Raw genomic sequence first — 72,089 nt, 5'->3', positions numbered from 1 at the left:
TCCCTTCCCTATATCCGCAAAGAATGATACACTTAAACTAACTAACCTACTAAATTGCATCCTTGTTTGACTCCATAGCCCTGCACAGCCTTGTACCTCAGGTTCTGTTCGAAATGACCAATATTGCCAGGATTTTTGCAATTCCCTCACCCGTTGCGCTGTGGCATGGTCCAGATAGATCATTCATCAACAGGACACTTAATGAACAAGTACATGTTCTTGGGACAGGACTGAGCCAAATGCAGAATTCAGGAGGAGGAGAGGCCAGCAGCCCCTTTTGGTCAGAAGTAGAAACGAAGAGATTGACTATACATTTCTTCTTAATAGTCATTTCTCTTTCTGCATTTGCAGTACGGCTTGACTTGTATTGATTAGAGTTATATATGGATTGCTAGAACTATATTACATGACTATAAAGATGATCAAATTAACCAATTAATTTGATGTGGCAAGTTGCCAAAAGCCAATTCCAGCATGTCAGCAAAGGCTGAATCATCTGGAGTGGCTGAAGGGCATTTCCCCAAACCTGAAAAGGATGCAAAAATTGATTATCTTGCTGCCAGACAGCTCAGGGCATCTTAATCTACATGTTATTGCCTCCTACTGGCCAAACACCTGAACAGCCGTAGGCAAATTCTCCAATCTGACAATGGACTCTGTAAATGAAACCAGACCCTTTGATGTGTATATCGCTGCCTCACCTCATGACAATTTGTGTTAATAAAAAGCATGGGGTCCTGAGACGACGAGATCTTAGTTTCTTTAGCTAGGCTCCTCTGACTCCCAAATGCCTTGCAAAATTATGTTTTGTCTCTGGATTCTGTATTAAGTTATGCACAGCCCCTTCTCCAGATTGCTGAATCTTTCTAGATGCTGGACAAGAACCCCGGCAGCAAGTAAAATGGAACAACGTTTTTTGTTGTTGTTGTTGTTGTTTCTTTTTAATAATACATTTGTATGTTTTTAAAAAAATATATTTTTATTGATTTCAGAGAGGAAGAAAGAGGGAGAGATAGAAACAGCCACGATAAGAGAGAATCATGGATCTGCTGCCACCTGCAAGTCTGCCACTGGGGATCGAGCCCACAACCCGGGCATGTGGCTTTGATCAGAATCGAACCTGGGACCTTTCAGTTAGCAGGGCTGACGCTCTATCCACTGAGCCAAACTGGCTAGGGTTGGAACAATGTTTTATATATGTATATTATTTATTTATTTTAGTATATTTTTATTGATTTCAGAGAGGAAAGGAGAGGGAGAAAGAGATAGAAACATCAATGATAGGAGAAAATCACTGATTGGCTGTCTCCTGTATGCCCTACATTGGGGATCAAGCCTGCAACCTGGGCATGTGCTCTGACTGGGAATCAAACCATGACCCCCTGGTTCATAGGTCGATGCTCAACCACTGAGCCACACGGGCTAGGCTATATGTATATTTTTAAATGATGAGACAACAAAATGTGAAATCCTTATAGAGGGAGATCCATCACAAGCCTGTAATAACTGAGAAGTTAAGGGACAAGGAGGGCAGTAGATGGATCTGGCTAGTGATAGTGATGATACTGACTTCAGTGTGTGCAACTCTTTTCAGTTTATAGCCACAAATATTGGGTCATGACAGCTTGGCTATAAGCCCCTCATCTGATAGATGAGGGAGCAGGACCTCAGCTCACATTTGCTGATGGGACCTAGCAAACAGGCAGCAGATGAGGGACAAGGCAAACAAACGTACCATTCAAGAGGAGGGAATGTTAACATCTCTCCCACAGCGGTCCACGCAGGATACTCCTTTTCCCTCAGTCACTGCCACTTCAGCTGGGACTATCGCTTCACATATTTGGGCACGCATATCTGAGAGAGGCTGAATACACCCAGCTTTACTTGGTGCCCCGGGGATAGGAATTCCTCTCTTTAATAGATCTCTTCATGTGGAGGGTTCACAACTTCTTTGTCAGTCCCTTCTATCTTTGGATAAAGATAAGAAAATCCTTGCTATAAGAAAGTTTGTCTTTGAACTAAGCAACAAGTTCTTTCCAAATAACTTTAACTTATTACTTCTCATCTGCAAAAGGGACATTACAGTCTCCTCCCTCCATACTTCATACAATGCAGAAAAGGGTGACATTTTGCTTGAAGAGGTTTGTGGGGCTAAAGGATTCCAATATTCTTCCTTACCCTGTTCAGGAAGAAGACAGTAAGCAGAGAACCCAGTTTGGGTTTTCAGACTTCGGATCTACAGAACTGAGATAATATGTCTATTGCTTTATGTTGATAAATTTGAGCTAATTCGTTATGCAGCAACAGGAAGCTAATACTCTCATGGCATATTTTCATTTGCTTCTCTATAAAAATGCCCATTTTTGAACTTTTGCCGTTGATATCCGATTAAGCTATTATTATTTTTTTTAAGTTTCTTTGTAGAAGAGTTGTGCTATTGGATTAAGGAAACAGTCACTGAGCTTCTATTTGATGCCAGGCACTGGGATACAAAAATGAATAAGAAATAAAAACCTTAAAAGACTACAGAGAGGAATAGCACAATTAGACACACAACTATTATCTGAGTCAGAAAGCGATGGAAGCCATGAGGACATAACAAATACAAGCTATGAGAGTTCAGAAGAGGGAGAAATGATACCCATATGAGGGTGTCAAGAAAGGTTATCTTGAGGTGGCTGTGAGAACTATGACAGGAAATCAACATGAGGCTCAAGAAGTAGATGCCTTTATGGGGTTGGAGACCACATTTAAATAGCAGCTATCACCAACAATCTAAGTCTGGGAATTATACTGGAAAGAGAAGAAAATAGTGAGGGGTGGTGGTAGGAAACACTTGGAGCCAGGGTGATGGACTCATGAACTTGGGAGGGCTTGAGGATCAAGAAGTCACCAAGAATAGATTTGGTGAATTGCACAGTAAAACAAAAACAAAAACAAAAACAAAAAAACCACCAAAAACCAGGAAGTTTTGATAAAGGTACATTTTAGAGTTTGAGATTTTAAAATCAAGCATTTTCCAATTATGGTGAGGTTTGCGATGGGGCTGCCATATCATCTAATTGGGAAACTGGGATGGCATGAGTGTGAAGTCAGTGGAGGTTTAGAGGTCAAGACTGTGCAGTGAGGGAATTTGGAGGGGCATTCACCTTGAAACCATCTGATTTATCTTCCTGGTTGCCCTTAAACATAAAGGGCTAAATAAATGTTTACTTGAGAAGCATAGAGGAGAAGGAAATAATCACAATGAGGTGAAGTTCATCCAGAAATATTTCAAGAGCTCAAAATCTGGTCTTGAAGAGAGGCAGTGCCGCTCCTGGCCATGTGTGGTTTCTCTTAAGCTGATTACCCAAACCCGTTGGTGACCAACTTGAGAAGAGAAATGTATTGAGACCTTAATAAAAGACATAATATGAGTAGTGCACAGAGGAAACCTGTTGGCTCCCCCATCTTTCTATGTGCCACATATGAAAGAGAGAATTTCAAGACTAATCAATTTTTTTTCAAGATGAATGAATGACTCAGTAAAATAAATAGATACTGGATGACCCATAGCTATCTTCTCCTTTCTTCCTCTCTTCCATCCCCACACTTTCAACATCCCCATTGAAGGATGTGTTCACTATTCATCTGGCTTTTTATGGCCTCTCATAGACAAGACCTTTTCTACCATCTGGGAACCAGCTGGATAGCCCTCGCCAGCAAATATTTATCAACCTAGCGTCCTGCCTCCAACCACAGCGGCCTCTTCTTCTTGAAATTGAGCCCTGCTGACAAAATGCTACTTTTAAGATCAAGCAAGTTCAGGGCAGTTGCACATTTTTCAAGTCACATCAGCTCTTGATGGTTTTCAGGTCTATTTTAAGGGCCAACTCAGTGTTGCAATGCACAGGAGTTAATTAGGTGTGTGATTCCCAGTGGCTCCAGGCTTGTCAGTGTTCCTGGTCTCAGAAAGGCTTCTGTAGGAGAGGCTTGGAGAGGGCTCTCTCAGCAGGACACCTATGAGGTTTTCCAGAAGAGGTTCTACCCTTCCCATCACTCCAAACAGGACTGAAGGATCAGAATCTCTTTAAATAATAAACAGTAAAAAAGAATAAACAATAGACACTGTGTGTAGGGCCACACCAGCTCAGCAATGTGGTAGGGCAACTATTTTCTGGTTTTTATCATGCTGGTTTATAAATATATTCTAAGACTTAGAATGAATCTCAGAGAACACCTTCATTTATCCTGGATCGAGGAAAATAAATAAACTTCTACGTCGTTTTCAATGAGCTAAAAACAACTGTTTGCAAAGACAGACAAGACCAGCTTTAAGCAAAAGTATGAAGTCCTACAACTTTGTCCTTTGTGCCACTCCCTCTGGTTTTAAACCCCTCTCTTCCCAATTTTGGGTTCCTTGCCTTTCCCATTACCGCTTCCCTCTGTGTTGTCATGCAGCCTTCCTTGGTCCCCGGTGACTGAGGCACAGGCTTACACTCTGGCTCTGCCAATGACTGATTGTGACCTGGTGAGCAGGCATGACTGAGAACCTGTTTCAGAGCACCCCTCTCCATGGCCTTCAGTCTCCAAACCTGCTTCAGTTTCCCAGTCTTGAGAATTCTTCCCCTGACATCGCCAGATGCTGTACCTATGTTTCCATTTCCTTCTCGCCTTTCACTGCTAAACTGGCATCTCGCTTTCTTCAGTTCCCCCTGAGCACCACTCCACATACCTGATCTGCGATTAACAGGCTATTGAAACTGTGCTGAGAAGATTTCACTTTCCTTCCTTCTTGCCACATCCAATGGTCTTTTTATTCATGTGTTCTTTTTCCTCTTTGATTTCCATGCCATGTTCACCAAGCATCACTGGGTAGTGAGAGCTTTGAGGATTAGGATAGGAACTTGATTGTCATCAAGTTATGAATGAACAATAACAAACTAACAAATATTCTCAAGCCAGGAACAACATGAATGGATCTGTGCTTTAGGGAGGTCCTTCTGCACGTTAAGAACGAGGGGTTGAACTGGAGAGAGTGTGAAGGCAAAAAGACCAATTAGAAGATTTTGGAAGATCGTGAACAATGGGGTTAAAACTGCCTGACAAAAAGAAGTTGGGGTGGAGATGTCAAGAGACCTCATTGATTCTACTGATGATATTTATATTCTGTAAATATGAAAGAAAAAGAGAATCCTTTCTGAAATTTTTCCTTGGGAGAAGGGAGGGAGGGATAGAGGGGAGGAGAGAGGCCTCCCACAATCTTGCCAGGCCAGTGGACTCAGTGTTTGAGCATTGACCTATGAACCTATGATTCTTGATCAGGGAGCATTCCTGGGATTCGGGCTCAATCCCCAGTAGGGGGCGCACAGGAGGCAGCTGATCAATGATTCTCACTGATGTTTCAATCTCTCCCTATCACTTTCTTCCTCTCTGAAATCAATAAAAAATATATTTTTTAAAAAACCATAAAAATAAACAAACATCACAATCTTCCTGCATCCTATCCTTACGTTCTTCACCCTGCAATAAGAAGTAAGAAACAAGTGGTTTGTTTTTGTTATTTCTTCAATCTAGCAAAGATTGATTACGTACAAATGACTGCATTGGCCATGGTGATCCCTTTATCCAATATCAAATCTTAGAGAGACCCAAGACTATAGGCATAAGGCCAAGAGCTGGGGATTCGGGGAAGGGGTATAATATTTTAGCTTCACAGTAGGAGGCTATGGCTCTGGTAGAAGAGAAACGGGTGGGGGTGTGGGAGTGGACAAGAGAAACTGCAGATTTTTTTCATCTGGATACAAGTTGAAGAGCTGCCAACATCAACAGGGTGTGACCACCATCTTTCTCAAATCCTTGAAAGAAGCCACAGAGTCCTGTGGGTTTGTGCAATGCCTACTTCCTCCTGCTCCTTGCATGTCCCTTCCCAAGACACACAAATAGACCTCAAATCTTTTCTAGTTGGATATTTGATAAATCATAAACAAAGCATGTACATGAGGGAAATCTGGCCCTAGTCAAACAGCAAATGATTGTTTTCTTTTAAACTCCCTGCACTTCGATATTTCGAAAAATGAGGTATATCAAGTGATATCCTCGCCCCTCCCCCACCCCCCTTGCTACCCATTCTTTTATGTCCTCATGGGGGCAGTGGGGTGTAGAGGACTGAGTGTGGACTTTGGATTCTTGAAGACCTGAACACAAATTCCATTTTTGCCACAATCTTTCTATATGGCCTTTGACAAACACATCTCCAAAATTCCATTTTCTCATCTGAAAATGTGTTTAGGAATGCTTCCTTTTGGGAGAAATACTATGAAATGAAGTTTATTAAGGCCCAATCCACACTACCAAAAATAGTAACTGTCTGTCTTCTTTTCTCTTTGTTTCACAGAATCATTGAATCTTAGAATTTTAAGGAACCTGTAAGGTGGGCTAATTCAGACTCTTTTGTTTTGATAGTGTATTTATTTATATTTTTTCCCAGTTTTATTGAGCTATAAATGACACATAACATTGTATTAGTTTAAGGTGCATGACATAATAATTTGATATATGTATATCCTGTGAAATGATCCCCACAGGAGGATAGTTAACATCCATCACCTCACACAGTTATATTATTTTCTTGTGATGATAATTTTTAAGATCTACTCTCTTAGCAACTTTAAAAAATACAATACATTATCATTAACTATAGACAGCACGTTATACATTACATCACAGGACTTATTTATCTTATAACTACAAATTTTGACTCTTGACCCATTTCCCCAACCCTCCACCCACTGCATCTGGCACCCACCAATCTATTCTCAATTTCTAAAGTTTGCTTTTTTTTTTTTTTTTTTTTTTTAGGTTCCACATATAAGTGAGATACTCACTGTTAAGTGTACTATCTTGTACTTACTTCTAGTAATGGAGAATTTACTCCTTTCCAGAACATTCATTCTACCTTTAGACTGTTCTATTGTTTTCCCACAATCTCTCCTTCCCCCTTCTTTCCCTCCCTCCTCCTCCTCCTCTCTCTCTCTTTCCCGCTCTCTTTTACCCTTTTAGTCCTATATCCAACTCATCCAATAGATATTCTTACACTAGAGAGATTCTGTGTAAAGCATCCAGTGCTTTACAAAGGTAACTGTTGATGAAATGGTTACATAGTTTGAGACCAAAAGCCACTCTTGGCTTTTACTGCCTCTAGGGATATCTTATTGGAACCAGACCAAGGACTAAAATTATAGTGGAAGTAGGGTCAGTTGAAATTAGCTCCACCCAACCAAAGCTGGCATCCTCTCTACCGCTGAGCCCAGGCGTTAAGCCAAGCTGCCAGTCAGTGCTCCCTGGGCTGTGTCACACCCCACAATCTAGAGAGGCCCATTGGTACCTAGGAGAGAACTGGCCTTCTTTTAAAGCCCCATCAGGTCCTTTCCTTGGTGGCCAATTTAAAGTCACTACATCCAAATTTTATGTATTTCTTTGGCCAAGACCAGCGCTCCAGGTGCCGGAAGAGATATGTTTTGCTCCAAGATTCTGGGATTACCCATCTGACTGAAACTCAGAGTTTAAGGTGTTGTAGGTGAGTCTGCTCTTTGCCCTTCTTTATGAATGGTTACTGGTAAATTCTAGAATCATAGAATGGATGAGTTAGAAGGAGAGGAAGGTGAAGCAGGCATGCAGTATTTAAAATAGGAAAGGTTCAGTGATCTTGAAGAAAAGGAAGGAGAAGCAGGCAAGATGCTGATATCCCCTCTCCCTACTGCTGGATTTTGACCTGAGGATCTGGACTTGACTTGATATTCTATAATTCTGCAAAAGATCTTGTTTTTAAAAATGATCTGCTATTTACAAATGGAAAGAAAGAAGAACTTTGGACTAGAATTTACACTTACCTAAGCTAATACATTGTGTAAACAGGAGATGAGAAGATTAAGATTCAGAAATGCAAATATTTTTTCCCCAAGGTCACAGAGCAAAAAGGTAGAAGAGATGGGAATTAAATCAGAATTTTTAAAACTTTCAGGTTTGTGCTTTTTATGCTATTCTAGACACATGAATGTGTGCACGTGTGAGTATGTATGCAATTTAAAAAATCATCTCGTTTCCTTGGATCCTCTATAGTTACCATTGAGACCCCAGGTTGTAAATAACATAAAGCAGAAAGAGCTACTCCTGGAGAATGGGATACATGTCCTAACTTCATCTCTTGTCCCAGCAACTATACAGACATCCATTTTCTCTTTTGTCTTTAGTCTCATTATCTAATAGGGAAAGTATAGATTAACTGGTTTCTACCTCTGGTATCCTATTATTTTTGGTATATTCCCAGAATTTTCTGGACATCCATGCAGTATTTAAAATAGGAAAGGTTCAGTGATCTTGTGATTAGGGCAAATATTTTTTAAAAAAATGTTTTTATTTTTTTTAGAGAAAGAGAAAGGGAGAGGGAGGGAAAGATGGAAACATCAATGATGAGATAGAATAATTGATTGGCTGCTTCCTGCATTGCCCCTACTGGGGATTGAGCCCACCATCCAGGCATGTGTCTTGACTGGGAATCAAACGGGGGACCTTTTGGTTCATGGGTCGACACTCAACCACCGAGCCACACAGACCAGGTTGTAATAAACATCTTAAAACCCTGTATTTAGCCAGTCAACAAATAATCACTGGGAATCTATACTATGCCCAGTACTGTAACAGATGAGGAGAAAGGATGGATGAAAACAGAGAACACATATTTTTTCTACAGACTAGTCTCTAGGTTTCCTTCTTCATACCCTACAAAGTCACCTGAACTGCAATGATCCCCTGTACCTCAAGTATAGAATTCATTTGAGAATTACCATATTAGAACTTTATTCCTTTTTATCTTGATGTAGAGCTTTGTTAAAATATAAATGGACCTGCCCAGGTTAAGGAGAAGAAAACTCTGTACAATTATTTTAAGCATTCAGGTTCCAGTCTTGTCCAGTCCATTGGGATGGGGAAAAGGTCATATTTACTGTGGTTAGAGTTATAATACAGTCTTCTGGATTGTCCAGCCTTGTGGCCATGTTCTTTTATAGTATTCAAGAAAGAGAACAGGCTCTGGGATCAGAGAATAAAAGGCTAGTAGAATTGCAGCTCAGTAACTTAATAACTCCTTGAGCTGTCTTAACCTCAATGAGCTCCTGGTCTGAAATATGTGTCTTTTGGAATTATTGCAAACTGAACTTATTCAACAAATACTATGTGATGTTTACTATGTGCCAGGCACTGAGAATAAAATGCACTCCCAGTCTTTACAGTCAAGAATACAGACAGAACAAATAAGCAAACAAATGTAAATACAGCCTGGCCGCAGTGGCTCAGTGGTTGAACATAGATCTATGAACCAGGAAGTCATGGTTCGATTCCTAGTCAGGCCACATGCCTGGGTTGTGAGCTCAATCCACAATGTGGGGCATACAGGAGGCAGCTGATCAATGATTCTCTCTTATCATTGATGTTTCTATTTCTTTCTTCCTCTCTTTGAAATCAATAAAAATATATTCAAAAGTAAATATAAAGTGTGGTATTATGAAATACATCAACATGTTGCTATAAATTTTGGGGATAGCATAAGTAAAGGACATTTGGTCAATGTAGCCATTATTATCATGTACAAGCACATATACTTGGGTTCAGGCAGCAGTGCAGTGGAAAGCAGATCTTGGATTAGGGATGAAGAAACCTGGGTTCAAATTCTAACAGTGCTGATTATTTGTTAAGTAATAAAAGTCATTTCTTTTTTCTTTTCAAAACTTTATGTCAGTTATTTCATTTAATTCTTGCAATCTGTGATGTGGTTCTTTTATTGCCTCTGTTTTTATTTTTTTATCAAATTTTTTAAAAATATATTTTATTGATTTCTTATAGAGAGGAAGGGAGAGGGATAGAGAGTCAGAAACATCTATCAGATGCCCCCTGCATACTCCCTAACTGCGGATGTGCTCGCAACCAAGGTACATGCCCTTGACTGGAATCTAACCTGGGACCCTTGAGTCTGCAAGCCGACGCTCTATCCACTGAGCCAAACCGGTCAGGGCTTGCCTCTGTTTTTTTAAAAAAATATTTTTATTGATTTCAGAGAGAGAGAGAAAGAGGAAGAGAGAGAGAAACAACAATGATGAGACAAAATAATTGATTCTCACACTGGAAATCGAGCCTGAACCCGGGCATGTGCCCTGACTGGGGATTGAATCGTGACCTCTTGGTTCATAGGTTGATGATCAACCACTGACCCATGCCAGCCGGGCTATTGCTTGTTTTTACAGTTGAGGAAAATCAAAAGAAATTGAAGAGTGATGTGTCAGCTTGACCAAGGCCACACAGCTAGTGAGTAGCAACATACGGATTAGAGACTAGTTCTCTCTGACATCAAAGCCCTGCTTTGGATTACTGCAAATAGGATAATGGATGTGAAAATGCTGCATAAACTCAAATGCTGTAAAAATAAGTGGCGAGGATTCTCAGACCGTGCAAACTAACACACACACACGCACACACACACACACACACACACACTACATTCATATACTCTATTTCTTTCTATATAATTCCTATGTACTCTATATCTATATATAAACTCTATGATTTATCAGAAATGAATTTTTCTTATAAATTTAATGTATGTCATATACTCTATATTTCTACCTCTATATTTCTAGGTAATTTAGGTAAAAATAACCAGGTTATTAATAATCATCCTGTCTAATAAAAGAGAAACATGGGAATTGGCGTACGGCCACTACCCTTCCCATTGGCTAATCAGCGAGATATGCAAATTAACTGCCAGCCAAGATGGTGGCCGGCAGCCAGGCAGCTTGAAACTAACATGAGGCTTGCTTGCTTCAGTGACGGAGGACTGCAAGGTTCCCCGTCTGCCTTGCCGGCCTCTGAGCCTGCAGTTTCAAACATTGTAACAAATATAGACGCTAAACAAAACCCCAGAAACCAGCTTTAGGCCGCTGGGATCTCAGAACTGGAGTTGACACAGAGTTTCGATTATAGAGCCGAAACAAACCAGATACCTGCTTTCAGGAGCGGAGGCCTAAGAGCTGGAGCCTCAGAGCTAAAGCTGGCCCAGAATAAAAAAGAAAAAAGAAAAAAAGAAGCAGTTGGGAGCTTCAGTCCCAGCCTGAAAACAGCCCTCAGCCCCTCACCCAGACTGGCCAGGCACCCCAGTGGGGACCCCCACCCTGAAGGGTGTGTGACCAGCTGCAAACAGCCATCATCCCCTCATCCAGGCTGGCCAGGCACCCCAGTGGGGACCCCCACCCTGATCCAGGACACCCTTCAGGGCAAACCAGCCAGCCCCCACCTATGCACCAGGCCTCTATTCTATATAGTAAAAGGGTAATATGCCTCCCAGCACTGGGATCAGCAGAGCTGAGAGGCCTCCCGGCACTGGGATCAGCGTGACAGGGGGCAGCGCCCAAACCCCCTTATCGCCCTGCGGCTCTGTGTGTGACAGGGGGCGGGGCCACAACCTCCCTATCCACCCTGCTCTGTGTGTGACAGGGTGCGGGCGCCCCAACCCCCCCACCCCCTACGGGCCCTGCTCTGTGTGTGACGGGGTAGAGCCATTACCGCCCCATCGGCCCTGCCCTGAGTGTGAGAGTGGCGGCGCCCCAACCACCTGATCGGCCCTGCTCTGTGGGTGATAGAGGGTGGCGCCCCAACCCCCTGATCCGCCCTGCCCTGAGTGTGACAGGGGGCGGTGCCCCAACTCCCCTATCGGCCCTGCTCTGTGCATGACAGGGGGGAGCTCCCCAATCCCCTGATTGACCCTGCTTTGTGCGTGACAGGGTACCGAGCCCCAACCCCCCTGATGGGCCTGCTCTGTGCGTGACAGGGGGTGGAGCCGCAACCTCCCCATCGACCCTGCCTTGAGTGTGACAGGGGGCGGTGCCCCAACCCCCCAATCGGCCCTACCCTGAGCGTGACTGAGGGTGGCATTGCAACCTCCAGATCTGCCCTGCTCTGTGCATGACAGGGGGCGGCGCCCCAACTCCCCAATCGGCCCTGCTCTGAGCCTGACCAGGGGCTGCACCTAGAGATTGGGCCTGCCCTCTGCCACCCGGGAGCAGGCCTAAGCCAGCAGGTCGTTATCTCCCGAGGGGTCCCAGACTGCGAGAGGGCACAGGCCGGGCTGAGGGACCCCCCTCTCCCCCGCCCCCCGAGTGCACAAATTTTTGTGCACCGGGCCTCTAGTATAAAATAAAAGGCAATCAGCTTTTATCACATCCTTGAAATACAATAGACTAGATATAATAGACTCTTGGAGTTGAAAGAAAAAAGAATTATGATGGATCTTGCTAAAATATACCTTTAATGATAACTGTAAAAGTGAGAAATAAGGGGAGGGCACGGGGTAATTGTCTGGCCACGGATAGTATAATTTCTCTTCTGAATGACTGGTGCTGTTACATCTCAGGGGAGTGTTTGCTTCTAAATCGACCTGTCTCAATTCAAATCATCAAAGCCTTTTTTCCTGGCTTTGGAAGCAACTTTATAATATTCCTGCCCGGTCTCTTGCACTCCCATCCATCTTTCACACAGCTTCTATAGTTCCATATTGCTCTCCCTTATATGGTTAAACTCATATTTGATACCTACTTCCCTGTTTACAAAGATGTAGGTAAAATTAAAAACACAAACAAAAACAAACTTTCCTGTTTTCACTCTTGTCCATAGAAGAAAGGCCAAACTCTCTAACATGATATTCATTCAACATATATTTATTGAGCACCTATTATGTGCCAGGTTGAGCTACTTGGGATACTTTAATAAACAAAGGAGATTAATGCTTTTCAATTCACACGAAATATGAGTTTTCAGAACAGGTTTTTCAAATATAACTTAGTCATAGCTAATTTAGTTTATTGGACATGCTGTTTTTTTTATTCAGTGTAAAATGAGCAATTGCTAATGATGGAAGCATGACTTTCTCTACAAGAAGAACATAACAGAATAAAGAGAAGAAAAAACATTAAAAATAAACAAAAGAGACAAATATTCCTTAAAATCCTCCTGTTTTTAAAAATTGAATTTATTGGGGTGACATTGGTTCACAAAACCATGCAGGTTATACTGTACAACTCAATAAAACATCATCTGCAAACTGCATTGTGCACCTACCACCCCAAGCGAAGTCTCTTTCTGTTCATACACCCTTGTCCTCTGGCTATCACCACGCTGTCATCTGTGTCTATGTGTTATGTATATATGTTTTTTGGTTAATTCCTCCACCTTCTTCCATCCAGTCCCCCAAACCCTCTCCCTTCTGACAGCTGTTCCATTTATCGATGCCTCTGTTTTTATAAAAATCCTGGTTTTCAGTAAGCTTACATTCTAGTAGAGGGAGAAAAATCAGAAAGATCAATAATCAACAAACCAGCCCTAGCCAGTTTGGCTCAGTGGATAGAGTGTCAGCCTGCAGACTGAAGGGTCCCAAGTTCGATTCCAGTCAAGGGCACATACCTCAGTTGCAGGCTCCATCCCCAGTAGGGGGCATTCAGGAGGCAGCCAATCAATGATTCTCTCTCATCATTGATGTTTCTGTCTCTCCCTTTCTCTCTGAGATCAATAAAAATATATGTTCAAAAATCAACAAACCAATTATATGCTATGGTAGAAGGTGATAAGTATTATCAAAGGAGTAAGGCAGGGTAAAGGGGACAAAGTCTAGAAGTGGAGAGAAGGTTGAAATTAAATATAAATATGCACACATATATACAATTAAATATACAGTATGTACAATTAAATATGTAGTACTAGTATGTGCAATTACATATATGTTAAACAATTAAACAAATGTCCGTGCCAACTTTACTTTGGAGATCTTTCACAATTTGTCCACCTCCCACTGTCTCTCAAAACTAGACTGCTATTTTCTTCTCTTAACACTATTTACCCTGTGCTCCCACCATGCTGACATGTTTAAGGCTCCACAAACACTGTACTCTTCTGAGCTTCTTACATCTTTGATGTAAAGCTCTCTGAACCGACCCCCTCCCAACCCCTCATACACCAAATTTTCATCCTGGTGAGCCGTACTCATCGTTGAAATCCTCCTCCAACACGTCTTCTCATTGAGGACTCCACCTGCTGTGTCCAGGGTCCCAGGTGCCCCATCCCACTGCTGTGAATAATCTGTTTCCTGTCTGTCCCATGCATTATAAGGACCATCTTGAACTTAATAGTCATGTTTTATTACTTTCCCTATCATCCTCATTTAGCTCTATAAACACATGGTGCAAGGTGTTTGATCATTGATAATGTTAATGCAAAATGAGCATTAGCATTTCAGTGTTGAGGTTTTTTGTTTTTTTTTTACCTCTTTCTTTAATCTTTAAAGGGGATGTCAGCTTTTCATACCTCTAAGTGCTTCACTCTACTGCTTAAAAACAAAGAACACCGTGACCCCATACAGAAAAACTATGACAAAAACCACAACGTTGCCTCTTTGGGCACTTAAAGTCTTGACATACTTATTTTCTTTTAAAAAAAGAGTACCTAAGATAAATTCAAGTGCCTCAGTAAGTCAACTGCAATGCTTGGAGCAACTGAAAAAAAGGGGGATATTTGGTCAATGTAGCCAAAATACCTCTTTTGGTATAGTGCCTTTGGTACAGTGCCTTTGGTATAGTGGTAACATTGACAGTGAAGGTGATGATGCCGATAATGCAAAAATGCCAGTCTATTCTGGGGCATGTCACTTTTTCATAAAGAAAGGCATCAGATAAGGATGATCATGAACTCTATGGAAGACCCAATAAATGTTGCAGAGGGGAATTCTGCGTCAAAGAGAGGTAGGACATTTGCATTCCAGTTTCTTCTGACCTTGAGAGTTTATGATTCCAGGACAGAATGAAATGGTTTCTTCACTTGGACTTTCATTGCCACAGGAATCCCCCTATGCGGCTCTGAAGGCAGCAGAAAGAAGATACATGGCTATGGGAAGGAATATCAGCACAATGACCGATTTCATCCTGTTGGGATTTTCAGAGCATGCAGAGCTGCAGGTTTTCCTCTTTGTGTTGTTCCTGGGGATCTATTTCATGACTCTGGCTTGGAACCTGGGTCTCATTGTCCTGATCAGGATGGAGTCGCACCTCCACTCCCCTATGTATTTCTTCCTTGGTAACCTGTCCTTTGTTGATATCTCATACACCTCTTCTGTAGCCCCTAAGATGCTCTGTGACTTCTTCAAGGAGCAGAAGACCATCTCCTTTGTGGGTTGTGCTGCCCAGTTTTTCTTCTTTGTTGGGATGGGAGGCACTGAGTGCTGTCTCCTGGCAGCCATGGCATATGACCGGTATGCTGCCATCTCCAACCCTCTGCTCTACACTGTCCTCATGTCACCCACCACCTGTGTGGGGATGGCCATTACAGCATACACCGGAGGATTCCTCACTGGATTGGTCCAAACTAGTTCCATATTTCAGCTTCATTTCTGTGGGTCGCGAGTCATGAACCACTTTTTCTGTGACCTACCACCCCTGCTGGTCTTGTCTTGTTCCAGTACCTTCCTCAGCCAGGTGGTGAACTTTCTGGTTGTGTGTGCAGTTGGTGGGACATCAGCCCTTGTTGTCCTGGTTTCCTATGGCTATATCATTGCTGCTGTTATGAACATCCATTCAACCCAAGGGCGGACAAAGGCTTTCAACACCTGTGCCTCTCATATGACCACAGTAATTCTCTTCTATGGCTCTGGTCTCTTCTCATATCTCCATTCTAGTGCTGGATACTCTCGGGACCGAGATAAGGTGGTGTCCATCTTCTACGGAGTTGTGATTCCCATGCTGAATCCTATCATATATAGTTTGCGAAACAAGGAGATCAAAGATGCATTGAAAAATCTCAAAAGAAGAAGAAGCAAATGTCTTTTATGGGTCTTATAGTTACTTGAGTTAAAAAATCTTAAATTTTTCTACATGCATATGTGTATAGACATAATAATGACTCACAGAATCTGAACAATAAATTAAAGAAGCTATTTCAAATAAGACCCCTAACCTACATTCCTACTATATAATTAGGCTCAACAAAAGTTTGTTTTCTTGCCTTTACTTTTCTTGTCATGGTCCTATAGAGTTTTAATCTTGGTCATCTGCAACAGAAAATAAATATGCTTTTTCATGACATTCTTTAGCTTTATGGCACCAGATGGTAGGTTCAGGATATCATGCCTTAGAGCCAATTAGGACATGGCCCCAGGACCACAAACATTCAATAGAGACTGCTTTATAATATAACACTACTCATATCAATCCATTCACCACTTGGGACAAATTTTAAGTTTCCCTTGCCATGATTCCTACTTATTCAAGGGTTGATGCTGACCAGGAAGGCTGAATCTGGATTAAAAACCCGAGAACCCTAAGTGAGTTGGGTTCAGCAATGGTTACTCAGAGCCAGGAGAGCAATAGAGTACCTGCAAACATGTGGGAGAAGAGCCAAGGATCACACCTCTGGAATCAAGTCTCCTGGGGCCAGAAATAGAAACCAAACCCAACAGATCCAAAGTTGTAAAGTCACAGTGAGAAAAGAGCAGAAATAAAAGCAAGTGAGAAGACCTAGAGGATAGAGGGCCATGAGGTTAATTTTCATGGCTGAGCCTCCTGGTGACTGGGTGTTACCACCTGGTTGAAAGCATAGGGTCAAAAAAAGAGACAATTCCCTTAGAAGCTTTGATTCCATATCTGTTTTCTCGACCAGTTCTCACTCTCAACCTTGTATGGATATTTGACTCATTTACTCTCCTCCTGACCTCCAATTGACTTCCACTTTATATGTTAGACTTGGATTCTGTCTGCTGTATCCCTGGAATTTGAGTCCCATGATTCTGACATCCTTGCCTTCATCTTCATGCACTATCAAAGGGCCCACAATCTGAGAAAGGTCATGAACTGAGGTAGGATAACCAAGTTGCAAGAGTTTGCAGCAGAACTGAATGTGAATTTTAAATGGTCTGATTCTATTTTATAGGGTGGTTCTTGAACGTTTCTGAAGTTCTGCTTCTTTAATGTGTATATAAATCCTGGTGAGTTGTGACAGACATCCCTAAGTCATATCAACTTTAGCTATAAACTATTCTGCCTCAATCTTTTTTCAATTCATGCTGTTATTTGATTTGTGCTCTGAACACTTGGATAAGAGTTACTCCAATATGTTCCTATGCCATCCTCTATTTAACCTATCAACACCTATGATAGGTTATGAAATGTTATTATTTTTTCTTGTGTAGCTATCTGTCTTCTCCCTAAGTTGTTAACATCTTTCTCTAAACTGCTTTCTATTCCTTCCCCAAAACATAGGACATGACTGGAGCAAACTGTATGCTTAATAAATATTTGTTTAATCAAAGAATAAAAAATCCAAATTCACTTGACAAGTGATTTAGAGATTTTTATGCCAGGCACTTGTCCAGTGATTTAAAAGAAATTGTATTTTAATTCTTTAACATCTGCACACCTTCATTGTTAAAAAATTAAAACATATAGATAAGAAAATTTATCTTTTGACCATAACCCTCAATTTCAATCTGAACTCCCCAAGAGGTAACAATTATTTATATCGGTATGTAAATTGACATATTTTTTGTATATAAATATTTACATATGTTTCAATTGAGAATATTTAATACTGCTTTATGTGGCTGTATGTGTATTTACATAATGGTATTGTACTGAATATTCATTTTATACCTTGTTTTAAAAAAATTAATACTATTTCTTGGAGCTCTTTTTTTTTTTTTTAAATCTTACCTGAGGATATTTTTTTGTTGATTTTGAGAGAGAGTGGGAGGGAGAGGGAGAGACATACAGAGAGAGAAACATCAATGTGAGAGGGATACAATGATTGGTTGCCTCTGGGAGCCTGCAAATGAGGTATGTGCCCTTGACTGGAATTGAACCCAGTACTTCAGTCTGTAGGCCGATGCTCTATCCACTGAGCCAAACTGGCTAGGGCTCTTGGAGCTCTTTTTATGCTCTACATAGAAATATACCTCAGTCTTTTAAATTGTTTCATAGAATAGATACACCAAAACTTACATACCTCTTCCTGCATTGATGGACATTTAGGTAATTTCCAGGTTTTGCTAACTTATTACAATAGTGCTGCAATATGCATGTTTGTGCATCCCTCTTCATGCTAATATGCAATGATTATGGTAGGAACTGAGAAGTTGAATTGCTGCTTATAGGATGTGGATATTTTTAAGTTTTAATAGATATTGCCAATTTGTCTAAAGTGTCTACCAGTGGGTGCTCCTGTCAGCCGTGTGCTAGGGCATGTACCTGCTCATACCCTTGATGAAGGATAACATCATCCAAACCTTTTTTCCCTACCTGATTGGCTCTTTATAAAGAAAGGAGCAAAAGTAGGTTTACAACAGTTGTGAGTATGCAAAACAGAGTTTATTCTTGTATTATTATTTATTAAATATTGTATTATTTCCCATAAAATAACTACAAGCCTACTTTTGCCCCACCCTGTATGAACTCTTTTAATCCTTGAAATGACCTTGCTGGACAGGGTTGTGTATTGTTCTCATTTACACATAATGTCCTACATAAAGGCTCTTTATACACTTTTTTAAAAAATTTATTTATTTATTTATTTATTTTAGTTCTCACAACCACATTATGAGATAGGTGTTTTAGCCATTTTTATCTAAGAGGTGAGATATGTAAGGCTCAGGAAGGAGGTTAAGTAACATACACAGGTACACACTAACACAGGGAGATCCTGAGTGTGAATCTACATGACACCAAACCCATTAATTGAAAATACATAATCTCGCACAAATGCTTGGCATCATCCAGAGAAAAAGAAAAATGTATTAAAAACACTGTGTGGTGCCAGGTGTGTATTTGAAATGTCAGAGGGACCGCTTTGTAAAGTATATGATTGCCTAACCAACATGCTATCCACCTGAAACTAATACAAAATAATACTGAACACCAACTGTAAGTGAAAAATAAAATTAAAAAAAGAAAAATATATTAAAGCAAAGTTGATCAAAACTATTATCTCAAGTCAGCATGATTTAAGTATATGAAGAGAAAGGAGAATAGACTTCTATACAGTAAGGGTTAGTTTCAATAAGATCATCATTTAAGTTACATAGCAGCAATAAGGAGCTGTAAACCTTGAGAGAGAGAAAAGACCCGCTAAGAAGGACTCCTGCTGGCTAACTGGGCTCAAATTAAAAAAACAGCAACACAGAGCTTAGCTGCCATTTTTGCACAGGGGCCTCGTACTCCATCTGCACTTCAGGGGGAAGCCTGCGCTGAAACTGCCTGCCGCTGCACTGAACTGCCGGCCTGCACTGTACTCCTGCCAGCTGTGCCAATCCTTGGAGAGGTTCCTGAATCTTATTTCAACCAATAAGAGTGAGGTTTTTCTCATCCAATCAGAGCTGTGCAGCTCTGACCAATCAGAGCGGATCAATCAGGACAGTGCCTTTGGACCAATCAAATTGAGACTTAGAGTCTTCATGTGCATGAGGATGGACCAATCAGGGACCAGGGGCAGGGACTTCTGCCCAAATAAGCCAGCTGCACTCGGGCTTAGGGAGCATACTTTCTACGGAAGACTTAAGGCTGCGTTTCTCTGGCAAGAGCTGAAACACCAAAGCGGTCTTGCTGGAGCAGAGCAACCTGCAGGAGCACCATGGAGCATGGCGGAGCGGAGCAGAGCAGAATGGAGCTGAGCAGAGCTGCCCATCCTGAAAGGGGCCTGGCCTCAGGGCTGCCTGGCCCCAGAGCTCTTCAGCAGCCATGCTGTTTTCACAACCATGACGCGGCACTGTTGAGCGGTTTGCACTGAATGAAGTTTACTTCATCACACCCCAAATTGGGGATTCCTGTTGATGCTGAATTGGCACCAATGACCATCGGTTGTCAGAGCTTTATTTAAAACGCATTATTCAAAAATTTATTTCTCAGTGGAACAATTTTATAAATGGACTTATTCCCAAATGACTAACAAGGAAGAAACCAAAATGTTAAAAACAGAACTGAATAATACTCTCGAAAGGTAGCAAAAGTAAGGAGGATCCATCTCAGTTACAGCAGATACATCTATATTCAGATTAAAGAAACCATCAGCTGTGCTGTAGGCTCTGATGAAGAAAAACAGTCATAAATGGCAAGTATGAAGACATTGGGGCCAAGCCAGATAAGGAGAGATTTAGCCCAGAACATTGTATCAGCTTCCACATTGAATTGTTTATACTGGAAGATTTTGCTCTCAACTGCTTTCTTATTAACAATTCTTCTTTCATTGACCTTGTGAATTGTATCATTGGACATGGAAACATGAAATCTTTCTACATTGGCTGCTGAGAAGTTTCGAGTAAAATTTGTGCCCCATCTCTAGCAAGAATTTAGGTCACACCAGCATGTGCTTTTATTCTCATTCCTGGCTAGAGTCTGCATCACTACTTTTTTTTTCCCTCCCTGTTCTTTGAATCTGTTTTCTTGTATTTTTTTTTTTAATGTATCTTTGCAAGCTGCTTGCTCCAACATTTTGGAACAAAGTAGAATATACAAATGACCAAGAGTTTGCTTTACGCCCCATCTTGGTGTATTAGGAAGGGAAGTTGTCATGGATTTTAGTCACCAGTGTCTCTAATCTCTGCCCAGATCACACCCATCTCCCTAACCTGGAGTCATCCTAGACTTCTTCCTCATTATTCTCCCAATTTCCTCTCAACTCGCTCCCCCCTCAGAAAACATTCGGATTAATGGTACATAGACCCTGGTCTATGTTCTCTTAGCGCCTTGTACTTCCCTTTCCATGCAATGCATCATTGTTCAATGTCTGTCCTCCCATGGGACTATGGTCTCCTTGACAAACCAAGTGGTGCCTGACATGTGGTATTTGCACAGTAAATTTATGTGAGAACATTAACCATATGACTATACCTCAGAAAGTTTTTAGAGCCATCAGTGACCTCCTAGTGACTACTCTATTCCACTCCCCTCTTTTCAAAAGAATAGAAGCTCTGAGTGGTGAAATAATTTGCTAGTGACTCACAGCTGGTTAATTTTTCCAGCAATCTTTTCATCTGTTTCACAACAGCTGGCCGTTGGTTGCCTGTCAACACATTATCCAAAAGGAGGTGAAAAGTCCCATAAGGCAGAAGTCTGCATGGTCTGAAAACCCTTGCTTGCAGCTCTGACTTCCTCTTTGCAGGGAAATTATGCTGCTTTAGTTCTGTCTCATGACTTACGTCTGGGGAAGGTTTTCTTCTTCTCATCATAATTACAAGGCCTCAGCTGGAAGAAACTGTAGAAAACACACGTTGATTGGCGATCCTTGAGCTGTGTTCCAGGTGACCCAGGGATCTGTGCAGGCCTCCTCTAAGGGGTAAACTGAGGCAGCTCCTTTGCTATGTGTTTTATATCTTAGTTTCTAATGCAAGCTTGCATTTGTAAATAAACCTTCCAATGCTAAAATTAGGTTTATGATCTCCAAATTTAATAAAATATTCTTTTTGTGAATGAGGAAATGAAAGTCTAGAGAAAAGAAGCAGTTTTCCAGAAAGTGATGAGGCCAGGACTCAAAGCCAGGCGTCCTGATTCCTAGTGTCTTCACTGTGCACTTTTCTCCACACACACTCACACATATACATACACGGACACCCATGCAAACACATACACACATAAACACACACAGAGCCACATTCACACACTCACACTCTCACATACACACACACACCATAGAAGTGACAGGGAAAGAGGGAACACCTGGTTCTTGTGAGTGTTCTATTGCTTGGACAGTGAGTCTCCGACTTCCTCTACCCAGGATGTGGGCTTTCTTCATCTTTCTCTCTCCACCTCTGGGCACTGACCAGCTGCTCTCTTTCCCTCTCCCTGCTCTCGTCACCTCATGAGAACTGCCATTCTCCACCTTTTTTCTGGGGTGCAGGGAGACAGAAAGGCAGATCACATTGGAGCCTGGGCATCCCCTTGTGGAAAGAAAGTTGTTCCCCTGGAAGAAGGGTTTCAGACTTCAGTGAAGGTGTTCTTTCATTGGGAGGAGGGGGTATGCTAGGAGGAAAGTTTATTTCCCAAAACTCCTGATACCACAAAACATGTGTAGCCACTCATTATATCTATGAAAAAGTTAACTGTACAAAATAACCACAACAAGAGAATTTGGCTGGTTGAGCTGGCACATGAAATATGCTCCTCTCCCTTAGACACGAGCACAGACACATTTCTCTGAACACAAAGATAGAGGCTCAACACCAAGAAAGGGACCCCGTTGAGTGCTAGAAAGAGAGAGCTCAGAATCAGAGAAGTGAGTGGGAGCTGAAACCCTGTGGCTGAGGGCATTTCTGAGCCAGACGGAGACCTCATCACAGAGTCCTGGGGCTTCCAGTGTCCACTGGTCCCGTGTACAATGCTCCAGGGGGGCTGCCACTGTCCTGGGAGTTAAGAGAGGATGTCTCAGCCACCACACACATGAGAAAAACTCCAGCCACTCACCTGTGGCAAGTGGCTAGGAAGTTTGCCAACTTCCAAAAGATATCAGAATCCCAGTCTTGTGTCCACACGGATGTGAGGTTTTAATTCACGTGGATGCCAAAGCAAGAAACTAACATAAACATTGGTCCAGTGGGAGCATAAGGCCTCAGCAGAGACAAATTTACCTGCAAATCACAGGGCAAACAGCTTCTCACAGTAAACCGCAGTAGACAAAGAACTCAAGAACCATAAATTACAAACTACACAAGGAAACAAGCCACCAAGTATCAGCAGGAAGAACACTGGGAGGACTGCAGGCCTTGACCTGTATAGAATAGAACATCCTTAACATTTTTGAGTAAAAGACCTGATATAGCTTTCCAAGTTGTAATTGGATTGAGGATGCACGGATCATGCCTCATGCAGACGCTGGAAAGGATCTCATCGAACCTTCTTATCTTACAGATGGAGAAACAGAGAGTCAGAGTGGGGAAGTGTCTACAGTCACCCACAGGTTAGTTAGTGGCAGAATGGGGAATAGAATCCAAGTTTCCAGAATTCTAGCTCTGTGCTACTTTTACTGTCCTGTGCTGCCCTCATTTCACAAGGCAGAAACCGAAACCTAGCTTCAAGAGAGGAACCAGGGGGAGAGGGACAGCAAGGCCTACTCAGGACCTGGGAAACCCCAGAACCAAGGTACCTAATTCTTATTAGCAAAGTTCTGATTTAGCTCGCTGATGACTAGCATTTTTAAATAAATCCTCCTATCTTCTTTTTGCATTATGCTGGCTGTCTTTTCTTTTTTTCTTTTTTTTTTATTGCTTAAAATATTACAAAGGGTATTACATATGTGTCCATTTTATCCCCCCGCCCTAGACAGTCCCCTAACTGGCTGTCTTTTCTATTCTTCTCCTTAGTCCTACTCCTGGCTGTCAGCATGATGAATCCAATTATGACTGGATTGGGAAGCAATTTGCCAGTTAGGCAGTGACAAGGCAGTTTAGCTCTGTGATAGCTCCTCCTTCCTTCTGACCTCTGCCCTACCCTCCAGTCAGGCCCTGCCTGCACCCTGTGTAGGAGGATTAGCTGCAGATACTTGGCAGGGATGGAGACCAAGGTGGGTCTGGAATGAATATGGGTTCAGTCCTGCAGGGCCAGAGTCATAAATACCAACTCAGAAAGAAGGCAAAAGCTCTTGGCACATAGAAGCTCTCCCTCTGGGCTCTTATAAATAAGTCATTTATTACTTATTATGTAAGACTCTGGGCTCACACCGTCTCTGATTCACCCAGGATACAATTATAGAAAATATAGTTATTTTATAATATGAAGTACAAAGAGCACAAGCTAGACCCAGAGTATGTGTTCAAAAATATTGAAGTAAATTCCTATAATGTTTCGGCTTCACTATTCATTGCCAAGCAGTCATGGTCTGATTTTCCAGGGATATGTTTAAGAAATACTGTCAGCTTTGTCTGCTCTATTTAATAGTAATAAGTATTGATTGGACATCTGCTATGTACCAGATACTGCACTAGACTCTGGTAATACAATGATGAACCAAAAAACACACTCTCTTCCCATAAAGAGCTTACAGTTTACTAGAGGAGAGAATCAAACAAAAAGTCCATTAAAATAAGTAGTTAAAAATGAAAGGGATGCTAAGGAGCATATGAGAGGGACATTAATAGTAATTAATGCTCTCCACCAATTAATGTTTCCTTGGGGGGTACACTCACAGAGCAAGAAATGTAAGGGAAAAAAGGAGAAAATGCGGGGAGGGAGACCAAATACATCTAAGGGGGTATATTACTGAGATGACAACAGCTTAAGGAAAGACACAGACAGTTGTCTAATCATGCAAATGCCCTCAGACAGACCACAGGAAACCTTCGGTCCTCAAAGCAGTCCATTGTAGGAAGAGCAAATACTTGCCAGATCCCTCATCTCTCATCTTTAATGCATCAACATTCATTGGCATGTGGGATTAAGTCCTCTGTACTTCTGGAGGAAGTTATCTAGCTCCTCTGACAAACTGCTGGAAAAGTCATACCCCAATCCATGGCCCAGTGCTTCATCTGAGCTCAGAAGTGAGGAAGCAGCCAGAGTCTCCCTGTGTTCAGAACTACTTAGGGTCTCCAGATACAATATGAGATGCCCAGTTAAATTTGAATTTTTGATAATCAATGACTATTTTTCTTAGTATAAGTGTGCCCCAAATATCGCATGGGACATACGTATACTAAAAATTATTTGTTGTCACAAAACTCATACACACAGACAACAGTTGGGTGGTTACCAGAAGGAAGGAGATTGGGCGGGGGGAGGGGCGGGGGAGAAGGGGGCAATAGTAAAGGGTAAAGGGAGTTAAATATATGGTGACATAAGATGATTTGACTTCGGGTGGTGGGCACACAATGCAATATACAGAGAAAAGCCAAGATCCTGAGATCGCCAACATGCCTTTGCTCACATTCCCATCCTATAAGGACTGAACCATAGATTCAGTCTAAAGATAGCAGCAAAAAGCCCAGCAAAGCTGAAAGCTGATAGACATTGATCTCCTACCCAGGTCATAAAGAGTTTTACTTGCATGATTTCCTGATTTCAGTCAATCCTCTTAACAACTTCATCTATAACATAGAGGTAGATGCTGTTGTTTGTGTTTCACAGTTGAGTACCTGAAGGCTTAGGTAGAGACTCCAGAACTTGCCCAGAGTCATATATGGAGCCAGGATGTTGCCTGTATTTCAATTCTGAAACTTCTGTTTCACATCCATATTTATCATTCTCATACCTGAGGTATTTTGAGTGAATATACAAAGCAGAGCAAACTGCAGAAACCAAGTAGACCCATAACCCAGCTCATGCTCTTAATTTCATACTTAGATCACAAAAAATAGTAGACTAGGAACATTTCAGTGGAGGACTCAAAGCTCCCAATTACACATAATTCTGGAAGATTCACCTCACCTAGTTCATTTGTTTTTGATTTAATCCTCGCCTGAGTATATTTTTCCATTGATTTGAAGAGAGAGGGAAAGACAGAGAGAAATATTGATGTAAGAGAAACACATTGATTTGTTGCTTCCTGCACGAGCCCCAACCAGGGCCTACAACCAAGTTACATATCCTTGACTGGAATTGCACCCAGAACCCTTTAGTCTGCAGGCCGACACTCTATCCACTGAGCCAAACTGGCTAGGGCTAACTCACTTGTTTTTTACTTTAATCTACTTATGATTAAAACATACTTATGATTATTTTAGGTAGAAAGAAAAGTGGTGGTAATTTTTACTTTGTCACTGCTCAAAGTCCATCTGGAGATCTTACGGTAAAAAGGGAAAAACTGAATGTTAGATTGGGTTTATGTTACCCAATAACGAAACAAATATAGAAACATGCAATCTGCCAGGAGTTAGCCCAGAGAGGCCAGATGCCACTCAGTTACTTCTTTTGCTCAAATCATCCTCCAAGAGGAAGTTTCATGACAGGAAAGACATGGGGATGGAGCAGTGAGGACATCAGAGAAATCCCACTGCGTTTCCAGTCCTGTTGTGTGTGAGGCCCTTGTCAAGCTGTTTTCAGCTGAAGCAGAACACAAGAGGCATTCTTCATACTAGGCTGATGTTATTAGGAAACCTGAGGCAGAGGGGAGGAGCGTGGTCCTAACTGCTGGGTCTCTATGGGACTCAGCTTGGAGAGCAGATGGAAAGGAGGGATGGCTTTGAAGGCTTAGTCAGTCAACAGACTCTTAAAAGAGCATTACATTTGACACTAGGTGATGGGCACCCAAAGCAATATACAGATGATATATCATAGAATTGTACGCTCAAAACATATATACTCATATAGCCAATGTCATCCAAAGAAATTTAATTTAAAAATTAAAAAAAGAGAAAAGAAATAAATAAAATTTGACCCTGGGTGGGGGTGGGTGGGTGGGGGCGGGGAGACTAAGTCTTTGCCAAATCATATTTCCTTCTTTAGTGCAGTGGAAGTATCACCTCAAATCACAGACTTGTATCCTCTGAACCTAAATATGGAAATGGTGAAGAGATAAGAGCAGAAAAAGAAGAGTGGAAGAAGAGAAAAAAGAATTAGGAAAATTGGGAGGGAAAAGTGTTAGTAGAGAAAAAAATCAAATGCCTGAAGGCTGCCAAATTATGACCTAGCTTTTAATGGGAATATGCAGAATTTCACATGGGCCTTCGGTTTTTGCCCACAAGATTAATTGGAGTCAAGAAACCCCTATGTTCCTATTTATGTGGTCAGGACACAAACAATCTGAATGGGAGAACAGTCTTTGAAGGGAAGAACTGAGAAAACAACTCTATCAGGTTAGGAATCAACAGTTCAGGAAAAAAATATTATCACTTGGTTGACTGATACCTTCTAGATTTTTCTAGAACCAAGTTTATTCCAGAGTCTATAAAAGTCATAGTTCTGTGATCCATTTAGAAATTGTTTGAGTGTAAGTTTTCAGACAGTTTTTCGAGATTTCTGCTAAAAATAAGAAAGGAAACGGTCCCTGAAAACACAGCCAGACTCTTCCCCCCAACATCCCCCCACCAACACACACCATTTCAGACCACAGTGAAATGCGGAAGTAGGAAACACCTGGACCAGCTCCAAGCCCACACAGAAGTGAACCTCAGGCCTGAATCATGGCTTGGCTCTGCATGAGATGATGCCAGAAGGTTGCACGCGCTCAAACTGAGAAAGAAAGCAGACACGGGACTTCCCTCTTGCCTCTTTTTGGAGGAAGTGAAATTATTCTTCTGTAACACAGATGGATACCTTATGTAGAAAAGTTAGCTGTTTCTTTTAGAGACCAAAATTCAGTTTTCAGACAGGGGCCCTTGAGGGTAGCCATCTGGAGAGTTTATGCGATTGCATAAGCATTTCTGTACAAGAAAAAAAGTAGAGGAAATTGCTGGTGAACAGAGTCAAGCAAGAAAGAAGTGAGTGTAACACTCAGGTCAAACTCTGCGGGCTGCTTCCTCACCTTTGACCATTGTGAGCAGCAATGCCTGCTGCTGGCATGCAAATTGAAGTTGGACTGAAATTCCCATCATTTGCACTTCTCTTTTCATTGTTTCCCAGGGAATACAAAAGAGAACTTCCTTGAGCATAGCAATCAGAGTCATAGGCTTTGAGATATTTCAGATATATGGAAATTTCAGAAATAATTTCTTTCTTTTTTTTAAAATGTATATTTGTCAGTTATTTTCTTGAGTACAAAAGTAATGATTACTCAGTACTCATCCCTGTGTTTGGTACTTAGTAGATTCTCAAGAAAAATTTGTCAAATGATTAAAGACATGCTCATTGTTGAAAACTGAAAAACCACAGAAAAGAGGAAAAAGTTCAAATAATTCATACAACTATAAACCAAGATTAACTGTAGGCTAATAAAGAATAAAAAGCATTTATTTGAGGCAAAAGGAGCTACAGCCTGGGAGACACAGATTCAGGTAGCAGTCTAAATTGTGTTCCACTGAAACAAAGGGGAGGCAACATTTGTATAGTGAAAATTTCCACTTCAGTTGTCAATATGTAAATGAGGTATCTAACTCTGATTCATCTAAATCATGCAGTTTTGATTGGCCGATATAGGTGCGAGTGACTTGCACAGTTCTGATTGGACCGGGCATGTCTCATTGATAGAAAGACTAAATCAGGGCTTCCCTGCAATGATTGACTCTGATGGTATAAATGGGGGTGGAGGGCATAGTGTGGGAAGCTAGAAGTCCAGTCTGAGGTTCTTCCCAGTATACAGAGTACATGTGGAACCCCTGTCAGTAAGTGGCCACTGGATTCTAGTATTCATAAGATTGGGGTCCTTGGTTGAACATGGGGAGTCCACCTCAGCAGATAAACTTCTTGGTGGGTCATATCAAATGATTCTTTTATCTCAGGGTCCACAAAACCTACCAATCAGATATAACTACTGTCAACAGGTATATATTTATACACAGCTGAGGTCATGTTGAATGTATACCATGCTTTTTTCACTTAACATTATGGCACAAGAGTTTCTCATGTTCTTAAAATTGTTTGAATATTCAACTATGATGGCTATAATATATTATGTCATATGGATGCAATATAATTTCACTCCTATTTGCTCTTTTAGCTATTTTCAATTTTTGCTATGATAAAAATGAAGAAGAAAGCTGCCTAAAAAATGACAATGACTGGATGTGTTAGGATGTTGGAACACCTGAATATAGAATTATCAATATTTGCCTTATATTCTCATTGCAGAAGATTTATTAACAGGATTTATTAAAGGGATAATCAAGAGTACAATATTGTTAGCATGTCTTCAAAACTGTATGGGAGAGTTTTCTCATTCTGATGAATTAACCCTGAAACAATTTGAAGAAAAATGTGTGGATATTTTAACAGACTTATTGGAAGTACTAAAGGGCATTGAATTCTACTTTTTCTAATTCTTGGATTATTCTACTGAGCTATACATTTATAACTGATTTGGAAATTGACCAGGACATCCTGTGCATCGGTTTGCTTCTCTAGCCAAGTATATACTGGGCACTGGTTGATAAATCAATCCTTCTTGGGTGTAGGTGAATTCCCTGAAGCGTGATAACTGATGCATGAATAGGCCCACAACGTCTGTTTCTAGATTTACAGAACACAATATAATTATTATTTTAATAATACTAGTGAAGCTCACTCTGTGAAACCAGGCAACTGGCCTCATGATTTCTGAAAACACGGTGACAATCTGAGGTAATTCACTTCCTTGAAACTGTCTTTCCAGGATGCATACAGGTGATAGTATAATGATACTTAACAAATCAAAGCATAACCCTTTCAACCTCAGCACTGCATCTCCTTCATGATCTGATCTGGGGAGCCATGAGAGTGCATTGAGAATCCCATGAACGCCCCTGGATTCTTTGGTTACCACCAAATATCCTAAAATGCACCTTAGTTGTCCCAAAGAATTGACAGATCTGGGCTTTAGTTAATCCTGGCACGAGATCAATTAGCCTAAAAACACTATTCTAAATTATGGGCTCTAATGCCCTAACATTAGTACACTAAAGAAAATTTGTGAAATTGTGTTCTAATGATATAACAAATGAACTGTTGCTTTAAAAAACTGAGTAATGAAGACCTACATTCTTTTTTAGGCACCTGTACTCATTACATGGGCTTAAGAATAGAATGAGAGGCATAACAGCAGGTACCAAAGTATTACACACACGAGCGTGCGCGCACACACACACACACACACACACACACACACACGGTGTATAAGGGTGTATATACATACTGTATATTCTTTGACCACTGTCTGCTATTTCCAAATCAAAAATCTAGACTATAGTGTGGGTTTTCTCTTTGTTTAAACATTTCTATCTGAAAAGAAACGGCAGCACAGAGTGGGACCCCTCACCTTCACTCTGAATGCTGAGGACAATGCAAACTGAGGTTCCCGGTGTGTAGCAAGTGGAATCCTCTTCAGATCCCTTCAACTCCGTCTCAGATAATGCCATCTCCAAAGCCGGGACTATTAGGGCTTATCACAATGAAACTCCACAGGACTCATGTCCAAGATTTTCTCTCCTTTCTTCTGTGGGAACAACCTTCACCCTCAGGTGAATGGGAAATCCGGGCTTTGGCCATGAGCTACCTCTAGAATAGGTATGGAGGAGTCGGTGTCTTGGCAAGCGTGATATTGTCATTTACCTCTGCATTTGCAGTTTGAAGAAACTAACATTGGAGTTCCAGGAAAGAGCAGTCAGAAAAACTTTGAAACATCAAGAGAATGAATCAAAAGCAAAACCAAAGCTTTCTTTTATAGCTAGAAAACTCGTGTGGAGGAAACAGTAAGGTGTGTGGTTGAACTTCTGAGTACCCCCTACTGCCACAACGTAACCACCTGGGAGGCTGTGGGGGAACAGTTAGAGTAGTTAACTGTTAAGGCTATTTAGTACACCATAATTTTTTCAAAGTCCTGATGGACCACAGTATTCCAGTCGACTCATTTCCCCATTTTGAAATTACAGTAGCCTAAAGCGGAACTGGTGGCTTTAGGAGAACTATTGCATTTTTTTTTTTTTGTAGTTTCAGCAATTGCTCTTTCACATTGGTTCAGCTTGCACCACACTTGCTGGACGCTGCTTAGGGCTGGCTTGCCGCTGAGTCTGTCTGAACCATGACCAGCTTCAGGGGTGCTGTCCTCTTCTGGGTAGTGGCAGCATGGGCTAAGATGGACAAGCCTCTGGGCGAGGCCGATGAGGCTGGATTTCAAAAATGCAAGAATGCCTTAAACCTACCTGTGCTGGAAGTCTTACCTGGAGGTGGCTGGGATAATTTACGGAATGTGGACATGGGACGGGTGATGGACTTGACTTACACCGACTGCAGGACCACGGAGGATGGACAGTACATCATCCCTGATGGAATCTTGACCATTCCTCAGAAACAGAGCAACCTGGAGATGAACTCAGAAATCTTGGAGTCCTGGGTGAATTACCAGAGCAGCACCTCCTTCTCCATCAACATGGAGCTCTCCCTTTTTTCCAAAGTCAATGGCAAGTTCTCCCCAGAGTTCCAGAGGATGAAGACGCTTCAGGTGAAGGACCAAGCTGTAACCACCCAGGTTCAGGTAAGAAACCTGGTCTACACAGTCAAAATCAACCCAGTTTCAGAACTAAACTTGGAGTTTAAGAAATTGCTCTTGGACATCTGTGACCGTCTGGAGAACAACCAGACACGAATGGCCACCTACTTGGCAGAGCTCCTGGTCCTCAACTATGGCACCCATGTTATCACCAGTGTGGATGCTGGGGCTGCTCTCATTCAGGAAGACCACATCAGATCCTCCTTTCTCCTGGACAGCCAGAGCAGCCGTAGTGCTGTGACTGCATCTGCTGGAGCTGTCTTCCATAACATCGTGAACTTCAAATTTGAGGAGAACTACACCTCGCAGAATGCCTTCACCAAGAGCTACCTCTCAAACCGCACCCACTCCAGGGTGCAGAGCATTGGAGGGGTTCCTTTCTACCCAGGCATAACCCTCCAGACCTGGCAGCAGGGCATCACCAACCACCTGGTGGCCATAGACCGTGCTGGCCTGCCTCTGAATTTCTTCATCAACCCTGACATGCTGCCTGACTTGCCAGGGCCGTTGGTGAAGAAGTTGTCTAAGACGGTGGAATCTGCTGTGAGACGCTACTACACGTTCAACACCTACCCTGGCTGCACAGATCTCAACTCGCCTAACTTCAATTTTCAGGCCAACACTGATGATGGCTCTTGTGAAGGGAAAATGACCAACTTCTCCTTTGGTGGGGTTTATCAGGAATGCACTCAGCTGTCAGGGAATGGGGCTGTCCAAGTCTGCCAGAACTTGGAACAGAAGAATCCACTAACTGGTGATTTCTCCTGCCCCTCTGGCTACTCCCCAATCCACCTCCTGACCCAGATCCATGAGGAGGGCTATAATGGCCTGGAGTGTGTCCGGAAGTGCACCCTCTTCATCTTCTGCAAGACGGTGTGTGAAGATGTGTTCCGAGTGGCAAAGGCCGAATTTAGGGCTTTTTGGTGTGTGGCCAGTGGTGAAGTACCAGAAGACTCAGGACTACTTTTTGGGGGTCTCTTCAGTGCTAAGAGCATTAACCCTCTGACAAATGCACAGTCATGCCCAGCTGGCTATTTTCCACTAAGACTCTTTGAAAGCCTCAAGGTATGTGTCTCTCAGGACTATGAGTTGGGATATAAGTTTTCAGTCCCCTTTGGTGGGTTCTTCAGCTGTGCAGTTGGGAACCCCTTGGTGGATTCTACCATATCCAGAGACTTAGGGGCACCTGCTCTGAAAAAATGTCCTGGGGGCTTTAGCCAACATCTAGCCTTAATCAGCGATGGGTGCCAAGTATCCTACTGTGTCAAGTCTGGGCTCTTTACAGGAGGGTCTCTGCCCCCTGCCAGGCTCCCACCTTATACCCGGCCACCCCTTATGAGCCAGGCTGCCACCAACACTGTCATCGTGACTAATACTGAGACTTCAAGCTCCTGGATTAAAGACTTCCAGACCAACCAGTGGAGGTTGGGAGAGCCGTTAGAGCTTCGCAGGGCCATGAAGGTCATCCATGGGCATGGTAGTGGTCTGTCGGGGGGAGCAGCTGCGGGGGTTACAGTGGGGGTCACCACCGTCCTGGCAGTTGTCATTGCCCTGGTGATCTATCGCATCCGGAAGTACAAGAAGAGGGGATACCAGGCAATTGAGGAAGAGAGGCAGAGTTTGGCTCCTGGCACTGCAGGGACGGAAGACACTCCTGACCAAGAGCAGGAGCAGTGTCCAGCCTAAATTTCTCCTGAGAAAATGCTTCATTTGCAGGCAGAGCTTCAAGCATGTCTTTCATTCCTTCTCTCTACATTTCTGCCTTTCTAACTATTAAAGTGGCAAGTGCAACCAAAAGCAGGTATACCTTTGATCTCTGGGCCGGAAATTAATAGAGCTACATGGGTGAGTTTGGGGTGAGGATTGGAGAGGAGTTGTGACTTTCTAAGCAAATGTCATTCTGGGCATTAAAACATGAAGGGGGTGTCTTTTCTCTATGTGCACCATTAATTATTTTCACCTGAATGCATACATGTAAAGAGTCGGGTATAAGGTGGGAGAATGTTGCTATTTGAATTTGGAAATGATGTATTTAATCTGAGGTTGGCCATGGTTTCCAATTCATGAGCTATAAGAATTTCTGTCTTGAAAAAAAAAAATAAGAGTTCCTATCTTTAAGTGTTACCCTCCAGCTATCTTGTTTTTAAGAGTTGTCTGGATCTCATGTTCCCAGAGGCTGACAGAGCCCCCAGAGGACACAAGAGTCCTGCTTGGCCACAGCTTTTTAGCTTTGAGGGCTCTGCGTTGATGGGCTGTGTCATCTCCTCTGGGTCATCTCAACATCATATGAACAGAAACATGTTGCTTATACCAAATCTATGTTTTCCAACTTCCACACAATTTAATGCTTACTTAAATCAGATCACCTTTGGACTTTGGTCTAGTTCATAAAGTCCTCAGAAATATTTTAACTTATAAACTTCTATTAGGATGTCAAGTGAGAAGGAATAATATGCAGAAAAGGAGTAAATGAAAATAGGATAAAAACTGGAAAAGGGTTTGGTACTCAGAGGAAATTGGAACTCTTACCCACAACCAACTACCTGGCTTCTTTCTCTTAGCTCCTCATAAACAGGGCAAAGAAAAGGGCATAGATTTGGTGGATTAAGTATTGCAGTTTCCTGGTCTATGTTACGAAAGTACAACCTCTTCCTCTTCCATGAATGGCCCTTGTCTTTCCTGACTCCTATCACATGCACCCCCCAGCCTCATACATCACATTCCAACAAGAAGTTTGCGTTTTTCTGGGGATGGGAGACAAGGAATAAAGCAAAAAGTCAAAGTCAGCCCACAGCTAAGTTTTTCATTCTCCTGACAACCAAAACAGACTAGACACCGCATATGTACCCTCCTGCCTTTGTCTTACCAGAAGCAAGGGGGCCAGCATGATCAAATCCATGCTTTTAAATGAAGTGAAAAAGGCATTCAACAGCATTTGTGACATATTCCCTTCAGTTCCAGGCTGACCTCCTGGAGGCACCTGACAGGATGCATGCCTGTTACCTGGCACTTGAGGCTTCACCCAGTTTTAGTACCAATCTTACCTAACTGCAATGATCAGGGAGACTCTATCAATGTTCCTCCACCACATTTTAAAAAGTTACATATTTCTCACCAAATCAAATCACTAGTGAGTGATCTTCTGTGGAGGATAGTTTGTCCTCCCCCGGTTCACATTCACAATCAGAAGCTTAGGTTTACAGTTGGTCCTTCGGAGGAGGAGCTTGGAGCATCCCAGCCTGTGAGTCCATGAGAGGGAGGACCATCCCTCAACCCCTGCTGTGATGAAGAGAAATAAGTGACAGAAGTGGAGCCCAGCCAAGGGCACCAATGTCTACAACCACTTCACTTGACCTCACCTCTTAAGCATTAAAATGTTCCTCTAAACTTCTGGGTGTTTTGTGGATTAATTTCAGCCAAACTAGCCACTCTTCTACTGCCTTTCCCAGGAATTCTTTGAAGAGGACTGAGTCAGAGAGACAAAATAGAACTGTGGCTTCCAGACTTTCAATGCAATAACTGCCCATGCAAGTGGAAACCTTGGCTAACTTATTTAACTTTACTCTTTCCCCATCACCATGTATACCCCTATACCCTTTCCCACCTCCCCCGTGCAATCATCACACTGTTGTCATGTCCATGAGTTCTCCCTCTCTGTTTCTTTACAAACTTATATTTCAACTAACAAAATTGCACATAACTAAGCCTTGAAATATGTACTTAAGGAACACTCTGTCTGATTGTTCACCCAGAGGAAATCGGAACTTGGGAGTTCACAGTGCTTTTACCAAGCCAGAGCTCGAAGGGGAGGGCTCCCAGGCCTGCTTTCCTGCTGATGAGCCCAGGCTGGGGCCTGTGGGAAGGCCAATCCAGATTTCAAGAAAACCACACTGTGTGACCTCTCAGAAATGCAGACAAAGGTGGCTTTGGGGAACAAAGGTGGCTCTACTGTTGCATTTTATTTCTGTGCTCTTGTTAATATCATGATGATGCATGCTAAACATTTATTTGAAAAACAACAGCCTGTGAACTATTGAAACATACACTCTAGTGTGGTCAGGTAAGGGGAACTGTAAGAAGTGAACATTCATAGTTGTTAAAAAAAGTTTTTCCCTCAGGTTCATTTACTTCCCCTGTCATGTGGTCTGTTTTCTTTAGAGGAACAAGAAGTCAAGCCAGGTCCCTTGGGCAAATGTGTGGTTGGAAAGATGTGTAAAAAATAGAGAAAAGGGACCCCCCCTACTCCACCCAGTAGGAGGGCTTTGTTTATTTACAGGCTCAGGGAGTTACCTCAAATGCCTCACGGATAGGCACCTGGTCTATAGAAAGAAGAAGGTTGACAACAATTTGTGGTTGTTTGCCATTTATTGTTCTGCATGTACAGCTCATGAGCACCAGGTGGCGATGTCCTCTCACAGAGCAACACCAACAACTTCAAAACACAGCAGTTACAAAGATTTACATTAGGACAGTCACCTGCCCTCTCCCAGAAACCCACCCCCACTCAATGCCAGTGACCACAGACAAAGAAAGGGTACAGGACCCTTTCTTGTACCACATGGGGCCTTCCCCCAGTCTTCTCATGCACACAACAGTGCAATACCAGGACGAGTACTTTTGACCAAGTCTAAAATCACAGAGGAAAGGGATGAAAACATAAAGGCACACACAACCACATATGCACAATTAATCTTTATGGGATGAGCATCTGACAGGGTTTGTCATCCCTGGAGACTCAGGGAGGGCGGAACTGGGCTGCTGGTGCTAAGACGATGAAAGGAAAGGCATGGACATCCCTGTGTGGGCTAGGGAGTTCAGTAGGCCTTCTGGTGGGGACACACCTGTTCAAAGTGCTGGATGCCCAGGGCCTCTGCTGGCAGGGTCCTCACCGAACCCGAGACTGTACCTTTTTAAGCCGGCTCCAGAGAAAGGGCAAAGGAATGCTTCCCACCTTGCCTGGCACAGTGTTAGAAAGGAAATGCAAGATTCCCTCTGCCCAGAATGTCCCACAAGAAGATGAGGATGAGGTAGCCCCGACTGAGCATCCTCAGAGAGGAAGAGAAATGGGGAACAGATAATCAACGCCCCAGGGGAAGGGCTTGAAGGTCTGAAGACTTACTCTCAAAGTGGCATTTCCCCTGGTATACATCCTGCGTTGTATGCTCTCTGGGTCCCCTTTCCCACCCACACTTCCTTTTGCCTGATGCAGAAAATCAGTTTCTCCCCATTGCCCATTGCCAGTTGTCAAGGCATGTCTTCTTTCTTCCCCTTCTACTACACAACTGGGCTTCTATCCACTGACCCTCCGTCTGATTCCTCATCACTGCGGGTGACAAGGGTGGAGGCGGAGATGGCAGTGGCCCATTGTAAAGCTCTCTAATGACCCCTCCTATATGGGAGCCTGGCGAGGGCATGGGGGTGACATTCAACACTGCAGGGGTGTCTCTTGAGTTTGGGTGTTCCCTTCCCAACAGCGGCAGGAAATGACTCTGTGGTGCCGTGAACGCAGGACCAACCACCCAGTTTGCTGGTGAGATAAATGACTGCTGACTTATGAGAGAGACCAGAACCAAGATGGCAGACACAATTCTCCCCATCAGAACTCCCCCTGCTACAGCCTATGACTGTCCAGACAGCCAGTGGGAAAATGAGGAAAGGCTCAGCACCAGCGTCCCCGGGGAACTGGGTGATACTTAGGTAAATCCACTGGTCACAGCTGCAGGCCTAAGAGCAGCAGCTCTGAAAAGCTTGGTTTCTGGTTCTAATTTAAGTACCATTTTTTGAAGGTTCTTTTGTTTCAAATTTTCTAGCATCAAAAACCTCCCAAATATTATGAAATATATATGCATATATATATATACGTCAAACCCCCAAAACATGAGGTATATAAATTCAAATTAGTATCCAGAGGAATTTCCCCAAACATATAGTTCAAAGAACCCACTTTCAAAGGGGAAATTGGGTTTCCCTGCTTGATCCCCCTTCTCTCCTCACTGACCCCCAATTCATTTAATAATGGGAGCAAGCCAAAGGCAAGAGGAATATTGGGGAAGAGATAGATAGGGTCTTGGGACACAACCCATACACAGGTTGGACTAGACCATAAGATGGTGCTAAGCCTGTTACGAATGAGCTAAAGAGGCTCTCTCCATGTTCTAGGTCAATCTGCAATGGACAAGGGAAATGGGAGGCCCAGCACCACCCCTGGCCTCTAATGAACAAATTTGCATGGATACAGATTGAAGCCCTCAGAGAAACAAGGCTGGATGGATATTGGCTCAGATCCAATCTTGAAAGAGATTGAAAAAGGGGTCAGTCCAGCCCTCACCTTGCATATCTCCCCAAACACAGTTCTGACTTGATCAGAACCCAAGTTTACTATGTGATGGGTTGGCAAAGGGTGAGAGAAGTCGAGGGGTCACGGCTGGGCTGTCTGATCCCCATCAGAATTGGGGTTTGACATCTTGCAAAACAGACTGTGAGAACATGATGGGACTCTCCACCAACCTAGCCCAGTGGTATACATGTGCACGTACACACACACACACACACACACACACACACACGCATGCACATACACAGATGGCACAGAGCCCAGCACAGGCTCTACTCACAGTGACTTGATGAAACTCATGGAATCTTTGAGCTGATCTCGGATGAGTTTGGAAGAAGACTATGGACTCCTCTCCCTGAGGACAGTTCAGATGCTAAATGGGATGCAGGCTCTGGTCTGATCAATGAGTGGCTGGAAACACCTTGGGATGCCACCCAGAGAGGAATCCCAGAGCCCATCCATCTGCATGAGAGAAGCAGATGCCTCTTTGGACCGGTCAATGGTGTGAGGAGGAAGGAGGGCCCAGAGAAGCCAAGGACTCTCATGAGAAGTGAGTGTGCTCTCAGAGGCCTTTGCCTCCCTGACCCTCTTGGCAAGAAGCGCTTCCTCACTCTACGCCGAGGCATTGGTTTCTGATGTCACAGCATTTTAGCGGTTCACCTCTTTGCCCCCCAAACTTGCACAGTGAGAGCTCCTCGCCTCCAGCAGAGGAGAGAAAAGCGGAAACTCCACTTTTGGAAGTGGAAGCAGCAAGAAGCCAGCTAAGGCCATGACCCTCAGGCTTCACGAGGCCAGGATATGGAGTGCCCATGCACTGTCCACACCTTAAGTGTGCTGACCATGCCCCCACTTAGGGGGTGAGGGACGGTGTTCTTGACTACCCAGCACTGAAAACCCCATGGGAACAGACTGGGGATGGCCCTCATCTCATGTCCCTTTTGTAATGGATGAGGTTTATGAATAACATTCCCTTACTCAATCTGGCTCCCCGCTGTGGCTGGGAGAGATGGGGAATGGAGACAGGACAGGAGGGGAGATGAGGGAGTCGGGAGGGCACTGCACCAACTTCTACCTTGACTCTCCCCACTTCCTACCCTGTGGTCCCCACAGCCCCTCTCCCCCAAAGCCCTTCCTGTTCAGTCCTTCTCCTGGGCAGTGCTGTCCTCAGAAATGCCCTGGGCAGCCAGTTCAGCCAGCACATTATCTAGGTAATTGGCATCTGGGTAGCCATGGCCAGTGAGATTCGAGCCAAACTCTGTCTTGTGGTGAACCTCATTCCAGATGACGGTGTCTGACTCGCCCGTCGTGCTGGAGGTACCAATGGCAAAAATGAGGCGGCGATCCCAGGCCACCAGCAGCAACTTCAGAACCTACAAGAGAAAAGGCAGGAGATCAAAGTCAGGCATTTAGTGTTGACCAAAGGCTATCATTTGGATGGTAGAGAGTCCTGCAAAGGGCCCCACCCCTTCCTGCATCGTGATGCCCTAAGTCAGCGGTTCTCAACCTGTGGGTGGCGACCCCTTTGGGGGTCGAATGACCCTTTTACAGGGGTCACCTAAGACCATCAGAAAACACATATATAATTACATATTGTTTTTGTGATAAATCACTATGCTTTAATTATGTTCAATTTGTAACAATGAAATTGGGGGTCACCACAACATGAGGAACTGTATTAAAGGGTCGCAGCATTAGGAAGGTTGAGAACCACTGCCCTAAGGGAAGGGAAGATTTGGATGTGGATTCAGGGACACGCAGGTAAGTCTTTGCTCTGTCACTGCCTAACTGTGTGACCTTGGACAAGTTAGATCACCTCTCTGAGATTTAATTTCCTTATTTATAGAACGGCAATGGTATGACCTACCTCTAAAGGCTGTGAGTAGTTTAGCAGTTGCTACGTGAAAAGTAGCTTAATAGCAGTGTCTGGAACACACTATTCAACAAATATTAGCTACCAATATCACAGCTGCATTTTGAAAGTTAGGACCTAGGAGTTCAAGGAACTTCTTTTTTTAAAATAAGTATATATATATGTATATATATACATATTGATTTCAGAGAGGAAGAGAGAGGGAGAGAGAGATAGAAACATCAATGATGAGAGAGTATCATTGATTGACTGCGTCTTGCAGGCCCCCTACTGGGGATCAAGCCCGCAAACCAACCATGTGCCCTTGACTGGAATCTAATCTGGGACTTTCCAGTCCGCAGTCCAATGCTCTATCCACTGAGTCAAACCAGCTAGGGCTCAAGGAACTTCTGATCTGAGACTTTCAGAAGCTGTGCCCGCCACCCTCACCCCACCCCACCCCACCCCCAAGTTTTGCTTGGGTCCGTAACACAAGGAATAACCTGACACCCCCATCTGGATGTGGTATTCATTTACCCACAGCTGAAGTTGTGGAATATTTCTGCAATGACAAGGTCGAAGCGCTTTGACCTCTTCAAGGCCATTTCATATTTATTTGCTCATCCGGTCCTCACACCCACACTTCGAGTGAGGTCTCGCTAGCGCTTAATCGTCTCTATATTACAGGTGAGGCCCAGAGAGGTGTTAGGGCTTGCAGAATGTTCTAATTCAGCTAAAATTTAAAAATATGTATCTTTGTTAAGCGAGACAAACGCCTAACACCGTGTCCAGCACCTGATAAAATGCATTGGGTTAAAAACTGAACAACCGTAAACATGGTATGGGCTGGAGGTGGGGAACCGTAGTAATAAGGTAGCAGACATTAACACTACGAGCCACTGTTCCCTGCCTCGCAGCACTGCTTCTCAAGCTTTAATGTGCTTTCAGTCACCTGGGATCTTGTTAAAATGAAGCAGCTTCTATGGTTCTGAATTTCAATCAAGTTTTCAGATGTTGGTCCTAGGACATCTGTCAAGCAGCAAAGTCCTAAGGGGAGGATTCTAAAATAGATTAATTATTGCCCCACCATCCTACAAAAAAATTTCTAATCATATCCATCCTTACCTATGGTTGACTCAACTATGATCTTGTGACCATGTGCACCTGTAGCTAAGAGAGACACAGTTCTCTTTACCTTGAAAGCAAAATTGGGTCCTTAACATAGAAGTAAATAACTTGATACCCGGGTTCTTACTTTTCTCCCTTTCTCACTGTCTGGAAGGTAACAGTGTCTCGGGAAACCACGGGCACTGAAGCTCTTCCCAGGATTTGGGTGTTCTGGTCCCTGAAAGTAAAGAAAGAAAACAAAGGGCATTTAAAAAATCAGTATATATATTTCAGAGAGAGGAAGGGAGAGGGGGAGATAGAAACATCAATGATGACAGAGAAAAACTGATCAGCTGCCTCCTGCACGCCCCCTACTGGAGATTGAATCTGAAAGCTGGGCAAGTGCCCCAATCGGGAATCAAGCTGTGACCTCCTGGTTCATAGGTCAATGCTCAACCACTGACCCATACCAGCCAGGCAACAAAGGGCATTTTTCAACATATTTCTGATGAGGGGATGTAGGCTGGGACTAATGTAAATAATAAAGACAATAATAATGGTCTTAGGGTCTAGACAGAGAACAGACCCCAAAGGCAGCAGGAGTGAAGCCCTGGGCTTGGACCCAAGCTGCAGCCTCCCAGCTGTGTCAGCTGGAGCCCTCTCTTGGGGGCATTGGTTTCCCATCCATTAAACAGGATGGATGTAGAATCTCATCTTGTGTGATTGTTATGAATGCTAAATGAGCGTGGCGCCTGCTTGCATACTAAGAGCTCAGTGCATGTTTAGCATCACATCTATTCTGACTGGTTTTACAAAAGAGGAATACAGCCCTTACAAGAGAAATTACTTCTATAGTGTTAGTGGCTTTGCCAATACTCAAGCCCAGGATCTCTGAGGCACAATCTGGACTTTTTACCTCCAAACCGCTCAGAACAATACAAGTGCCTCTCAGCTCTGAGCTGCACAGTCAGAATGATCTGAATGATCCTTGTGCATTTTCTCCTTTGTCCTCATGGTTGTTTGTTGTTGTTGTTGTTGTTGTTGTTGTTGTTGTGTGTGTGTGTGTGTGTGCGTGTGTTTTGGTTTGTTTTCTTGTTTAATAATGTGGATTGGGAAATTCATGACTAAACATCTAACATTTCAACTGTTGACACCCAGTCCCATGAAGCAGTCCCAGGCCACTGGGTGGAAAAGAAACTAAAGTAGAATGTAGCTAGAAACCAGGATGCCCAGTCAGGGTCCACAGGCCCTTTTGAGAAATTCATCAAAAGTGAGGGATTTTGCCAAGTAACATATTTTTTCATTATATACAAATGTTTGTATATTGTTTCTGATTATCCCAGACCCCTTCAAAATCTGTGAAACCTGTTTTAACATCTCTTCCAGATTAATGTAGAACCAATATAATAAAACGCTAATATGCAAATTGTCCCCTCCACTGGAGTTCAACCAGGGGGTGGGGCCAGCTGGCCAACCACCTGTGGCCCCTTCCCCCAGCTGGCCTCAATTCCCCACTACCCCCACCCCGCCATCGGGGCTGGCCAACTACCTGCGGCCCCTCCCCCTGGCCGGCCTGCTCCATCAGCCCAACTGGGGCAGGCCAGACCCCACCTGTGCATGAATTCATGCACTGGGCCTCTAGTATAATATAAAACCTATATAATATTAATAATTCCAAGCTTGTCCTGGTACTGGCTCCCCACACAGATGATCGGTGAATATGTCTTGGTGAATGAATAAGCGTGGGAACGTAGGAAACTGCAAGAAATCACAAAGTCTTCACTTTCTTTTATGATGCACAAGGATGATTCCAAAATGATTTTAAAATTCTGGAATTTAAAATATTTCTAATGGCTTGGTTCAAGAGAACCTATGACTTTGCAAACCGAATGGCATTGTAAGTGTGTCTGGTCTCAGAAAGAGCTACCATGTCCTCTGGGAGATGCAGGACTGCACAGTCCTGGATTTCATAGTCACATGAAATCACTCCACATTTGCCACATCCCCATGGCCACGCCTGTTTCTGAGCCAGTTTGCCTTACTGAAGGGTCAGTTCCTAGCAGGGCTCTGCCTGCCCCTCTCCTGCCTGGGACAGGCCCACCCTGCAAAGGCACAGATGCTTGTTGGCGCTGACCCAGCAAGGCTGAGTGCTCCTGGTGCATTGCTAAGTGAAGCAGTCACGACTGGGCTTGAGTTTCTCCCCCAGGGAACTGTTCTCTGCAGTGAAGGCTGAGCTGAAGGTCTCCACTCTTCATGAAATCCCAAGCCTCCCGGGGCTGAGAAAGGGCAATGAAATCATGACCTTAACCAGTGATGCCCCAAATGAAACACTTCCTCATGGCCCTTCAACACCCCAACCTTTTCTCCTCTAGGACTCTATGGTCGCCTCCTACTAAAATCTCTCTTCTCCATTTCTTCATGTCTTTCAGAGCCTATTAGCAACTGCCCTGCTCCAGAAAGTCTCCTCCGACCCTCCCAGTGAGACAGACACGAGCCCTCCTCCTTACCCAGACAAGTGGGATACTCCAATAATGAGGATATTCCCATAACGGTGGTGACCAGGGATTGGGCACTGCAGTGCTGTGCCCAGCACCACAATACAGTGGGGCCTTGACTTACGAGTGTCCCGACTAACGAGTTTTTCGAGATACGAGCCGTCTCTTGGCCAATTTTTTGAGTTGCGAGCTAAAATTCGGGTTACGAGCCAGCTTCAGATACCCCACCGCTAGTTGGCGCAGCAAGCGTCACAGTGATTTGACATACGAGTAATTTGAGTTACGAGCTCCATCACAGAACGAATTAAACTCATAAGTCAAGGCCCCACATTATGTACATATAATGATAGCTCCCATCCTCAGAAAACCCCTGCATAATAGGTTACTGGCTGCACAGATAAGGAAACTGAGCCAGGAAGGTCATGTGCGGTCCGAAGTCCCCAGCTGGTGAGGATCAGCAGCAATTGGAAGCCGCCCACAGCTTTTACCGATGGTGCATGTCCTCTTTGCTGTGTAGCTTAGTGATGTAGTTAATTTCCCCCCTGAGTGGTTGGTAGGTCCCTGGAAGAAGACTATGTTTCTCATTCAATTCTTTTACAGGCTATCACATCCCGTTGTTTTGTTTCTCCCACGTCATGTCTCACTATTTGGAAGAACCTTGTTTATTTATCTGTTTACTCTATTGTTATCCTTCTCCCACTAGAATGGGGATTTCAGGGGAGCAAGGACGGTGTCCATTTTGCTCACCATTGTTTCTCTCGCATCTAGAACATGCCTGGCTCAGAACCCACACCCTAATGTTTGTTAAATGAAAGAAAAAAATGGAAAAAGGCAAGGAGGAGAGGGAAGGGGAGGGTGAACTAATAAATATTTACTAATGAAATGAAACCAGTAAACTCCCTAGAGCATTTAGAAAAAGCTTCGATGTGTGACAAAGGAACGCGTCTGTATTGACTGCCAGGAAAATTGTTCAATTTGTTCCTTAGGACCGTCTTTCAAAGAATCAAAAGAGGAAATAAATGCCCACAAAAATCAGAGCCAAGGAATAGCTATCAAATTACAAATGCTAATACCATTTGACAAGGAAATTCCACTTCTAGAAAATTATTCTACAGACATACTCACAGGCATACAAGGTTATTCATTACAGCATTATTTGTTGTAGCAAAAGATTGGACACAATCCATATGCCCATCAAATGGAGACTGTTGAATATGAATTACGGTAGCTTTATACAATGGATTATCACACAGAGCTGAGAAAGAATGAGGAAGCTCTCTCTATGCGGACAAGGGAAGATATACAGTCTACATTGTTCATTGAAAAATGCAAGGCGCAGAACAATATGTCTAATATGTCACACTTTGTGTAAAAATGGGAGGAGTGGATGCAGTCTGCTGCATGTGCACAAAGAATACGGGAAGGAGAGAAAAGGAAGTAGGCACAATGGTGGAGAATGGGGGAGGGGGAGGCCCCATAGATGGGGGATGAGAGTGGAAAGAAGACTTTTCAGGGTACAATAATATTAGTCAGTTTGGGCTGCTCTAACAAAATACCACAAACTGGGTGGCTTTCAAACAACAGAAATTCATTTCTTATAGTCCTGGAGGCTGGAAAGTCCAAGATCAAGGTGCCGGCAGACTCAGTGTCTGGTGAGGCTCGACCACATAACTTGTTTGGTTTCACAAGTACACAGCTGGAGAAGAACTTGCTCCAGGATGAATCGTACCTGGAGTCTCATCTCTATCTGATTTAGGTGTTATTTAGATGAGACTTTGGATTTAGACTTTAAAGTTGATGCTTGAGTGAGTTAAGACTTTTGAGTTTGTTGGGATGGAATAAATGTATTCAAGAAGGACATGAGTTTGGGAAGGGCAGGGGTGGAATGCTATAGACTGAAAGTTTGTGTCCCCCCCCAAAACTGATATGTTGAAACCTAATCCCCAACAAGATGGTATTAGGAGGTGTGGGTTTTTGGTAGCTGATTAGATTAGGAGGGTGGAACCCTCATGAATGGGATTAGTGCTTCATAAGAGAGACCCCAGAAAGCTCCCTCTCCCCTTGCACTGTATGAGGTCACAGAAAGAAGATGGCTATCTATGAACCAGGAAGCAGGCCCTCAGCAGACATTGAATCTGCTGGCATGTTGACCTTGGACTTCCTAGCCTCAGAAATAAATTATGTTGTTTAAAAGCCATCTAGTCTGTGGTATTTTGTTACTGCAGCCTGAATGGACTAAGACAAACATTTACTTACAAACATTTAAAATGATAACAGTTGATGGCCGAGGATGGGCTCACCTGAATGCCAGGGGGGATGCTGTAGATGATCCGGATGGTTTTGCAGTCTGGGTGGCCAGGCAACGAGTGGGGGATGAGGTGGTACTCCATCTTCCCTGGAGGCTGGGTGCCTGTTTTCACCCCATAGATGGTCTTACAGGTTGGACACTGCAAACTGCCATCCTGAGGGACAAGGCCAGGACAACCAGACTGGAAGACAGTTTTGGTAATGACCTCCCCACCCAACCCCAAAAGGTACCATAGACAAAGGGCCTGGGGGACAAAATACTCCCAAGTGAGTAACAGACCTTGGTTGTCCTTGGCTCTCAAGGCCATTTTTGCTTTCTCCAAAGTAGCAGGAGGCAAATTCCACCAACAGCCCCGTACCCCATACTAAGGGACATGTAACAGAGACCCTGTCCTTGAGAGGGAGGCCAGGCTTTGCACTGCACCTCAGGGCTCTGTTGGCGGTTCTGTGAATGTGTGTGTGTGTATGTGTGTGTGTGTGAGTGTGTGTGTGTTTGTGTGTGTGTGTGTGTGGAGAGAGTCCAGCTGCTGTGATGTAAGGGGTCACTGTTTCACAGCAGGGACTGGTGAGGTGTCATCTGAGGGGAAGAGAACCTGGACAGTAAATTCTATTCCCAGATTCCCAAGAAGAAATGGAATGAGAAGAAGGAAGGAGTGAGTGCACAGGGAGTATGTGTGTAGAAAATGCTGCTACACAGCTGGGACCAAAGCTCTCCAGGACACCTGCGTCTCGTTGAGAAGGCAGGAATCCTCTGTGGAGCTATTTAGGGATATTTCCATTCAAGCTCGGCTCATTTAAAGGCATAGCTTGTATTCAGGGCAATTACTCCATGTGATCAAGGAACAGGAATTCAAGGCTTGGGGCTTGGAAGGGTCCTACTCTCTGCTCTGGCCTTAATCTGCTTCATGACCTTGAGTGAATCACTCCATTTCTCTCTGGGTCCTTTTCGCTCCTCTTTTGTGTAAAGAAACAACAACAACAACAAAACACCCACATGCTTCAAAGTATTAGTGCCAAAAAGAATAAAGAATAGTGTCTAAAGAAATATTTTTAAAGAAGCATGGAAATCAATGCAAAGCGGTACTAGATTAATCTTGAATATAGTCATCAGAAAGGAAGTGTGTTAAGAAATCCCTTTAAACCCAAAACAACCTCTAAAAATGCAGAATCCCAAAGAAACCTTTTACTTTAGGGTCAGGAAAGTGTGCAAGGGTTCCAGATATGCATCACCCATCAGTGACTGAACATACACTTCCTAAGACATTGAGAAAGGTGCCCAGCACTTTGAAAAATCAATCATAGGGTTACATAAAGATGAAGGGAAAAATTATAGCCATAGTTAACACAAAGAAGGAATCAATTTGAATCATACGAGTAATAACACCCTATAAACTAGGCATTGTTTTATCTCCATCTTCCAGATGGAAAATGAAACCTCAGAGTTGAAAATCTTGCCCAAGGTCATTCAGCTACTAAGCTAGGGTTCAATCTTGGGTCAGCTGTCTCTCTTGCTTCTACTCTTTCCCACAGCAAGAGAAGCACACAGCTGCCCCCTGAAAGCCAGACATTTTTTGGATGAGTAAGAGGTTGGAGGAGATCTGGGAAATCTCAGATCTGAAGCAATCCAAGCTGGGCCTGAAGAAACAAATACAGTTTGAATTCATGGAAATGGGGGTTAAAGGTTATTCCAGGTATAGGAAAGAACATTGGAAAAGACAAGGACTTAGAAAAAGCTGGAACTTTGTAAGGAGAGAGTTATCATCCAAGGACATTCCCAGATTCCCAGAAACCAGCTTTAACGGAGGGAATACCACACCACCTTCAGTAATGGACAAGACGGGAATCACAGCCTCTCTGCCTCCAGCAGGGGGATTGTCCAGGCCGACCTTGGCAACTGTCCATAATGCCTTTGAAGGGCAATCAAGGGTGTTTGAAAATGTTCAAAGAAAGTGAATTACAACTGGAAATCACTAGTCTCAGAGAAGGAAGGATGATCAGGAAACCCATTTATGTCAGTATGAATGAACACTCACCATGGGCCCAGTGCTGTCATGAGAACTTCCTTCTCCTTCATTGATGGGGCTCATTTCACCTAGCAATGGGCCATGACAATGACCACTCCCCTCAAAAACCTCAGGGACAGAAGTCTATACCTCTCAGACCATCACGCCTAGTGTAGAGATTGGGGGGTTGGGTAGCACAGCCCACAGGGAAGGAAAAGACAGGTGTTTTGTTTTTTGAAAAATATATTTTAAATATATTTCTTTATTGATTTCAGAGAGGGAGGGAGAAGGAGAGAGAGATAGAAACATCAATGATGACAGAGAATCATTGATTGGCTGCCTCCTGCACACCCCCTACTGAGGATCAAGCCCACAACCCAGGCATGTGCCCTGACCAGGAATCAAACTGTGACTCCTGGTTCATAGGTTGACACGTAACCACTGAGCCATGCCAGCCAGGCTAAAGACAGGTTTTACAACATTATAATTCTGTGGAGGACGGATCTTACTGAGAACAGCCAAGATGATCACTCCTGATGCCCTGGGATGCCTTTAAGACTCCCTACATCACCTGGAACACAACTCCAAGAGAGCCTTCATACTCTTGCTCCTCCAGGGCCCAGTGCAGGAGGTGGCAGCAGCCCCACAGGCTGGCACTCACCTTGTTGCCATTGTTGTACATGGCAACCAGGCAGTAGATGTGGTAGATGTGGCCGCATCTGGACAGCTTTCCCACCAGGTCAGGCTTGACCGTTGGCTGCGGGCCCTTGTAGCCTGAGGGGGCTGTGAGGCGCTCCATACAGATGGTGCAGTCCTGGGGGTGGCAGGGGATAGAGCAGACAGGCTGTCAAGCCTCTCCCAGCCTGGGAAGTTGGAGCATCCCCACACTGGTTCCCAAATGATCAGGTGAGCTGTCACGGGTCCTCTTCTAGAAAGCCCACAAACTAGGGTATAGGTGCCTTTGGGAATCTAAATATAGTTTTGTCTTGCTTTACACAACAGAAGAATTCCTGAAATAATTCCTGGTGTCAGTGCCTGTGAACTTGGAGCTGGCCAACAAAATTACAATCTCCTTGTGAGCTGGGACGATACACTGTCCTTCCTTGGTGTTTTTCCATGGCTTGTGAAGGAAACGAATGTCTGCTGACAGGCCCATTGATAAGCTTTTTTAAAGCTGAACTAGGGTAAAGGAATTATAATTCTAGTGTACTAGAGGGTCTGCTCTTTAAAGAAAGCTATAACAGGGTTTCTCACCCTTGGCACTATTGACATTGGGGGCTGGATAGTTCTTTGCTGCAGGGGTTGTCCTGGGCATTGGAGGGTGTTTAACAGCATCCCTGACCTCTACCCACTAGATACCAGTAGCATCCCCTCTCCCTACTCCCAAAGTTGTGCAAATCCGCCGCTGGTTGAGAACCACTGATCTTTATCCAGCCCATTTTAAAGTCATTCCAACTACTCATCATCCTGCTTTTCTTAAATTCAGACTGTCATTTTAAGGTAGTTTAGAATCAATCAGCTCTTTGCTGAATGAGGAGATGAGAGCTCGGAGCCCAGGTGGGAGTGCATCTGACCAGTTCTGGACCTGCCAGGACTTAGAAAGCTGCTCTTGCTGCTAGTTGCGAAAACTCCGGAGGAGGAAATGCTGGTGGGTGATGGAGAAGGTGAGCCCTGCCCTGCCTCCCCCGCGCTCACCTCATCTGGCGGGTGCCGGACCTTCTGCAGATACTTCTTCAGCACTTCTTCTGGGGTTTTACCTGTGGGGACAGGATGGTCAGTGCACCACTGAGAAACAAGGGTTCAAATCGCCTCACCAAGCTGGACATACCAGAGGAGAACCTTACCAGCCAGGCTTACAGCAGGAGAGGAAATGAATTTGTTCTGCAATGGGATTTAAGAATTAGAAAGGGAATCAGGGGGCAGAAGAGGCAGAGAGGTGGTCTGAGGAGGTAGGAAGTGGTCCCACCTGCCTTTACCTCCTGCATCACTTCCCTGACATCCCCCTGCCTGTTTGCAACAAACCCACTTTTTAGTGAGAAAGACTGAGTGGGTTTCTCTTTCAGATAATCAAAGAGCCTGGACCTGCCCAAACAATGTGATAAGAGCAGAAATAAAAGAACTCTGTACACTGTTACAGGTTTAAAAAAATGAGGTAGAATGTGCCAAGCACTGTCTCGATCTGCAATGTGACATCAAAGTGATATTATTTCCATGGGAAACCAGGAGGCTGTGAGCACAGCTTCAGAACGGTCTTCCCTGGCTGTTGACAGTGCGGTCGCTGCCAGTAGATGTAGCCCCGCATCAGGGAAAGGCTGATGCTCTGGGAAGGACCCTGCCAGGTGCAAGGATTGTGGAATTTCTTTGGGGACTGGACCCCTTGGAGACAGCCCAGCCTGAAGGCAGGGAATGAGAGGATCCGGCCTCACAAGCAGGCAGAGAAGGAAAAAAGGGTCAGTGCCTCCTCTTAACTTCTCTGAGCTTCCGTTTCTCACTTATAAAATGGGGAGGGGCAATAGCATCTCCTCAAGGAGCAGTTTTGACAATTAAATGAGCTAATGGACATACAGCCCTTTTAGCACATTGCCAGCTAAGGATCCGATATGTGCTATTAATAACAACAGGAAGAGTGGGAAAGTGCAAATTCCTGTCATTTCCTATCAGATTATGAGCAAGGCAATAGAGTTCACTTAAGCAGAGAAAGTCTGATAGACTAGAAAAGTAGGACAAGGGTTTGAGGAAGTGGACCGGGCAACAGCCCAAAGCTCAATGCCGGCCCTTCCTTTCCACTGTCCTGCTGCATAACAAGGTGGGGGCTGAAGGGTGACAGTCAACACACTGAGCCACTAATACCAGTGACCAGAAAGACCAGCCACAGGGCTGAGGCAGGTTCCTTTGGTACCAGGGCAGGCACAGGTATGGACCCCTTCGTTGTGGGATTGTGGGCACGTAGGAAGGAGCTCCTGAATGGGGGTTCAAGTGGCCAGAGTGTCTGGGGGCTTGAGAAGGACACAAAATAGTGGCCACTTCCCAACTGTCATGGATGCATTCCAAGACATCCTTGTTGGATACTGGTTGTGACTGGTTTCACTCCAAGTAAAGGGGAAAAAAACAGAGGTTCTCTGAGGTCATGACTTGCAAGTGACAAAGTTGGGACTTTAATTTAGTCTATTTTAGTTCCAATTCCAAGGTGGTCTTTCTCTCTAACATATTTTATTTGTGTCACACTGGGTGGTGAAGGGGGTGGGAACTCATAATCTTTTAAAATAAGTTGTTTCTATAGCTTTGCACTGCATTGCTATATTTCTTAAGAAGTCTCCATCTGATCCATACACACTCCACTGTGGTATAATCACCAGAACAGGTTCGAGTTAGGCCTGTTTAGCCTATGCAGAAATTATGGCACAGAGTGGGTAAGCCATGGGGATGACCCTCAGTGGTGGAGGCGGAGCTAGGGCCAGAAGCCAGAAGCTAAGGAGGCTGATACCTTTCTTGGCTTGTTTTTTGGTGGTCTTGCGGCTTGTATTGGAAACCCCTGGGATGGATTTTATTTCGCTCTTGCTGACGGGGGGTGGGTGGAGGACCAGCTTTGGTGGCCTGGTGAGACACACAGGCAGCCCCGCTGCACTCATGAGGATCCCAGTGATGCCTGGAAGGGCAGAGCAGGTGTCAGGAAGGACTGGGGAGTTAGCTTCCCAACACCCCCTCAACTCCTCCCTCACCATTTAACCTCCTCTTCTCCTCTCCACAGAGTTCTCATAACTCAGGGATTCTCTACTTACCCTCCACCTTTCCCAGAAACAGATTCATTCACTCCTCTTCAACAACATGCTTTCCTTTTAGCAATCAGTTCTCCCCAAGTCCTTTCTACTCATCCAACCCAACTCCTACAATCCCCATTTGTTTTAATTAACTTCCAAATGCTCTCTCTTTTACAAATGCTCACTATCTATTTTGTCACTCATTTTTCTACCTTCAGCAAGACTAGCCCAGGGTTTCTCTTACCTGCCAAGGCAGGATTGACAGGACTGGACCCATTTAGGTTCTTCACTGGGACGGTGGGGACCCTGTGGAAGGAAAGAGCAGATGCATTATGGTTTTAACAAGTGGGACAAAATGAGTCAGTGGTGGGACCTCAAAATTTCCCCCAGTGAAGAGCTTCCCTTTCTTACAGAAACTAATTGTCCCAACTAAAGTGCAACAAGTTCTTAGTGTGACCAGTGGGGAGAGGTCCTCGTCCCAGCCTATTGCTAGTGGGGGTGGATTTCTTGCCACATCCCGAGAAAGAATTTTCCGAGACTCGCACAGGAGGATGAGATATTGTAGAAAGTTTTATTTCCCTGGAGTTTCCAAGGTCCCATTTCCTTCAGTCCAGTCATAGAAGTAGTGTAGCTGGGGCTTCAGCAGAGTTAAAATCAAAGCCAGTGTCCAGAGTTTCCTTACCATGTTGGAGGCAAGTCCGGTCCAGCATCAGGCTAGCTTGGCTTAGGTTTCCTGCTTAGTCCATTGTGTGTGGCACCCGCATGGCCAGGGGCCATACAGGTAAATGCAAGGAAGCCAAGAGCCAAGAGTCAGGAGCAACAAGAGAGAGAACTCCTTCGTTTAGGGCAGTGGTCGGCAAATTGTGGCTCGCGAGCCACATGCGGCTCTTTGGCCGCTTGAGTGTGGCTCTACCACAAAATACTGACTTCTGCGCATGGGCCACGCACTGTAGGTGCGTGCCCGCAAGTGGTATTTTGTGGAAGAGCCACACTTAAGGGTCCAAAGAGCCACATGTGGCTCGCGAACCGCAGTTTGCCGACCACTGGTTTGGGGCATTGTGTATTCCAAAATTTTCATGGGCTTTCATTGGCTTCACCCATTCTGGCCAATCCATGGTTCCCCAGTTTTGACCTACAGGCAAGTATCTTTCTTCCCTAGTCACCCCAACCTTACTGCGTACCCGTCTATCTCCTCTTTGTTGGAACCCTTCCCCCAGTAATCTTCAGGGAATGGGCCGGTGGTTCCTTGGGGAGTGCAAAGTTGCAGCTTCCTAGTGAAGCTGCCCATATGACCATGCCTATAATGTCTGGCCTTCCCTTGCTCCTTTTTTATTATTAACAACTAGCTAATTACAAGAGCATCATTGGCACCATAGCCAGAGGTGATATCTTCCAAACAAGATCATGTCACTCCTCTACTCAGAACCTTAAACTCAGAATGGCTCTCCTCAGTTAATTCAAAGTCCCAGCAAGGCCTACACAGCCCTGAATGTTCTGTCCATGCTCCTCACCCCAATCCTCCTCTCTCTCTGCTCTCCCTCATATAACTTGCCTCTTTGCCTGTTCCTCCCACATGATTGGCACATCCGGCCTCAGGGCCTTTGCATATGCTGTTCCCTCTGCCTAAAATGCTCTTCTATCAGAGATATTCCTGGCTCCCTCCTATAACTCCTTCACTCTTGGCTCACATCTTGCCTTCTCAGTGAGGTTCCTGAGACCATCTTATTTAATACTGCTATCAGCTTATCCATTTCACCCTGGGACCCCCAAACCTTCATGTACTGCTGTGTTTTTTAATTTTTTCCCCCCATGGAATTAATAATTTTTTAAAATAAGTTGTTTCTTAGTATCTCCCCTTCTAGAATCTAAGCTCTACAAGGGCAAATTTCTTTGTCCGTTTTGTTCAGAAGCCTGACACTAGCAGGCATTCAATGAACAGTTACTGAAGGAATGAAAGAATAAAGAAACAAGTTCAAACCTTGGTGGACATCAGAGTCACCTAAGAAGCTTTGAAAGAGCCAGAGCTCCAAGCCTGCACTGGGGCACAAGAACTCGCATTTTGACACGCTTCTGCGGAGAGAATGCAGATGCCACCAATCCCCAGTCCAACATTTGGAAACCATTGCTCTAACAGCTGTTACTTCTCCCACTCTCTGAGAAATATAAATATCAGGCAAAACCTCCTCCTCTCTCTGTTCCTCTCCCAGCAACTCAAGCCAAGCTGGAGAGGAGACGGCACAGCTGCATGGGATAGACGAGGTCTCCCGGCGCCAACTAGAAAAATAGGGGACATGTGGGGCTCAGTCTTGCGCCATCTCTCCCCACCCCCTTCACCACCCAGGCTTCCACAGCTGGGCTTGGAGGAAGATGTGGGCTTGGAGAGGCCAATGCACCGGGTCACAGATGACTCCAGGAGCCAGGCAGCCTGAGAAGCCGGCAGTTCTGCTATGGGGGTAGGGTGGTGCTGGGAAAACAGGAGGAGGGAAAGAGAGCATGTTGGTTCGTTTACTTACATTGTTTATTATTTGTTTATTTGCCCATTCATATTGAGCCAGGGACACAGCAGTGAACAAGACAGCCCAGGAGCCTTTATCCTTGTGTTATAATTGCTAACATGCACAGAGCCTGCCTTGTACCCGGCACGTCTCACTGCTCACAATACGTAAGTCACCCAATCCTTCCAGCAACCTACGCAAGAGGTGTTATTATGATCAACCCTACTTTAATAGGCAGGGAAGCTGAGGCACAGAGCGGTTAAGCCAACTTGATAAAGATCACACAGCTAAGGATCTGAATGCAGGAAATCTGGCTCAAGAGCCCAGCCGCCTATGATGCTGTGCTCTTATGTCTACTACATCATCTGGTCACCTGATACTGCAGACAGAGTACATGAAACTCAGAGAGTGAAGGAATACACACACATCTAAGAGGCAGCAGAGCTCAGCTGGGACCTCAAGGCTGGGCAGTGGATCTGCCTGAGCCCCACATGCCCGGGGGTGCTTCTCAGGAGATGTTGAGTCTTCCAGGGCCCCTGTGCCTGCCCAGGGACCATGACATGTGCACAGCGTTGTGAGAAGGATGTGGAAACAACAGATGTGGGAGTATTTGTGTCTCAGCAGGCCACTAAGGGATACTTTTCCCCAGAAACTGTCCTTAGGATAAATCAAACCAGATGAGGGGGAGGGGAATTCAAAACAAGGGAATGTAGGCCAGGAAAAGAGTATGGTCTAGATTCTGGATCCTGTGACCTGCTCCTCGGGGACAGGCATGCTATGGTGGGCCGGGAGCCAGGAAAACTGGTTTCAAATCCCAATCCTGCCAGTAAACCTCACACAGTCCAGTAACTTTTCTGAGCCTCAGCATCCTTATCTATAGACCTGTGAAGAACTGGGGTTAAAAGATGCTAAGGAGATTTTCTGACAATTTCGCACCCCAGTACTCAAGAACTCAGTCCTCCACCCACAGCGGAGTCTAGTCCTCCTCACAGCAAGTCCCCACTCACAGGGCTGCAGAAGCTGGTTGTGGAGGCCTGGCCTCCTGTGCCTGTCCTGCTCCCCACCAGGGGGCAGCACCCCACTCAGCCCCGCACCTGCCTGACCCCTTCACCACTCCAAGGCCCCCACTCCCGCTGATAAGTAGTTGTGATCTGGGTGACAAAAGCTACCTTTGTTCCCACAAACTGGACTGGCAGGTTTCCACACCCAATCTGCTTAACCAGGAAATATTCCAACCCGCACAGCAACCCCCCAGGCAGCCCAAGAACTCTGGGGAGAGGCAAGGTCTGGAGAGAGGGAGGGTCTACACGTGAGGCCTGGGACTCCTGTGAACACTGTGGGAGAGGTGGGTGTCTCTGCTATGCCAGGAAAGGGGAGCATGGCAGAAGGGTTTGTCATTGGATTCTGGTGGCACTGGGGCTCGGGGAAGAGGAAATACTTGTTTATGAAATACAGAAGGCTATATAGGAAGGAGCCCCTCCCCCAGCCAAGGGGCCTGGAAGTCACCTTCCAATCCAGCTGAGCAGGGACATGTGACATGTACCTTTGGAAGGGCCACCACAGCCACTCTGCTCTTGCTGGCTGGGGCCCCTGTGAGGATGGAGGATCTGGAGCAAATACTTTGTAAATAGCCAAGCCCTATGCAAAATTGGGTGATTATTTACATTTTTGTTTCCCAACTGTGAGAGGAATTTGGGCTTGATACAGTCTTCTCCTGCTGTAATATTCCAGTTTTCTCAGGTTCTTGAGGGCATCAAGTGTAAAGTTTCAAGTTGAGTGTTGGGCAGTCCTTAGGATTGTCGAGTTAGCAACAACTGGCTACCCCTCCCCCACTGTTATTGGTTAAAATGAGAGCCATGGAGACTGGCCCATATAGTCCACACCAGTCATACCCTGTTGGGGCCCCAGCTCCATATGCCTGAACCCTCCTTCTGGAAATCAGCAGCCCAGTGGCAGGCATGCTTCCAAGTCCTCCAGGCAACTCAGCTCAGCCAAAGCTGTTGGCCTAACCACTTGTTGACCAATCAGAAGACAATTCCCCTGCCCCCATTCTGTTGGGTTGATCCCAGGTATGGAGGGTGCAAGTTTTAATTTCTGTGTCTAAAATATAAAACTAGGAAAAGAGAAGAGCTGGTAAGGTGGCAGGGGAGGGGAGTTGAAGACGGGAGAACAGCTCTGCAGATGCCCTGGTGAGAGCCAGTGTTTCTCTTGAAGTCATGAGCCAACCCAGGAATCCTCAGGCAGAACAATGGTCTTGTCTCTCCAGCGACTATGGCCTCATTGGAGATAGAGAAGCCTCAATTCTGGAGCAGAGGGCCAGAGGGGCGCCTCTCGCCCACCCCTGTACAGCCCCCCTCTCTCTTCTCTTTAGAAGCCCCCTGCTTGTGTCCCTGAATAATTTACTGGGTCTTTTGTTCCCCCCAAACCCTTCTCTCCATCCCACCTCTCCCACCCTCCCTGGTCTTCTTTTTTTCCGTGGGAAAGTTTCTTGAAGAGGTCATGGGCAGCGAGGGGTGTGGGGAGGGGCCACTGGACGACAGAAGGTCGATGGCAATGCCAGACAAAGGGAATAAACACGCTAATTAAATGGCCAAGAAAGACTGGAGCAGAAGATGGTAGTGGGGGTGAGGGAGGTGGTAAGAGGTGAAAAGAAAAGGGCTGGAAGCTAGGGAGGGGCCTCCCTTGTCAGGAAAACAGAGCAGAGAAAAAAACAACTTGTTTCTATAGCTCTTTTGAAACTGCACTGGCCGGCCCTTCAGCCTATTCTCTCACTCCAATTCTACTGGCTGGCAGAGGGAATAAAGCAGAGAGATAAAGAGCTGCCGACTCCCTCATTGGGATTTAAAGCGATCTGGGCTTCCTTTCCCTCAATTATGGCATGGGGTCACTTGGCATTTGTCAAGGGCGCCAGAAATGAGGTAAGGCTGCTCAGCTTTGACTTCAATTCAACAACTACATAGTGCATATTCAATAGATACCTGAGAATAATTGTAATAACAGCAATAGCAGCTAATTCTGACCCAACTCTTACTATGTATCAAGCATTGTGCTAAATCTATACACCAAATATTTCATTTAATCCTCATGATAACCCTATAAAGAAGGTGCTATTATTATCCCCATTTTACAGATGAACAAAGTGAAGACAAGAGGATGCAAAACTTACCCCAAGTTACACAGCAAGGAACTTGGGTTCAAGTCTAGGCAGTCAGTTCTGGAGGCTGGGTTCTTACAAGTGCCAGCCATCACTCTGAATTGTTAGAGGCCCTCAAGATGTTATTGTGTGACAGTGAGTAGAAATTGAGTGGAGGCACTGTTTAGGTACCCAGTGCCCTCTCCCACATACTTCTGCCCACTCAGAGGAAGTCATATGAAAATCCCATGCACCTGACCAGTATTCGACTATTTTGTTAATTGTTTTCCCATAACTGAGGAGCCAGACTTAAGCAAAAAATAAAATAAAAAAGTAACAACACACCAAAACAACAAGAACAGTGGATTAGGAGACTAAAACTTAGGTTCCCAGCCCACTCTGTGTGTAACACTCAGCTACGGGGCTCTCCGCCGGGAGCTAATGCATGCCTGACACTTGCATCACAGGGCAAGGGAATGGGATAAAGCTGGGGAGTGCACGTGGTAAAGGTTCACGATGACCCATGGGGCAGGCAGGGCAAGCATGATGATCCCCATTTCACACGCGAGGAAACTGGACCTTGCTGAGATTCTGTGGCTTGCCCAGTGGCAGAGGAAGGTATACCCCCAGTCTATGGTATACCCTCCTTCACTCCTCCCAGGGCTGAATATCCATGTGCAGAGATCACCCTCTGGGCAGCCTGAATTTCACACTCAGGTGTCCAGTCTAACCCTAATCATCCCTACTGCCTGGGGCTCCTGGGCTACAGGCCAGGTGCCTCTGGAGAAAGGGAAATTGGGTGACGATGAGAAGCCAATCTCATAAGAAACCAGGGCTGGCAGGCAGAGGCTGTGGGCACTGCATGGCCCTGGGTTTCTCCCATGTTATGGTCGAGCAGATCACGAAGATCATAAAAAGCAATACTCATAAAACATATGTCATCACCAGCTTGTCACAGGATTAACTGAGACAATGCAGGGAATGTGTCCAGCACATGGTAAGGACTCACTACTATGGGCTGTTATTCCAATCCGAAGGCACCCCTCCAGCTGCCACACAGACCAGAGGAAAGGGACAAATCCTTGTTTGGCACCTACTATATGCCAGGCACCGTGGTGCATGCTGGACAGGGAAGGGGCCCTGCAGAGTCAGACAGAGTCTGGCTCTGCCGTCAGACTTTCTAAAGTGTGAATCCTGGTCTCTGGACATGATTAGCTGCGTGCCCTTGAGCAAGTTAACTGGTAGTGTCTTCATGTGTAAAATGGGGTCAAGCTGCCTTCTTCACAGAGCTGCTGTGAAGGATTAAATGAGGTGATACCCACTAGCCCCCAAACTGAAAGAACCTGAGTGCACAATTAATGTAGCCTGCTATTACAATCACACCTGATCTCTTTAGTCTTCACAGCAACCCCCACGTGGGTATGGCTGCCAGAACTCACAGAGGAGGAAGTGAGGGACTGCCCCATCTCAGGGCCAGTAAGAGGCAAAGTCTCCATTAGAATCGCCCCAAAGGCCGAAGCCTCCTCATCCACCTGCAGGTAGGGTGGTAGGACATGATGACAGGGAGCGGAAAGTCCGTCGTTTGCTCTGCCTGGGGAGTAGAGACTCGAGGCAGCCATGCAAGCACCTACCCAGAGGCGATCAGCACCCGGGACTGCGCCATGGCCAGCCGCTGCAGGTTGGTCCGATTCAAGGTCGCCAGGGCCACCCTTCCTGTCTTGCCGTTGGTCCCCGGGGGGCTGGCAGGAGAGCCCACAGCCGCCCCTGCCGGAGTGCTGGCAGCCTGTCGCTGGACTGGCTGGGATGGGGCCATCTTCACGGGGCCTCGGATGGTGCCCGTGCTGTCCAGGAGCTTGGCCCCAGGTCCTGGTGGTGGTGGGGGCAGCTTGACCGCTCCGGATGGGGGCACGTTCTTGCGGGCTGCTGGAGGCTGCGGGGGCCCGGCTGCCTTGACGCTCATCACCAGGACGCACTGTGGGCAAGAGCAGGGCGGGCCGGGTGGTGAGGCAGCTGATCCTGCGGATCCGGCTGATCCCGGGCTGGCCGGCCAGGACTGGGCCTTGGGCAAGGTGCCGGTGACCATGGGGTAGATGAGGTCCAGACGCCGGCGTATGCGGCGCTGGCGATGGGTCTGCCGGTTGATCTGGCCCATGGTGCTGAAGTCAATGACGTAGCTAAAGCCGATGGAAGTGAGGTCGATCCAGGGGTGCTGCCTCTCGTAGGCCTGTTGGATGGTGATGCCCACTTCCATGTCGTAGGGCGTCCAGGAACCGTTGTCGTTCTCCCACTCCCATACCACGCCCTTCCCAGGGGCCGAGGATGGGTCGTAGTAGTTACGGCGAACTGGGCGGAGGGTCCCTGCCAGAGGGGGATAGAGGATTGGGTCAGGGTCAGCAAGGAAAGAAAAGGAATTCTGTTTCATTCATAGGCAAATATCAAACGAGTCCTACTGTGTGCCAGGCACTGGGCTGCCTGTTGAGATATCAGCTATGAATGAGACTCATTCCTGTCTCTTAGTCACATCAGGGTAAAAACAGATGAGTTATAAGGCAAAGGATATGGGAGGCAGTGCTGCTACCAGAAGGAGCAACTCCTGGCTTGGAGTGGGGACACCTTGATCTGCAGCCAAGTTTGTTCCCTTACTAGCTAATGTAGACCCCTCAGCCTCCGTTTCTCCCTTGAGAAACAGGATGACTCCTTTGCTGAGTTTTTGTGAAAAGCAAGTGTGACTCCTCATTAACTCAACAAATACTCACCTGTACATCCCAGATTCTGCATTTCTCTTGGCCCTAAGGCACATCATACTCTCAACACCCAGTAGGTGCTCATAAATATCATATCCTTTCTCCCCTATCCCTCCAAATGTTCCTGCCTCTAGGGTTATGGATGAAAGGAACACAGGGCCATGGAAACCTAGAGGGCAGAGGAAGACCCTGCCTCTGTGGGGAAAGGATGCCCAGAGACAGTGGTCACTGAGCTGGCCTGTTATTGTGAGAAGAGAAAGGAAAACCGGGTTGAGAGCACACTCCCAAATTTCCCAGCATTAAGTCTTATATCAACAACAATAATGGTCATAAGAATAATTTTCTATGTATCAAATGTCGTTCTTTCAAGAAACCCAAGCCCTCCTAAAGAGATCATCTTCACTGTTACAATCTTGCTGCGGGTAGGGGTTAGGGATAGGGACAAGGCCAAGGTCATTGCAGGGGAACAGTACAGCAGAAATGAGCCTGCAGGACAAGAAGGGTATACTAAGCCTCTAACTGCTGCCTCTTTCTCTCCTACCTACCCTCAACCTGAGTTCAGACTTCATTTCATGGATATCATCAAGGCTACAGAAACTCAGCTCAAGGCAGGATGGGGAAGCTGGTGAAACCTTCAGGGTGGCTGGATCGCCAAATCTGTCATCTTGAGTCCTAGCCATCAAAGTGGTGGGAAAAGGCTCCCCTTCTCCCGCCTCTGACTCACCCCTCCTCCAACCCAGAGGAAGACACCAGGACTTGGGACAGAATCCCATTCAAGGGGGGAAGAAAAGGAACAATGGCTATTCAGGCCTTTGCCAGGGTCATAACCCGTCCCCCCCCACCATCTCCAACCCCCTTAATGACCCAAAACATCAACATTCAGAGGCAGGAGGGAGAGGCAGAACAATCCCCTATTCAGCAGCAGGACCTCTGCTGGGGGACATGGGGTAGCTAGCAGGACAGGAGGAAGCGGGGAGGCAATAGTCCCCTGGTTTGCTTCTATTTCCTTCCTAAGCAGCCAGCCCGCTGGGGAACAAAGAACACAGGCTTTGTGTCCAACAGCAGAGGACCTGCCCCTTCCAGCTGTGGGATTAAGCCTCAGTTTCCTCATCTGTTTGGAACCTGGGGAAGCTACTTCAAAGGGTGAACTTGAGGATGAAGTGTAGAAATGAATATAAAGTACTGAAATAACACCTGTCACGTGGCAAGAGCTCAAGAAAAGTTGGTGATTATTATTGTAATTTTTTCCAACTATTTGTCTGAGCAGGATGGAAGAGGAGGAGAAAGAGAAATTTTATATGTAACTCATATTTGTACAATCCACGTGATCTTCATGGCAATCCTATGAAACACCTTTTAGAGATGAGGACATGAAGTTTAGAGAGCTTAAATGGCACTCTTTTGTATTCCTTCCAGGTAGCAGAGACAATGTACTGGACCAATTTTCACAGATGTGCTTAGAGGGTGTTTTTTTTTTTTTTTTTTTTTTTTTTTTTTACACCAGTGTTACCAGTCCCAGAGATGCCTGGGAATTGCCCCAGAGCTTCTGGAGATCCTGGCTCCCTAACCATCCCAGGTTTATCTTCTTTTGTGCTTGTATTGCCTCCACTCCTGACAAATAGACACCCCTTTTACCCTCATGGGTTCCCTCAGAGTGCCTGGACCTCCTCCCCTACTGTTCCCTTCTATTGAAATGCCCCCCTTTGCTTTTTTTAAAAAAAATCTATTGAAATTCTCCTGACCATCCAGGTCCTATGCCATTTACCACCCAGCCCTTGAAAGGTTCTCCTAGTCAGGAATCTGGGGTGCACCAGGGTCTCTTTTCATGCTGGCGCCTTACATGGAAGCAGTCACCACAGTGCAGGTCTTTGCTTTCTAGTGCCCACTGCAGTGCCTGGCAATAATGAGGGCTCCAAAAAGTGCTGTGATTGATTGACGACTTCGGGCTAATTTGGCATTGCATTATTTGCCTCATCTACTGAGTACTCACTAGTGCTGTGAGGAATGCCAAGACCTAGTCACTCCTCAAATAGCTTACAGTCTAAAACAAGACAGGTATGCTAATGACTATTTATGAGGCAGAATAGCCACAGGAAGGGTGCCAACAAAATGCCTGTTGGCAGAAAATCTGACCACATCCTTAATGCTTAAATCCTTTTCATGACTTCCCCTGAGTTCAGCACGGAAATCCTCTCCCCCCACTCTGCTCACATTTCTGTCACCCCAGTCTCCTTCACTCTCTGTCCACTGCCATGCTTCTCTGGACCTTTACATAATGCTGGTCCCTCCCTCCAAACATTCAGGCAATCCTCCTCACTGTTCATCCTTCACATTTCCTCTGTGTTGCCTTGACCAAATTCCGACTCCTATTTTTCTTATAGCATTTATCTTGATGTGCAATTACACATTTATTTGTGTGATTAATTAGATGAAAGTCTGTCTCCCACCACTGGACTCCCAACCCCATAAGAGTGGGCATCCAGGTGTTTGCTCAGGGCTGTATCTCCCAATGCTTGGAATGTCCAAGAGGCTCAATAAATATCAGTTAAATATTAAATAAAGTAATGATGGTTTGGAGAACATTTTAATAAATGGATGATAAATAGCATAAGACCTGAATATAAGGAGAATTTCAATAGTCAGACATGACAAAGGACTGCTAAGCTGTCATGGATTTTATTTGGACACAATAAGGAGCCAGTGAAGTTTGTGACACAGAGAAGTGACAAGAGCAGAGCAGGTCTGTTAATTGTGTCTAAGTGAGAATAATGAGGGTGTTGGCAGTGAAAATGAAAAGGAGGTGACAGGTCGGAGGGCCCTACAGAGAGGAAATGGGTAGGACTTGACCACGAGGAGCTGAATGCTTTCCAAGAGCAGTTCCAGGATCACCTGCGTCAGAATCTTTAGAGGTACAATGCCTTCCAGCCCTGGGAGAGGGCCACCCTGAGTTCCCATGCACACTAAAGTTCTAACTGCTGGGCCACATGGTCTATGTGCCTGCACATGCCTAGCACCCCAGTAAGACTCTGAATGACAGGATGTGTCAAACAGTCCTGGGTTTAGACCATGGGCAAGTGGTAAAATGGAAGCACAAATAACAGGCAGAGGGGTGTCAAGATAAAGAGCTGGGTTTGGAAGGAGAAAATGTTGAGTCCAGTTCAGTCCTACCAGGTTAATTACAGACAGAAGGCAGACTTCAGAATCAAAGTTGTGGGACAAAAGAGATGGTGGGATTTAATTCTCTGATTATTTTCCAAGGCAATTCCATCTGGAATGGGCTAGTCCTGGACCTTCTATAACCAGGACTGTGAACTAGATGATCTGAGGAAATCCGCTGGATCCTAAAGGTGCAGTAATCCAAGGAAAAGGCCTCTAATGGGATAGAGATAAAGGATGTTCCCAGACTAAGGAGGAATAAAGAGAAAGAAAGTCAGTTTTTCTTGGCAACTCAGACACCTGCATTTCAAAGCACCTAAGATATTTAAGCTTCTGGAAAATGGGAGACAACACTTTCTAAGATGACCTGAGGTCTCTAGGGCATTTCATCCACATCTATGCAACACTGTGTTAGAGCATCTACTCTGTCCAAGAAATCTCAGCACCCCTCATCCTTACTAGAATGATTCACGAGGGCAAAACTTAGGTACTTAGGTGTTTGTTACTGCTACACTCCACATGCCTAGAACAGCACTGCATGAAGCAGCCATTGGTGTTCACCACATAAAGGAGTAGAGCATAGAACAATTGATTTCGAACCTCAGCTCCCCCATTGACTGGATATAAACCTTTGAATAACTTAATCTCTTTGAACTTGCTTCCTTTCCTATAAAATGGGAACAATAGGTCTTTCATAAGGCTCTTGGAGAATTAAACAAGATAATGTGTGCAATGTGCTTGGAGCATCACTATATTGTAACTGTCACGTGGTCATCATTCCCTTTGCCTCCTCCATTCCTGTGCTCACAGAGGATACAGGACATTGTGGGAGCCTAAAAATCAGCTGCATCAGCTTCTGTCAAACCCTTTAATCTCTTTCCATCTGACCCTCTCACCACATGAAAGTCATAAATGAGGACACAGCTCTACAGACATCTCTGAGCTGGAAAGATCCCTCCCTCACACCACACAGCTTCTAAGCAGCAGCATCACTGGAGGAGGGGCCAAACCCACTCACATGCTGATCTGCATGATGGGAAGAAATTCCACAAGGAATCTTAAGCCTGTTCTTCATTCTGCAGAGGAAAATGAGGCCTGAGCAGTGAAGGGACTTGCTCAAGGTCACACTGTAAGCCAATGAGTCTGGGATGAGAGCCTGAGTCATGTCTCCCCCTCCCAGTCTGGGTGTTCCCCCTTCCATCCTGCTGCCTGGGCCTTGGAGATGGCAGCGATCAGGTGCATTGGAAGATGCAGAGCAAAGTGATGCTGAAGTATAGAGCTCACTATCCTACAGCAGGAGGTTAGCCCAGGCAAGGTAAATGACTGTAGGTGAAGAGGACCCAACCAAGGCCTTTGGAAGCAGCCAAGACCCAGACGCCCCCATCTCTTCTCTTCTTCCAGATTCTCTAGCCTCAAATGCTTAGAGGAGACCAGCATGGAATGCAAATAAGCTCTGACTGGGAGGCTGTCTGGGGTAAGAAGTGTACAGGGCAAACAGAGGCGGCAGAGGGTGTCTGCAGCCTCCTAGGTATCTCCCTGGAGACAGGCTGGATGAAGTCAGAGCCCAGGAAAGCTGAGAGTCTGAGGACTCCCTTGGCATTAGGGCAGGCTATTTCTGAAAAAACAAAGCTCCCATCTCAGGAAATGTCCCCACATAGAGGCGCCAACAAAAAAAAAGAGAGGAATTGCCTCTACACAGGGGACTTCCAGCTCTCCTTTGTTTATGGGGATGTTTCTGGTTCCCAGCTTCAAACTATGGCTTAGGGGACAGTGGGTAATTTAATTAGACATTGCCAGGGCTTGGCCGAGGTTGCCTGGGAGCTGGTGGTTTAAAGTTCCTACCCCATCATGGCCTCATCAATGAGCTATATTGAGAGGAACTGTGTCTCTGGTGGTGGAGAATGGAGATGAGGGGGCTCCAAGTCCAGAAACCCAGAAGTCCTATTCTATTTTGACAAGCTCCCTGACAGACACAGCATTCCTGGGAATTCAGCCCAATGCCTCTAGCACCCAGTGCAGGGCCTGGCACTGAGGAGACAGACAAGAATGCGAAACACACCCCGAGGCAGTCTTTAAAATGATCCAGGGCCAGCTCTCTGCCTCTGGTCTAAAGTCTGCAGAGCACCAGCAAACTCTTCCCCATGGAGAGGCTGACCACCACCTGGTGCCTACCCTTGAACTAAACTGAGGGCCAGGTAGTGGTCAGCCTGTCCTTAGGAAAGAGCAATCAGACCTGGGGGAGGGGGCTTCTGTCCTACAATCCGGTTTTCTCCAGAACTTCGCTTCTGTAGAAAGGACCCTTCAGGCCATGACCCTTTCTAGGCACCATGTCCTTAAACACTGATTAAACTTTCTCCTTTCCCAACTGTGAGACAAGGGCTGGGACCTTTATGTCACGAGGGTGGCTCGCCATGTGCTGCAGAGACTTAGTTTCAAATAGAAAAGCTCACACCTGCCTGTTTATTTTGAGCAGGACTGGAATTCCCTGTCAGGTGTCTTAGCTGCTGGTCTTCCTGGTCCCACCTCCAAGGCTCCGCTGACTCCCTCTCCAGACACATGTCCACCCCCCAATCTGAGGCCTCATCTCTTACCTCCACAACCTCTGTCCAAATTACACAATTACATTCTCTCTCTCCACCTCAGCGGCACTTAATCCTCTTTCTCAATCTCCCATGTCCTCCTTACTCCCTCTTCCTCTCAGCCATCTGAGCTCCACCTCCCTCCCTTTCCCACCAGGGTTTAAGCCTCCTCTCCCCTCCCCCCATGGTAACACGTCTGGAAGCCTTTCCCCAGAAAACTTTACTCACTGGGCCAGTGTCTGCAAAGTCTTTGGCAAAGAGGTTCTTGGGAGTCATGACTGAAGATGGGACAGGAGGGTGGAAAGCTACCCCTTTCCCATGAAAATCCTAATTAGCACACAGGATGTGGGGCTTTCCAAGGGGGCTGAGATGCCCAGCTCCAGCAGCTGTTCTCTGGCCTTCTGGGACTCTCCCAGTCTTCCTCTCCAGTCCCTCCTCCCCACACCTGCCTCTCCAGGCTCCTCTGCACACTCTTGGGAAAGCCCAGCCAGAATTCCAGAAACAACCTCCACCCCCTCCCGCCCCCCATGAGGAGACTAGGGGAGACAGACTTGTCCCAAGTCATCAACGAAGTCTGGACACACTGGGCCAAGCAAAGGGGCAGCTCCGCCCTGCCCCTCCGCCAAAGACCCGCCACCCTGACCTCTTCCCTGCCGCCTCTCTTCCTTGCTCTGATGGGAAGGCTGGTCAGCTGGGAAGTGAGATTGTGGTGGCCACAGTGGCAACTTGCATCTCACAAGAAGATTGTTTGTGGTCTGGGAGGCCGGAGTGTCCCTCACAGTCGACGGTTTAAGGAGGAAGCTTGGGGGCAGTTTCTCCTTAGGAATCTGCCTCCTCCTCCTCCTCCTCCTCCTCCTCCTCCTCCTCCTCCTCCTCCGCGGACAAAGGGAGCGGAGTGGCTTCCCTGCCAGGCATTCCGAGCCCGGTGCCCGCCCCCTCCCTCTCTCCATCTGCTCGGCCTGTTGCTTCAGCCCTGGGACTGCACGAGCAGCCGCACCGGCGGATGCCACAGCATCCAGGGCGCTTCAAGCCCTGGAATCCCCCAACTCCAGTCTCCGCTTCCAGGGAGCCCAGCCCTTCCCATTGGAGACTGCCGCTAGAGCCTCCAGGGAATCTCTGCTTCCTTCCCCAGTTCCCACACCCAGCACCCCGCTGTGGGAAGGCACCCCACACAGGGGGCAGAGGCAGTAAGGTGCGTGAGAAGGAGGATGTACGGCAGGCCCAAGGGTGCCCGGGCAAAGCAGGGTCAGCCGAGGTGTGGGCGATGGGAGCAGGAAGCCTTTACTAGGGGCTGGGATTGCTTGTGGCCGAGGTGGCGTCACAATTTCCACCGGGGAGGACCTGGGTCCACCAAGCGCTTAAAGGGGGGCGCGTAAAAGAGGAGTTGATAGGGGCTAGGGTGCAGCTGGGTTTGCATAACCAGAACACTGACATCAATTGCTTGGGGCTTATTGCAGGGGGAATCTTAGGATCTTGGGCAAGAAGCGCCCCCTCCACGACCACCTCTGGAGCCACCACAGCACGGAGGTGCAGACTGGGTGGGCCCCTGTGGGCTCGCGCCGCGGGAAATCTCAGGGCGGGGAGGGGAGGTGCGCGCGGGCGGGGCAGGGGCGGCCGGCTCACCCGTGTCCTGGCGGAACTGGTTCATTGACTGCAGGTCGATGATGTAGGGCGCGAGCCGGCTGTCCACCTGGCCCAGCACCACGCTGCCCCCGGCGCGGGGGCCGGCGCGGACCACCGCCTCGATGTGGTGGCTCACGGCAGGGCTGTAGGGACGCCAGCGGCCGTGCTCGTTCAGCCATTCCCAGACCACCACCGCCGAGGCCAGGAGCATGGCGAGCCCGGGGACGCGGCGGCGGCGCGGCGCTGTCCCTCTCCCGGGCTCGGTGCGCCCTCCCTCCTCCGCTTCCTCCTTCGCCGCCGCCTCTGGGCCTCGACCGCGCACCCCGCCCCGCGCCCAGACGCCCCGGGCAGTCTCAGCTCCGGCCCATGGGCCGCTCCCCGGCCGCGCATCCACCGGGGCCCGGAGACCGGGGCCGCCTGGCTCGGACCGCGCGCCGCCTCCGGGGTCCGCCGCTGCCGCCGCCGCTGCCACTGCTCCGTGGGGTCGGGTGGCTTCATGCAAATGTCCGGCCTTCTGCAAACAGGCCCCCGCCTTGCCAAGCCACCCGGCGGGCGCGAGCCGGAGCGGACTGCCAGGCGAGGACCGAGCCCTCGCACCAGTTGCGCCTCGGGCTCTGCAGTCGGCCGGGTGGGAGCTCGCCGCGCGCTCGCGCCGGGAATGGCTCGCTGCGTTCCCCTCCCTTCCCCACTCTTCGCCGCACGAATTGCTGTCTCCGCCTGGGCGAGAGCTCCCCCTCCCTGTGGTTCTGCTCAGTTGCTTCCAGAATGAATCGCTCCTCCCAAGAGAGACACTAAGGCAAATCCGCGCCCGTGGGGGTTACCCCAGCCCCTCCATGACGCGGCCCAAGGACCGCAGTAGTGGCCCGGCCTCAACTTTGCCACCTCCCTCCCAGGACTGAATTGTCTTTTTTTTCTTCTTCTTTTTAAAAATGCAGCGTGATCCGTGTCTGCAGTGCCAGCTTTGAGACACGAAGTGTCTCCCGCTCGCGCACGCACCCGCACCCGCACACTCACAGCCGCGCACACAGGTGCCCATACCCCAACGCCCTTCTAGTTCGGGGTGGTATTACCTCATCTTCGCCAGCATCCTTTGCTGTCTGTCAAGGATGCATTGCCACGCCCGCTGACTACTCGGGCCGGTGCCTAGGAGCTCACACGCCCCCTACTGGCCCAAAGCGACGCCTGCCGGCCAATGGCCACACACTAGCTGCCATTCAACTCCAACCTCTGCTCAGGAGTCTCAGTCCGAAGGGATGCAGCAATTTGGTGAATGAAGGATTTACACCTACTTCAGAGTAGAAGTAGTTTTTCTGGCCTGCTTCGACATTGCTTGAGTTAAGAAGACAGATGCTAAATTGATTTATTCTTCAGGGTTTCTGTGACCAAAATACTGAGACACGAAGACAGACACAAGCTGGACTTGGTTATTATGGTCTTAAATAATTAATGTGGAAAATAATCTAAAAGGGCAGATTGACATCAGGATTACATGTTAATCTTACCCTAGAATACAAACTTTGTTTTGCTGAGGTTGCAATCACATGAAACACTAAATTTATATGATCAGGATCCAGGATAGGATATCGAAAAATAAAAATTATGTGTTAGGGACTGGGATTATGAATTTTTTGAAGTAATAATTTTTCATAATATCTTATAGTCATTTTTTGTTTGTTTCCCTTTCTCTTTCTTATGCTCTCTTGAATTACAGAGATATTATTAATATTATTATTTGTATTTCCCACATCTCTTTCACCCTTTACCTGCTCTTCACAGAGTTCCAAATGCAAAGAAAAAATATCATACATGCTTCTCTTTGAGTCTCCAAAAGCGCCAGGCTCCAGGCTACCTCTGAGCTTTTCCTTGCTGGTGGTGCCCTTGCCCAGAAATCTCCCTACCATGGCCTCCAGAAACCCCAGTATCCCAATCAAACTCAATCAACACTATTCATTAGAACATCAATTTTTAGCGTTTGAAGGATGAAAGGGACAGGAGTAAAGAATACCTCAATTAATCCTACCAAGAGCCATTTATTATTCCTATTTCACAAATGACAAGGCTTATAGAATTTATGCAATTTGCCCCAGAATATTATTTAGCCAGAGGGGAAATTGGTATTCAAAACTTAGTTGGAATCCCCTCACAAAAAGAAAAAAAAAAACCCCACACATGTTATATGGCCAGGCATGTGGCAATGTAGACGTGTCTCAATGTATAAGAAGGGAATGGATAGTGTTACAAATGCCTTCCCCCCAAAATATATGCATATTAAAAGAAAGAAAGAAAAAGAAAAAGAAAGGAAGGAAGGAAGGAGAAAGAAAAAAGAAGGGAAGGGAGAAATTTTATTGAGCTATTTTTACTTTCAACCTTGAGACCAAGAGTATGAAGAAAGTCTGGGAACCTTCTTGTGGTCTGCATCGGTATAGATCCAGAAACCATCAGTTATGATGTAAGGGGATGCTAGAAGGACCAGGGAGAAAATAGCATCTGCCCAGCTAAACCAGAAATCCCCAGGCAAAAAAAGATAAGGGAGAAAGTGTCTCTTACTTAGGTCCAGCCTGATTTTGTATCTGGTCTTCATGCATGTCATGTTAAACATAGAAAATTACAATAAAACAAAAATAAATGTCTAATCACACATGAGAGGTTTGTGTGTAGCCTGATTCATTTGCAAGCAGAAGTGAGTATATGCTTGGCATTAGTAATCAATTACAGTTGTAAGATGTATGTATTTTTGATATTCTATGTTAATTTAGAATTTATAATAATCTATGTGGCAATCATAATTTATAATTATATGACAATAATAATAATATATTTCTATTTATGTTTCTTAGATCTTCCAGTTCAACAATCCTAATTTCAAATACTCTGTAGCATGCCTGAAAAACTCAGACATTTCATTTTCATATCCAACTATCTCTTAAATTACCTCCTGTTTCCGCCCATAAGTGGCATAATAATTTTTAACCAAATGATGTGCCCAATTTTTAATTTGGGATATGACAGCTATAATTAAACCTCACTAATTAAGACCAATTGGAATGAAGCCAGTCTGTGTTGTTCAAAGCTACAATTTAAAGCTACTTCAAAAATTGCCATCATTGCTTAACATCAAGATTCAATGAAAAAGTCATTGTCTTCTTTTCCCGTGGAACATTCATGGACAAAAGTGATCCTTTTGGGGTTTTTTTCCAGTTACTTATCGCTGTGTAACAAATGGCTCTAAAATTATATGCTGAAAACTTCAACAAGCATTTATCAACAAGCATTTATTTTGCACACAAATGTGCAATTTGGGAAGGGCTTGATGAAGACAAGCTAGTCTCTGCTCCACATGGAGTTCAAGTTAGCTCAAAGGATGCGTGGGGGCTGGAATCATCTGTGGGCGTGCTCATTCACAGGTCTAGTGCTTGATGCTAGCTGGCACCTGGCAGCTCAGCTAGGGCTACAGCCCAAGCATCTACACATGGCCTGTCTATGTTGTTGATTGGCATTTTTATCACATAGAGGTGGTTGGGTTCCAAATGCGCATGACCCAAGAGAAAGAGCTGGACTGGAGCTGCATTGGCTTTTTGTAAAATTAAAGTTTTTTAAAAATTTTGAAATAATTGTAGATTCACATGCAGTTGTAAGAAATAAGACAGAGAGATACCATATACCTTTTTCCTCCATGTTACTCAGTGATAACATCTTACAAAACTGTTCCTACAAAACTAGTGCATCACTATGATATTGACACAGTGAGGATACAGACTAGTTACAATTCTGCTGCTTATTGAAACAATATAATTGTATTATATAGTACACAATATATGTTATATTATATTATTTATATATTAATGTATGTTATAATAAATGTATATTATCAATATCCATTTTGTTTATAAATGTATGCAATATAGTTTGTATCACCACAAGGATCCATGATGTTGTCCTTTGATAACCATATCCAATCCTCCCCACTATCATTTTGTGCTTAACCTCTGGCAATCACTACTATGTTCTTCATATCGGTAATTTTTTCAATTCAAGAATATCATTAAGTAAATGGAATCATAGAAAATGTAACCTCTTGTGTTAGTGTAGTACATTTGCTACAATTGGTGAGCCAATATTAATATGCTATTATTAACATAATAAGCCTGTTTTTTACATTAGGGTTCGCCTTGGAGTACATTCTATGGGTTTTGACATGGACCCCATGGAACACAGGTAGTGCTATCTCATTGCTGCTTTCAGTTGCAATTTTCTAATGACATATGACATTGAGCATCTTGTCAACTGCTTATTTGCTATCTATCTGTCTTTGGTGAAATGTCTGTCAAGGTCTTTGGTGCATGTTTTTAATTGAGGTGCTTGTTTTCTTATTGTTGAGTTTTAAACGTTTTTTTGTATATTTTAGACAACACTTCTTTATCAGAGGCGTCTTTCAGAAACATTTTATCTCAGTCTAAGACTTAATTTTTAAATGTATTCTTTCTCTCTCCCTGTCTCTCTAACTCTCTCTCTTTTAAGAATGGGTGCTTCCCCCATCTAGCTTGCTGCAGATGTCACAGGGCCCAGGGGTGGTAAGAAGTGTCTCTGAGTCCCATTGCTCAGGCTCACATGGACTTTCTCCAACATTGTCCAGCACTTATCTCTGCACCACATGGCATTGGGCCTTTATTTCCCTAACAGTGTATTTCACAGAGCAGACATTTTAAATTTTAAATAAAACAACAATTTTTTCTTCCAGGGATTATGCTTTTGTGTTGTATCTGAGAAAACAACACCAAATCCAAGCCCACCTAGATTTTTCTTTGTTAGTTTCTAGTAATTTTATAGTTTTGTGTTTTACACTTAGATCTATAATCTATTTTGACTTTATTTTTGTGAAAAGTATAAAGTCTGGGTGTAGAGTCTATTTTTTCGTGTGTGTGTATGTGCGTATGAAGCTGTCTAGTTTGAGCAACATTGGTGGAAAAGACTATTTTTGCTCTATTTATTATTGCTTTGTACCTTTGTCAAAGACCAGTTGACTATATTTATGTGGGTCTATTTCTGGGCTCTGTTTTTTGTTCCATTGATCTAGTTGGCTATTCTTTCATCAATACCACCCTGTCTTGATTATAGCAGCTCTATAGTAAGTCTTAAAAATCAGTGTAACAGTTTTCTAACTTTGTCTTCTCATTCAATATTGTGTTGGTCTTTCTGGGTGTTTGGCCTTACCTTATAAACTTTAGTATCAGTATCCACAAGATAACTTGCTGGAATTTTGATTGGCATTACATTGATTATGGATCCAGCTGGGAAGAGCTCACAACCTGGCAGTATTGAGTCTTCGTACACTTGTATATGGACTATCTCTCCAT

General features: G+C 45.1%; 3 protein-coding genes across 3 annotated transcripts; 2 read left to right on the top strand and 1 right to left on the bottom strand.

Moving 5' to 3' along the window:
• Positions 1-14,954: 14,954 nt before the first annotated feature.
• Positions 14,955-15,908, top strand: LOC308525384 (olfactory receptor 5A1-like; the record flags this gene model as incomplete). Its single annotated transcript, XM_081100225.1, has 1 exon — positions 14,955-15,908. The coding sequence occupies one exon, from the start codon at positions 14,955-14,957 to the stop codon at positions 15,906-15,908; it is 954 nt and encodes a 317-aa protein (XP_080956351.1).
• Positions 15,909-30,675: 14,767 nt separating this feature from the next.
• LOC308525164 (macrophage-expressed gene 1 protein) lies at positions 30,676-34,748 on the top strand. Its single transcript, XM_081099941.1, has one exon. It carries the CDS (start codon positions 30,685-30,687, stop codon positions 32,836-32,838), a length of 2,154 nt encoding a protein of 717 aa, XP_080956067.1. The 5' UTR covers positions 30,676-30,684; the 3' UTR covers positions 32,839-34,748.
• Positions 34,749-38,622: 3,874 nt separating this feature from the next.
• Positions 38,623-67,012, bottom strand: DTX4 (deltex E3 ubiquitin ligase 4; the record flags this gene model as incomplete). Its single annotated transcript, XM_081099943.1, has 9 exons — positions 66,736-67,012; positions 58,265-58,991; positions 51,250-51,311; positions 50,732-50,893; positions 48,943-49,004; positions 47,909-48,061; positions 45,238-45,399; positions 40,591-40,680; positions 38,623-38,856 (listed from the first exon to the last, which is right to left on the bottom strand). The coding sequence occupies exons 1-9, from the start codon at positions 66,944-66,946 to the stop codon at positions 38,623-38,625; spliced, it is 1,863 nt and encodes a 620-aa protein (XP_080956069.1). The 5' UTR covers positions 66,947-67,012.
• Positions 67,013-72,089: the final 5,077 nt, after the last annotated feature.

The sequence above is a fragment of the Myotis nattereri genome, assembly GCF_964212035.1.
Source record: "Myotis nattereri genome assembly, chromosome: 9".
Classification (NCBI taxonomy): Eukaryota; Metazoa; Chordata; class Mammalia; order Chiroptera; family Vespertilionidae; genus Myotis; species Myotis nattereri.
The sequence above is the reverse complement of the archived record's forward strand: the minus strand, read 5'-3'. Positions and strand labels throughout refer to the sequence as shown.

Coding starts and splice junctions, on each gene's coding strand:
- LOC308525164 (XM_081099941.1), top strand. CDS start 30,685: ATGACCAGCTTCAGGGGTGCTGTCCTCTTCTGGGTAGTGGCAGCATGG.